General features: G+C 40.0%; 1 long non-coding RNA gene across 1 annotated transcript; it reads left to right on the top strand.

The window, feature by feature from the left end:
- Positions 1–37,532: 37,532 nt before the first annotated feature.
- Positions 37,533–49,819, top strand: LOC142182588 (uncharacterized). The gene is made up of 3 exons (XR_012711401.1): positions 37,533–37,754; positions 48,365–48,425; positions 49,220–49,819. It is a non-coding gene; the product is annotated as an uncharacterized LOC142182588 (long non-coding RNA).
- Positions 49,820–72,089: the final 22,270 nt, after the last annotated feature.

Genomic DNA, 72,089 nt, shown 5'->3' with positions numbered 1-72,089 from the left:
AACCCACTACCGGATAAGAGCCCAATACTAAAGAAAAAGAAAAATACTACATAACCAAGAATTCAAATATCCCAACAATAATTGAAATAAGTGACCTTACCTGGTAGAGTTGTAGTTAAGTTATGTGAGAGGAACTGTTAGAAGAGAGATGAGGGTGGAGTAGGGGTAGGTTGATCGGTGATTTGGGAGTATGAGGATTTGGGTTCTTTGGGAAGAAGGAGAAGGGTTGTGTGTTTTGATTTGTAAGGGAGGGTTTAGGATGTTTAGCATGAATAAGAGTTAAGAGAGAAGGATAGGGGATATTAGGTTTTTTTTGGAGGGGGGGGGGGTTAATAAGAATTAGACTATTAGAATTAAAAGATCAAAATAAAAGAAAAAAAAACTTTAACTAAGGGTGCAGACGGAGCTACGTGCACGGTCTAACTGCGGTCCGAGCGCGGCCGCGCACGTTAGGCAAAATGCTTAGCAATTTGAGCAGTCTAAGCGCGACACGCACGATGAGGCAGACCTGAGGCAGTGTAGTTGGCAATTTGCGCGGTCTGACAAGGGGGAAGGTTAATAAGAATTAGACTATTAGAATTAAAAGAACAAAATAAATAAATAAATAAAATAACTTTAACTAAGGTTGCAGGCGGAGCTACGTGCGCGGTCTGACTGCGGTCTGAGCACGGCCGTGCACGTGAGGCAAAATGCTTGGATATTTGCGCAGTCTGAGCGCAGCGCGCACGATAAGGCAGACCTGAGGCAGTGTAGTTGGCGATTTGCGCGGTCTGACAGCGGTCCAAGCGCAGCCACGCACCTGGGCGCCTAAATTTCTCAAAAAAATCCTTTAGGTCTGGTGGACTTATACTCTCCCAAGCTCACCTGCACTTGTTATGTACTTACAAAAATAAAAATAACAAATTCTAACTACACTAAAAATCACTATGCATTGGGTTGCTTCCCAACAAGCGCCTTAATTAATGTCATGGAATGACGAATATAACAAATCAATGGGTTGCCTCCCATGAAGCGCCTGATTTAATGTCGCGGCACGACACAGATAAGAGTCTTTAAGGAACGCTCAACTTTGGAGGCTCGATCAAATGGGTCGCTGACACTTTCTTTGCTTCCTCCATGCCTATATAATGTTTTAATCTATGTCCATTGACTCTAAATATGCGAGAGTCATTATTCGTAGCAATTTCTACTGCACCCGTGGGGTAAATTTCAACCACACGAAAAGGCCCTGACCATCGTGATTTCAATTTGCCCGGAAACAACCTTAGACGTGAGTTGTATAGCAACACCGTATCTATAGGTTTAAAATTCCGCTCAATAATATTCCTATCATGTATCATCTTCATTCTCTCCTTGTATAATCTTGTGCTCTTAAAAGCGTGATATCTAAACTCATCAAGCTTGTGCAATTCTGTAACTCTACTTGTTCCTGCCGCTTCACTATCAAGATTCAGCTATCTCAATGCTTACCAAGCTCTTTGTTCCAACTCTACGGGTAAGTGACACGCCTTCCCAAACACCAACTTGTATGGCGACAAACCAATTGGAGTTTTGAAAGCAGTTCGATACGCCCACAGTGCATCATCTAACTTCCTTGCCCAATCTGTTCTAGTTGTATTCACAGTTTTAGCCAGCACACTCTTTATTTCTCTATTTGAGACTTCAACTTGCCCGCTTGTTTGTGGATGATATGAGGTGGCCACCTTGTGGCGTACATCATACTTCTCCAACAATTTTGTAAAGGCTCGATTGCAAAAGTGAGTGCATCCGTCACTGATTATTGCCCTTGGGGTGCCAAATTGGGTGCAAATGTTCTTTCTCAGATTTTTAATAAACAAATGATCCTGTTTTGATTGTCCTTTAATTGGAAAAACTCCCTTGTATTTATACCCTTCGCAGGGTGTGGGTAAAAAAGGAGGTGCGACAGCTCTGGCGACTCTGCTGGGGATCGAACCCAGAATCTCTGGTTCAGGGTTTAGAATTCGAGTTTGTTAATATGTTTTTGCTTGGCATTATTTATTGTTGATATTACTGTATTCTGTGAAACTTTTGTGCTAAATGCTATCTGTTTACCGCTTTAATATTATCTGGATTGTATATAACTGTCTTGTTACGCCACCCATCTGAGTCTTCTGAAAATGGTGCATACGTTCGCGTAGCCCGCTTTTTATGTAGAAATTATACCAAGTAGAGCGAGGCTAGGCAAGCAACAAGGCCGGGTAGACTTCAGTGCTCCCGATACGTCGCCCCCTCCTCGGCCCCAGTTGTCCGCTCGGGTACCCCAAGTCTAGACCAAAACCCCAGGATTTAAACCTAAAAAAACACATCCCCATGCCGGATCCCTAATAGGAACGTTTGTTTATATCATGTGAATTTGACTTAGGGGACTCAACACAGGGGTTGAGTCCGTCTAGGACAGGTGTGCCCGAAATAACAGACCATCCTGATGCATCCTATGTGCTATGTGAACATTTATTTGTTTTGGCTTGCATGCTGACCGACTAGGGAAAATAAAGCGAAAAAAAGAAGAGAGGAAAACCAAGAGTGATATAGGTAAGGAAATAGAACCCGGTTCTAAACATCTCGGTATTTGAAAGCCCAAAAGTTTTTCAAAAAAAGAAAATAGAAAAATAGTTATTTTTAAAAGAGTCAAACATTGTGTTCTTTCAAATGTGTCAAAACTGACCGAACTACGCATGTCTGATTCTCACCGGATGTGGGATACGTAAGCAACCTACATAAGGTTTGGCCTTATTTTTGAAAAAAAGAGAGAAAGAAAAAAAAGAAAAGAGAGTCGGTTGTTGAGTGAATGCAATCTTGACTTTTGTTCGAAATAAGCCGATCCAGCTTCGGCAATGTATTAAACCGTTCTTGCCGAGATAGCCTCAAAGTATTCTTTAGTTATCGAAAGGCTATTTTTGTAAAAGAATGGACAAGTTTGTGAAGGGTCATAAAATAATTCCCCCCGGCCTCAAAATTCGCGTGAAATTGGGAAGGGGCAACATTTGCAAAAACAGTCACTTGGCTAAAGTTGGCATATAGGGGAAGAAATTACGGTTCTTTTCTTCTTTTCTTTTCCCTTTATTTTTCTTTTCTTCTTCAAAAACTGTTTACAAAAAGGTCCACTCGAGTCAACCCTAACCTTAATCTTCCACAGGAACAAATGAATACCATCCAGGAACCGCCAGAAGTGGTCAGGGAACAGGCTCAGCTACACTTGCATATGTGGTGGAATGATCTAGACGAAGATGGTCAGAAATGGGTGAAAAAGCAGTTGGGTGCTCTTATAGACATCTTTGATATCAAACCACGGGAAGATTTGATCAAAGCTTTGGTAACTTTCTGGGATCCTGTCCACAACGTCTCTCATTTCTCATATTTTGAGATCACCCCTACTTTGGAGGAGATAGCCGGGTACATTGAATTCAGACGGGATTTGAGGAAGCAACAACTTATATTTCCATGGGCTCCATCGGTGCACAAGTTTTTTGACCTCCTGAGTATTAGTAAACAGACGAATAAGGAACGTGTGAGCAATGGGTGTTGTGCTTTCCATTTATTATACTTCAGGTTCGGGCATTCTGTTGGTTTTGAAACACATGAAAAAGGTCTGAGCAACATCAAAACAAGGGACTTTGGTAAATTCATCGTCGGTTCGCATTTATTATGGCATTCTTGGGGATCATGGTTTTTCCAAATGAGAAAGGAATGATGGATATTCGTATGGCTAAAATTGCACAAATCCTCATTACCAAGGAAGATCATACACTTGCCCCGTTGGTGCTAGCAGATATCTATCGCACATTAACTTTATGCAAAGCAGGGGCTCAGTTTTTTGAGGGTTGCAGCATCATTCTGCAAATGTGGTTGATCGAGCATCTTTGCCATCATCCCAGATTCATGAGTTACGGTTCGAGCCCAAATAACTTCATCATTAGTTATGAGGAGAGGGTAAAAGATTACAACGCACCAGAAGGATTCGAAACATGGGTTTCTCATTTGAAAGCTCTTGACGCAGGTCAGGTTGAGTGAACTATAGGATGGCTCCCGAGGACAGAAGCCATCTATATGACTGCTACCAAAAGATACCTGAGGATAATGGGCGTAAGGAGTATTCAACCATATGCACCGCGGAGGGTCTTGAGGCAATTGGTAAGGTATCAGATTGTGTCTAAAGACGAAGATCTAAGCACCCAGGTCATAGAGTTGCATCCATAAGATGCATTGCCTGAGGCTGTAGTTTAGCAGGATTGAAATAGCTGTCGGTATCTAAAGAATTGGCACCTAGGTACCAGATATCGTTAATGGGGAAGTAGATCCAAATTATGCTGTTTGGTTTGAGAAAATGTCTTATGTAAACAACGAGGCAGAGCCCGAGAGGCCCGCCAAAAGGCCTCATGTTCAAGCCTTTGATGATAAAATTCAAGAGAGGTTAGCTTGGGGGAGAAGGAAAAGGAATATAAGGCCATTATCCATGGTCTGCGAGAAGAATTGAGAAATGTCACCTTCAACAATGATTTGCAGGCACAAGAGGCTGAAGGTGAAAGGAGAAGATTGGTGCGAGAAAATGAGGCCCTCAGAGCTCAGGTTCGGCAGTTGAAAATTGAAGCCGAGAACCTAGGCCGAAGCAGGAAAAACGAGAGGCTCATTTACAACCTCACTCAAAAGGTACGTGACTATGAAGGTGACCTGCAGAAAGCTGAGTCCGAACTAGCAAAAGCATGTGCAAGGTTGGCTAAAAGTGCCGAAGGGCGTGCAATTTTCATTCAACAGATGAAAGAAAGATATGAAAGAGGGGTCACATGTTGGGAAAAGGCAATTGGTAACCTCGAGGGTGAAATGGCTAAACAAGCCAAAAATTTTAAGGCTGAAAGAGAACATTGTTACGCCTTAATGGCACGGCTAGAAAGGGACTTGCAACAACTCCAAGAGCAGAACTAGGTAGCCGAACGAACTTTGGAAGCCAGAACCAAACAAATGGGGCGTTTGTTGCAAGAAAAGGGCGTCATAAGAGAGCAAGTTAAAAGGGTCACCAACTATATCACAATGAAGTGCAATAGCTGTGAGGATATGACGAGATCTATGTTCTTCGCTACTGTGATAATTTTTGTTCGCCGGGTAATGGAAGATCTCTACCACCTTCCGGGGGAGTTAGCAAGTCGGCCCGCAGCGAGGCCGAATGATGCCCCGCGGGTCCCAGTGACAGTTGAGGCATTGATATATTCGTGATTTCTTAAGTCTGTGTTTTCTTTCCGTTGAAGTCTGCTGGTTGTTTTGGAATCTATATTTCTGAGTATGTGGGTTGTTTGTTTTTGAGTCTGTATCTCGAGTTTGTTAGTTTCTTTCGAGTCTGTTAGTTTCAGTCTTTGTAATAGAGCTTATTTTTTTATGAAACTTGAAAATCCCAAAATGTTTTACTTTATTTTAAACGTTATCCACAAGAACTACGCTTGGTCTGATTCATGCGGGGTCATGATACGTAGGCAATCTCCATAGGATTCAACCTCAACCAAATAATAAAAAAAAGAGAGGAAAGGAGGGAAAGAAAATAAGAGGAAAAACAGTAGAGTAAAGAAAAGGAAAGAGCGGAAAAACAAGAAAGAAAAGAGAGAAAATAAAATCAAGGGAGAATAAAAACAAAGAGAGAATGAAAGGATGGAAAAGGAAAAGAAAGAAAAGGGGAAGTTTGCAATCGAAGGTGAGAAAAGGCCAGAATGACGCATGCAACCTATCAAATACATAATAGAGACGGTTAACTGTTTAGGTGCATTCATGCTTAATGTGCAGTTACCAATCTGTTAAAGCCTAATTGCTAACAAGGTTGTTGTTTGATGTAATCAGATCAGGTAGGTGGTTAGTTGACCGGCATTCTGGCAACTCACTCCTACAACACCCGATCGAAAAACAGGCTGAATATGGTCGACCCAGAACTGGAAACAAGTATTGTCGACCCATCAAAAGAGATGGAAGAAATGGACGTTAATGCGATGTGGGAAGAAATGTATAAGTTGAAGCAGCAGATGGCTGAAATGTACCAAGCTTGGGCGAAGGGGCATCCACCATCGATTTATCCCGCCAATCCTGCTTATATCCCACCATCAGCCCAACCTCCAGAGCCTCCCACTGTGAACTCATCTCCAGCCTTCCCCCTCTACCAACAATGCCATGACACCACTTCCCATACTTCTCAAGCTCTACCACCCAAATAAGTCTCGTACCCTCCCCCACCAATTACACCTGTTTTGTGGCACCTCCACCTGCTATATTACACAAATCTTCCAGTGAACCCCTATTCCAAACTCACGATAACCAGTACTATCCCCCTGAACCCACCTTCAAAGTTCCAGAACCATATTCTTACACTCCTCAACTTGATATCCTGGCAGAGACCGAGAACCACCCAAAAATCCCGAGCATGAAGAGATGATCAGAAAGGTCAAAAGCTTAGAGCAATCATTCCAAGATATGAGGGGGCTGGGAGGCCAAGTGAGTGTGGCCTATAAGGATTTATGTCTGTTCCCAGATGTTCAATTGCCAGCAGGGTTCAAAATGCCCAAGTTTGATCTGTACGATGGGCACTGTAACCCAGTAGCGCACTTAAGAGATTTTGTAGCAAGATGAGAGGAGCAGGTGGAAGGGATGAATTGCTGATGGCATATTTCAGCCAAAGCTTAAGTGGATCGGCCTTAGAATGGTACACCAGATAAGATTACAACAGGTGGTACACATGGGATGACTTGGCCCAAGCCTTCGCCTGCCATTTTCAGTACAACCTCGAAATTATCCCAGATCGTCTGTCATTGACAAAGCTGGAAAAGAAGCCTGGTGAGAGCTTCAGGGAATATGGATTCCGCTGGAGAGAGCAAGCAGCGAGGGTTGATCCTCCGATGAAAGAAAGCGAGATGGTTGATTATTTCTTACAGGCCTTGGAGCCCACTTATTTTGGTCATTTGGTGTCAGCAGTGGGCAAGTCCTTTAATGAAGTTGTAAAAATAGGAGGCATGGTTGAGGAGGAACTCAAGTCCAATAAGATCATGATTTATTCAGCAATCAAACAACCACTCAGGCCATTCAAAACGGTATTGGGGGTGTGCTCGGAAAGAAGAAGAAATAGGATGTTGCAACGATCGAGTCGACATCTTGGGGTGGATCCAGGAATCTTCCACCGTTCTACAACCAGCCTCGACCCTATCTCCAAACATGTCCCCACATTCCATATAGCTCACCACAACACTACTACCCATCGCCAGATCCCCATTATTTTGTCTATCACGCACAAACCTATACCTAACCTCCCGCTCACGCACAATGTCGTGCGCCAGCTCCATAGAGTCCCTACCAAGCTCCACAAAGTACCCATCCACCCCCAAAAGCCTACAAAAACCCTCCCGGAACAGGTTTTCGACCCAATCAAGCCTTTAATAATGAAAGGTTGCAGAAGCAGAAGACTTTCACTCCATTAGGAGAGTCATATACCAGCCTATTTCATAGATTGAGGTAGTTGGGTATGTTGAATCCGATCGAGGCCAAAATGCCGAACCCCCTTCCCAGAAATCTTGACCGCTCGGTGAGTTGTGAGTATTATTCGAGGGCCCCAGGACATGACACATAGAAGTGTTGGAAATTGAAAATAGCTGTGCAAGAGCTTATTGATACTCATCGGATCGAGGTTTAGGCCCCAAAAGCACCAAATATCAACCAGAATCCGTTGTCAGATCACCATGAGACCCATATGATTAAGTTGATACACAAGGGAGGGGAGGCTAAGAAGCCCCCGCAGACGGTAATGATGATCCGCTCCAATGAAACTATTTCAAAGGAAAAGGAAACCAGTGGAAAATCAGTGGTCCAATTGAAAGGGGTAGACAATAAGCCAGCTGTGGTAGCTGGGAAAGTGTCGTCAAGCGCTGTCACAGTGAAACCAGAGAAAGCTAAAGTGGTGGTACCAGGGGTTACAAGTAAACCTGTTGTGGTCGTAAAGGGTGCTTGTACAGAGCCTGTTATTATAAAACCTGTAACTCATCTTCCAGTAGTCAACATCAAGACGGTCCCGTGGAATTATGAACTAGTGACAGTAACTTAACAGGGGAAAGAGGTTAAAGAAGAAGTGTGTGAGACTCATGGTTTGACTCGATCGGGGAGATGCTTTGCCCCCGAAGAGTTGAGAAAAGCTAAGACCTCAAAAGATAATCCAGTGTTGGTGAAGAAAGCAGTAACTGAGGAAGAAGCAGAAGAATTTCTGAGAAAGATGAAAGCGCAAGACTATTCCAATGTGGAATAGTTAAGGAAGACACCAGCTCAGATCTCGCTCTTGTCATTATTGATCCATTCAGATGAACACCGTCGTGATTTGATGAAGATCTTGAACGAGGCTCACGTTCCTGACAAAATCTCAGTAAACCACTTGGAAAGGTAGCTAATAAGATATTTGAGGTAAACCGAGTCACTTTTTCCGATGATGAGTTGCTCGTGGAGGGTACCGAGCACAATAAAGCCCTCTATCTGACGGTGAAATACGAAGACTCCATGGTTACTCGAGTACTGGTTGACAATAGGTCTAGCACAAACATCTATCCTCTCTCCACATTGAACAAGCTGCAAGTGGAGGATGAAAGAATTCACAAGAACAGTATTTGCGTTCGGGGATTCGACGGTGGGGGGAATGATTCAGTCGGGGACATAGTGCTTGAGCTCACAATAGGGCCAGTTGAATTTACCATGGAATTCTAGGTGCTCGATGTGGCTATCTCGTACAATCTGCTGTTGGGACGACCCTAGATCCATGCTTCCAAGGTAGTCTCGTCTACTCTGCATCAAATGGTCAAGTTTGAATGGGATCGACAGGAAATCGTTGTACATGGCGAAGATAATTTGTGTGTGCCCAATGGTGCCATTGTTCCGTTCATAGAGGTTGACGATGGTAAGGGACCATGGGTTTATCAGGTTTTTGACACAGTATCGGTAGAGAAAATTCTGAAAGGAAAGTGTGTGCCAACTCCAAAGATGGCTGCGGCATCAGTTATGGTAGCTGTCGAAATGTTGAAAAACGGTTTCGTGCCGGGTAAGGGTTTGGGTACATCTCTGCAGGGTATTGTGCAGCCAGTTTCTCTTCCAAAGAATCTAGATACTTTTGGTCTGGGGTTCAAGCCTACCGTTGCAGACATGAGAAGATCTAGAAAAATGAAACAGAAAGCATGGGCATTGCCAAAGCTAATCCCGCGTCTGTCTAGGTCATTCGTCAGGCTGGGTATCAGAAAGAAACTGTTGTCAAAGGTCCCTGGACCACTGATTGGGGCCGATGTGGACTTGGAGAAGGGGTTCGAAAGGTTATTCGCAGAGGTCAACATGGTTCAGGCTGGGGAAGGGTCCAACAAGGAAGATGTGCAATTTGTGGGACCACGTGCAAAAGTCAACAACTGGGAAGCTACTCCTCTTCCTATCCGGAGGGAGTCTTGGTAGTGGGTTTTGATTTTCTTTAGTCGTCTGGATTATTCCAGGGTCTGTAATTCAGATATTATGTTCCGTCCAATTGGATGTGTTAAAACCCTGTTATCTTTTTATTTAATGAAATGCAATTGTTCCTTTTCCTTCATTTTTTCTAATTTTATTTTGTTTTCTTATTTTGTACAGTTCTTTTTATGCTGATATCAACGACATGACATGCGTGAGGAATTTTCGGCCCAGTTTTAAGAGCCAATCTAACTCTGAAATAATAATACAAGAAATTGAGTGTGATGACTAGTTGAAATTTGAGGATGATGAGGCCTATGAAGAAATTTTAAGGAACTAAGTCATTTTGAGGGAAAGCCCAAACCTAATTTGAACGATACAGAAGCAGTTAATCTAGGGGACCAAGATAATGTCCGTGAAATTAAAATAAGTGTCCATCTGGAACCTCAACTCAGGGAGGAGATAATTAAAGCATTGTTCGAATACAAAGACGTTTTTGCATGGTCCTATGACGACATGCCGGGTCTAAGTATTGATTTAGTGGTTCACAAGTTGTCCACTGACCCGACATTCCCTCCTGTCAAATAAAAGTTGAGAAAGTTCAAAATGGATATGAGTGTGAAGATCAAGGAAAAGGTCACCAAGCAGTTCGATGCCAAAGTCATTCGGGTCACCCAGTATCCCACCTGGTTAGCCAATGTTGTGCCTATACCGAAGAAGGATGGCAAGGCCAGGGTGTGTGTTGACTATTGGGATCTCAACAAGGCAAGTCCAAAAGACAATTTTCCATTGCCGAACATCCATATCTTGATTGACAATTGCGCCAAACATGAGATTGGTTCTTTTGTGGATTGTTACGCGAGTTATCATCAGATCTTAATGGACGAGGAAGATACAGAAAAGACGACATTCATCACGCCATGGGGAACGTACTGGTATCGGGTCATGCCATTCGGTTTGAAAAATGCTGGGGCCACCTACATGAGGGCAATGACAACAATATTCCATGATATGATATACCGGGAAATCGAGGTGTACGTGGACAATGTGATCGTGAAGTCTAGAAAGCAGTTTGACCATGTCAGGGATCTGAGAAAGTTCTTCCAAAGGCTTCGCAGGTACAATTTCAAGCTTAATCCTGCCAAATGGGCGTTCGGGGTTCTGTCTGGAAAGTTGTTGGGGTTCATAGTCAGCTACTGGGGTATTGAATTGGACCCATCAAAAATCAAGGCCATCCAGGAATTGCCACCTTCGAAGAACGAGACCGAGGTGATGAGTTTGTTGGGGAGATTGAATTATATCAGCAGGTTCATCGCTCAGCTCACAACAACTTGTGAGCCTATCTTCAAACAGTTAAAGAAAGACGTTGCGGTCAAGTGGACGGATGAATGTCAGGAGGCGTTTGATAAGATAAAGGGGTATTTGTCAAACCCACCCATGTGGGTCCTGCCAGAACCAGGGCGACCTTTGATTCTATATTTGACAGTATTGGACAATTCATTCGGTTGTGTATTGGGTCAACATGATATCACTGGTAGGAAGGAGCATGCCATATATTATCTCAGCAAGAAATTCACATCGTACGAGGTCAAGTACACTTAGCTTGAGAGGACATGTTGTGCCCTAACCTGGTGGCGCAGAAGCTGAAACATTATTTGTCATCTTACACTACCTATCTCATATCTCGCTTGGATCCATTGAAGTATATCTTTCAGAAGCCTATGCCCACAGGGTGGCTTGCAAAGTGGCAGATCCTGCTCACAGAGTTTGACATTGTCTACGTGACTCAAACTGCAATGAAAGCACAGGCCTTGGCGGACCATTTGGCCAAGAACCCGGTCGATGAAGATTATGAACCTTTGAAAATGTATTTCCCTGATGAAGAGGTGATGCAAATTGATGAGTTGGAACAAGTCGAGAAGCTGGGATGGAAACTTTTCTTTGATGGAGCCGCAAACATGAAGGGCGTGGGGATAGGAGTAGTACTTCATTTATTTTTTTTAAACAGGGCAACACTACCCTATTACGGCTCGGCTTCATTTTTATTGTACCAACAACATGGCTGAGTACGAGGCATGTATTCTGGGTTTGAGGTTAGCTGTGGATATGGGTGTCCAGGAAGTCTTAGTCTTGGGTAACTCGGACCTTCTGGTGCACCAGATTCAGGGAGAATGGGAAACACGGGATTTGAAACTCATATCGTACAGACAATGTTTGCATGATCTTTGTCAGTGGTTTCAGTCAATAGAATTCAGGCATATCCCGAGAATCCATAATGAAGTCACCGATGCTTTTGCCACTTTGGCGTCAATGTTACATCATCCAGAAAAGGCTTATGTGGACCCTTTGCAGATTCAGGTCATTAGCATGCTTACTCTAATATGGTGGAAGAAGAACTTGATGGGGAGCCGTGGTTCCATGATATCAAAGATTACCTCAGGATGGGGGCATATCCGGTACAGGCCACAGGTGATCAGAAAAGAACAATTCGACGATTAGCAAGTGGATATTTCTTCAGCGGAGGGGTGTTATACAAAAGAACTCCAGATCTTGGATTGTTAAGGTGCATAGATGCCAGACAAGCCACAATTATCATGATTGAGGTACACTCCGGGGTTTGTGGAACGCAAATGAGTGGGTACGTTCTAGCAAAGAAGATTCTCCGAGCAGGTTATTACTGGCTCACTATGGAGCGAGATTGCATCAGTTTTGTGCGCAAGTGTCATCAATGCCAGGTGCACAGAGATTTAATTCATTCCCCACCATATGAATTACATACAATGTCTACACCATGGCCTTTTGTTGCTTGGGGCATGGATGTCATTGGGCCAATCGAGCCAGCAGCATCAAACGGACACAGATTTATTCTGGTAGCCATCGATTATTTCACTAAGTGGGTTGAAGCGAAAACGTTCAAATCTGTAACCAAGAAAACAGTGGTCGATTTTGTGCAATCAAATATCATCTGTCGGTTTGGGATTCCGAAGGTAATCATCACGGACAATGGCGCTTATCTCAACAGTCATCTGATGACAGAGACATGTCAGCAGTTTAAGATTATACATCGCAATTCCACACCATACTGCCCTAAGGCGAATGGAGCGGTCGAGGCAGCCAACAAGAATATAAAGAAGATACTTCGAAAAATGGTGGAAGGTTCTAGACAGTGGCATGAAAAGTTTCTGTTTGCATTGCTGGGTTATCGCACTACTGTTCGCACTTCGGTAGGGGCCACTCCTTATTTGTTGGTGTATGGCATGGAGGAAGTAATACCCGCAGAAATTGAAATCCCATCCCTTCGAATTGTCGCTGAGGCAGAAATTGATGACGTTGAATGAGTCAAAACCCGCTTAGAGCAATTAAGTCTGATTGATGAAAAGAGATTGGTAGCAGTGTGTCACGGCCAATTGTACCAATAGAGAATGGCGAGAGCGTATAATAAGAATGTACGACCACAGAAGTTTGAAGTGGGTCAGTTAGTGTTGAGACGTATCTTACCTCATCAGGCTGAAGCAAAAGGAAAGTTCGCCCCAAACTGGCAGGGGTCATTTGTTGTAACTAGAGTGTTGTCCAATGGCACATTGTATTTGACAGATATAGAGGGCAAATGTGTAGAAATGGATATCAATTCCGGTGCAATCAAAAGATACTATGTATGATTTCTTTCTTTGGTTGTACTTGTTTGTATTTGGCATATTTTGAAGATTGAAATGAAGAAGGCATTTTGTTCTGCTATCTAAACACTTTATCCCTTGTCATCCCTTTTGAGCCTTATTTATTTTCTTTCATACCCCTATTTCGATATCAACGACACAATTTAGAAATGCAAGTGCGGAGGATAAGTAAGTGAAAAGAAAAAGAAAGAATCAACAAGAAAGGAAAAGGGAGAAGAAAAATGAAAAGAGAAAGGAAAGAGAAAGAAAATAAAAGAAAAAAGAAATTGAAAAGAAAGAGGAAAGAAGAAAAAGAAGAAAAATAGAAGAAAAAAAAGAGAAAGAAAGAAAGAAGAGAAAATCACAACAACAAAGTAATTCCTATGCCATGAACTACGTTCGACCTGATTCCCTTTAAGGATACGTAGGCAGCCTCACGGTTCGGTCTCATCAAAACAAAATCCAAAAATCCCCATGCAAGAAACTGGGGTAGAAGTTGTGGTTGTTGTGAGAAACCTGATTCTGAAAGTTGTAATTTTAACCCATTTGTATTGCTTTGAGCCTCTTATACCCTTTCTTTCTAACCCTGTCCAGAAGCCTATATTACGGTCCAAAGAAATTCCTTCTGATCTGTCTTTGAGAAATGCCAAGTCGAGCAAATAAACGTAAGTCATGTCAGGGGAAACACCCTGTTTCAAGAAGGAAAAATGAAAAGGAGAGAGTCTTATTGGTGAAAACCTTCACAGGCACCGTAAGGCGATGGGAGTTGAGAGAGATTAAAATGAGAGAGTCTTATTGGTGAAAAACCTCGCGGGCACCGTAAGGCGAAAGTGAGTTGAGAGATGAACGAATGAAAGAGGTCTGCTGGTGAAAACCTTTCAAGGCGCCGCAGGATGAACAAAGTCAAGGTTTGGGTAAAGTAATCAGGTCATGGAAATTCTAGGGCAACGAAGTACGGCAATTGAAAGTTGATTGGTTGGACAGATTGGGCCGAATAATCCGAAATGCATGTCATGATCACTGGTACCAACTATTCCACTCAGATAAGTTTCTTTTTCCCTTTGTAGCAGTTATCTGATTTTGGATTCTTCTTATCATTAACCCGCAAAGTCATTGCATTTCACTTTCCTTTGGGTTTATTTGTCTAAGAGGTTTTAATGTCAATTTTGTCCCAAGTAAGTGGAAAAGATTTTCAAAGCTCACTACCAACTCCCAAAATTTCAAATCACAATGTGGTCAGAGAATACTAAAGACAACATTATGTAAGGTGGGGTACAAGGAATCACCGGAAGTTTCATCGCTGTAGTGATTTGGTTATGTCATGGGAGATGCAAAAGTTCAGATAAAGGGGTCGGAGGTAAAACAACAGAGGGGGTATAGAACACTCGGCTCTTCAAAGGTCATGGGGTTTGAAAGTCAGTCAAAAAGTCAAAGCGGTTCAGGCCCAGTTCGGAGAAGCCAGTCAGAACAAAACAGTGCAGCAGAAAGATCTTCAGCAAGAATGCCATCAGCTAACCACCACTTTAAATTAACAAAATTTTTTTTGATTGAAATAGGGGCAGAAAATTCATTCGCCTTGGAGAAACTCTCTGCAGGGAAAGAGCAAGCATCAAGACAGTTTGACCGTAAAACTTTCAGGACCCTCCAGGAAAATGGACCTAGTTTAAATGTTCAGAAATAGCATAATCTAGCATAAATGCATCCCAAAGGAATATAAGTTGACTTAGAAGTGTGCATGTTCGAGATATAATTCAATTAGGAGTTTTTAGAACCCTCCTGAATAATGGGACTTAGTTTAAGAGTTCAATTAGATAACAACATTTGGCGTAAAGTCTGCTAAAGGGTAGTATAATTCAGCCATAAAAGTTGTCACTCTTAAGATAAAATTGGACTTTTGATTTTCAGGACCCTCCTGGATAATGGGGAGTAGTTTAAAGATCCTTTCAGATAGCAAGATTTAGTAGAAGTCACACCTGTAGAAGATATAACTTAGGTTTTAAATTGTCGTTTAGTTAAGAGTTGTCTGGACCCCCCTGAATAATGAGACCTTGCTTTCAAATCCTTAGTAATACTTGGTAATATGATTTAGTTTTACAATCACATCTGTCCCCAGCCACCAAACTGGGGCAGAAAATTTTCTTTGTTTTTGTCTATGTTGAAGTCAGGAGCCCGCCTGGAGAGCAGGGAATACATTTCAAGTTGAAGTTAGGAGCCCGCCTGGAGAACAAGGGAGTACAATTTAAATTTTAGCTTTCAAATTCCTTGTTTTGTCTATTATGAAGTCAGAAGCCCGCATGGAGAGCAGGGAATACATTCAAGTTTAGCAATCAGGAGCCCGCCTGGAGAGTAGGGAATACATTTCAAATGTTGAAGTCAGGAGCCTGCCTAGAGAGCAGGGAATACATTCAAGTTTAGCAATCAGGAGCCCGTTTGGAGAGTGGGGAATACTTTCAAATGTTGAAGTTAGGAGCCCGCCCGGAGAGCAGGGAATATATTTCAAGTTAGTAGTCAGGAGCCCGCCTGAAAAATAGGGAATATATATCAAGTTCAGCAGTCATGCACTCACCTGAAGAAGGGAAAAACATCTCAGTTTACAATTCAAGATGGCAACAAATGGATGTTTCCGAGAGAATGGAAGATAACAAGGCAACAAGAAACACAAGAGCAAGTTTAAAGATATAGATAGGACTTTTGTAATTCATAGACCATAGTCTAGTCTAGCTTCTTATTTTATTTTGACATGGTGTAATAAGGGGGTTCAGTAAGCAGTAGCAACAGCTGCAGCAACAGCGAAATCACAGCTTCCTGGTAGTCCCAGCTACCAAAACTTCCCGAACTACACTGACCTAATTCCTTTTTAGCCAAGGATATGTAGGCAACCTCAGAAGTAGGGTGCGGTCAAATTTTTCAAAGATGCTTCCCACGGAGTATTCATACGGGCAAAAATCGCTCGTATCCGCTCACTTTATCTTTGCACGAAAACTCTCCGTGTTTCCGCGCAAAGAGGGGCAGCTGTGAGCACGTGATTTTTTCCCTATATGAATTACTCCCATAAATTCAAAACAAAATAATTTCTTTCAGTGTTTGCAATTTTGGGGATTTTTGTAACATTTTCTGGTAATTGTTTGCATTTGTCTGTGCATTTTTATTTTATTTAATTAATGAAAATTACAAAAAATATGTTGCATTTGCATTTAGGATTTAATTTTACATTTTAGGATTAATTGACAAATTAGTTATTTTATAAAAATAGGGAAAAATCACAAAAATAGTTTATTTTGCACTTTTGATTTTAATTTTGAATTTTGGTAGGTTTTCCTTTAATTTGGTTTTTAATTATTTGTAGTAGCAATTATTAGGGTTAATTAATTTAATTTGGTAGGATAATTTGGTTTAATATTTAATTTAGGTTTTAATTTTAATATTGGGAAAAAAGAAAAAAGATTTTTAAAAGAAAATGAATGGAAAATTGGAAAAAAAATGGAAGAGACAGAATTGGGCTGCCTTTAGTTAAAAGTGCCCAGGCCCAAAGCCATTTTCCCCATACCCGCCCGTTTGACCTAGGCCCAGACCGTCCAACCCGGTCCAAATCCCCCAGTACCATACGACGCCGTTTCAGCAGGCTTGATCTGGGCTGTTGATATCGCCTGATCCAATGGATCAGAACTGGGAGGGAGGTTTCAATATATATATGTCCGAACGTACCCTACGCCCCACTCATTTCATCGTTCCCACACCCCCATCTTCATAGAGCCCAAGCCTAACCCTAACGGAACCTCCCCCTTTTCTGCCACCATCCACCGGCGGCGCCACCTCCAACCACTCCCAAAATTACACCCTATAACCATCAAGAGCCCCTCATTCCAAATTCCCCTTCTGTTTGCCTCGAATCAACCTAGAACCTCTCGAATCTAGTTTTGAAAGAAAACCCTAGCGCCGCCCTTAAGCTCTTCGGTGGCGTCGCCGCCTCCGTTTAGCCCCAAACTAACACCCCACAACCCCCAGGATCCCCTTATGCCAAATCCACAACTACTCTCCTTCGAATCGGCGCGGAGCTCTGCGAATCTCGAATCTGAGGTCAACCCCAAAAGTTCAAAACCACTCTATCGTCAATCCTAGTACATGCATGGGCAGAAGGCACCATTCTTCGAGGTCTGAAGTTCGGATTCAAATGTTTGACCTTAGCTTTGTTAGGGCTTTCATCTCCGATGGATTCCGAGTCTAAATCGGTAAGCCCTTTTCTTCTCTTCTCTTATCTTCTTTTTTGATTGTCTTATTCTCTTCTTCCTACCCTTTTCTTTAGCTTAATCTTCTTATATTAGTCTGGTTGAAACTCGACTAATCTCTCGAGTTTAGATTGGTCTTTCGATCATTGTCCTTCTCTTTTTCGTGAAAGTTTGTTTTTTGATTTCTTTAGTCCGCTGTGTCAATAGCATGGATAACTCTCTGATCTTGTTTTCTGTTTAGCCATCCAAGTTATTTTAAAATTAAGTTACTTCAACTGAGTTAAATCCTCGCCTAGTCATCATTAATTGATTTGTAAGTTAGTAGATTTTTTTTTAAATCATTGCATGTTATCATGGCCTGCAGATTTTTCTTTTCAAATAGATAAGTGTTCGTCTGGGCTTTGATTTGTCTTTGGTCCATTTGGCAAAAAGTAGCCCGTCCAAATTGGTTTGGGTTCTTGGGGTAAATTCAGCCGTGGGTTAATTTGACCCATGTCTCATTTGGGGTTTAAGGTAAAAAACAGGGGTATGAGGGTTAGTTTGGGTAGTCTTAGCGAGGGAATCTACTTGTAACTATCTGGGAAGCTTCTAGGAAGCTGGGGAGGGGACTACCTTGCAAAATCTGAATTTAAACCAGGGGTGTTTAAGCTAAAATGGAAAATAAAAAGGGACTGAATGGCAAAAACGCATCTCCTTGGGTCTGCCCTATTTGCTTGCCTATAAAGGCATCTATTCCTTGTCATTCAAGGCAGAGTTCAGAGATAAGAGGAGAATAATTCAGAAAAATCAAAAAACAGCTAAAATTTCATAAAAAATCACTGTTCCATTGAAATTCTTCTGTGATTTATGAGGTTCTCAATTTCTGAAATAATTTCTGACTCATCTGGTAAACAATGGACTGAATTTGGGTTTTAAAAGTCTGGTTTGAAGTCCTCTGTGGTTATTGCTCGATAGAAACTGGATTCTGGACTGTTGCACATCATTTTTCTGTCTGAAAATTGGTTCTGCTGTTGTTACTTCTTCTAGCTCTCTCACCCTTTGTCCTTGTTTTGATTGCTGTCATTAGGTACATATTCTTGGACTATGCTAGATGCAAAGCAAGCTTGAAGTATGAAATGAAAATGGATATGCAAAGCATGACATCAAATTCTCTATTTATAATCTAATTGTCTTTCTTTGAATTGCATAGTGTTACTTCCAGATTACAGTACTTCTTAATCTTTCCGTAGTTTCATCTTTGATTTTCTGCCGTTGTATTTAACCTTAGGTTGTTGAGATATGAATTTGACTTAGTTGAACAATACGTGAGTTGTATGGTAACGTTTGATTCCAGGTTAATTTATGGTTATTTGTTTTATTCTGGGTTCAAATGGCTTCAGAGTTTGTTGTTTGGCCTGTGAGCAGCAGGGGTGAAAGCATCAGGTGTCTGATGCTGGGAGTTTTGTTGAAAAACTTTAAAGCTCAATGCAGCTACTTGAGAGCTATCTTTGGATTGTATTTATCCTGTTAAAGGCAGTACTTGAATTTTGCCCCCCCTGTCATCAGTATTTGCATGCATGAATAATGTTTACTTTAGACTTGTGATTTAACCCTGTGATATCGGGAACCTATTTCCCCCAATGAGTATATTGTTTACTTTTAGCTTGGAACTGTTAAATTCATTTGGGAAATCAGAACCGTTTGAGCATGAGTGTGGGGTTGTTTGTAAATGGGAGTTATTTTATCATATATTGCATAAGCTTAATATCGATAGTCTAGTTACTGAACCTTTTTTTAGCTGCAGGCTCTTCTTTTGATTTGGGCTTTATGTTAAGCCCAATTATGTTCTCATGTCATGTTCAAACTATTGGCAATTGGTTGTTAGGCACATAGCTAGCCTAAATTCTTTTAACAATCAAACGTGGGTTCCGCTTCTAATAATCCTTTACCTTTCAAATTGCAAAGTAGTTTGGTTTGAAATTAAATCAGAAGTTCAAGTGGCCTTTAATAAATTGACTGGAGTATTAATGGGATTTCGAAGTGAGTCATATTATGCGAGTTATAATAGTAGCCCTCCATAGTTAGTTCAAGTTCTTAAATGCATGGCCCTCTACTAATTTCTTATGATTTAGATATAAATAACAAATGTTCGTAGTTTGCTTTAGGCCCGTTTAATATACCATTGCGTTCACGCAACTTCAACCAATTTTTCTTAAATAAATAAACAAGGCGTTATTAATTATGGACACGTTCGCGTGACATGATTTTTGACGCGCCAAAGGAAAAGAGTATACGTACGTGTGACTTAATTCTTTACGAATAATCAAGTGATTTAAAAGCGGTTAATAAATAAATGCACATAGGATCTAAAATCAGTAATTAAATAATTTTAATAAGCCAAATACGATCAAAGCGACCATGCTTGAACCACGGAACTCGGGAGTGTCTAACACCTTCTCCCGGGTTAACAGAATTCCTTACCCGGATTTCTGTGCTCGCAGGTTGTAGAACAAAGTCAACTTCCTCGATTCGGGATCTTAAACCGGTGACTTGGGACACCCTAAATTATCCCAAGTGATGACTTTGACTTTTAATAAACAAATGATCCAGTTTCGATTGTCCTTTAATTGGAAAAACTCCCTTGTATTTATACCCTTCGCAGGGTGTGGGTAAAAAAGGAGGTGCGACGCGGACGAGCAGGAGTTGAAGCGCGTGCTCTGGAGGATCCATCTTGGCCTCTAGAGGAAGCACCGATGGTCCGAAGTTTCTTGGAGGGCGCCATACTACCTGAAATAAAGAACATCAACAGCGAAACATAAGAGATGTGAACCAAAGGTGGGTACTCAGACTTCATTCGCACAATTGGTCACAATTTACATTAACAACTCACTGTGGCATTTTAACAAACACTTTATATACACCATTCACCGGAGTCCCCAATTAACAAGGTGATAAGCCAAACTTAACCACAATTACCTCAATGTCAACCACACATGTCAAGAGACACATCTACAACAACCTCAACAAAACCCACTAGCGGATAAGAGCCTAATACTAAAGAAAAAGAAAAATACTACATAACCAAGAATTCAAATATCCCAACAATAATTGAAATAAGTGACCTTACCTGGTAGAGTTGTAGTTAAGTTATGTAAGAGGAACTGTTAGAATAGAGATGAGGGTGGAGTGGGGGTAGGTTGATCGGTGATTTGGGAGTATGAGGATTTGGGTTCTTTGGGAAGAAGGAGAAGGGTTGTGTGTTTTGATTTGTAAGGGAGGGTTTAGGATGTTTAGCATGAATAAGAGTTAATAGAGAAGGATAGGGGATATTATGTTTGGGGGGGGGGGGGGGGTTAATAAGAATTAGACTATTAGAATTAAAAGAACAAAATAAAAAAATAAAAAAAAACTTTAACTAAGGTTGCAGACGGAGCTACGTGCACGGTCTGACTGAGGTCCGAGTGCGGCCGCGCACGTGAGGCAAAATGCTTGGCGATTTGCGCAGTCTAAGCGCGGCGTGCACGATGAGGCAGACTTGAGGCAGTGTAGTTTGCGATTTGCGCGGTCTAATAGGGGGGGTTAATAAGAATTAGACTATTAGAATTAAAAGAACAAAATAAATAAAAAAAATAACTTTAACTAAGGTTGCAGGTGGAGTTAAGTGTGTGGTCTGACTGCGGTCCAAGCACGGCCATGCACGTGAGGCAAAATGCTTGGATATTTGCGCAGTCTGAGCGCAGCGCGCACGATAAGGCAGACCTGAGGCAGTGTAGTTGGCGATTTGCGTGGTCTGACAGCGGTCCAAGTGCAGCCACGCACCTGGGCGCCTAAATTTCTCAAAAAAAATCCTTCAGGTCTGGTGGACTTATACTCTCCCAAGCTCACCTGCACTTGTTAGTACTTACAAAAATAAAAATAACAAATTCTAACTACACTAAAAATCATTATGCATTGGGTTGCTTCCCAACAAGAGCCTTAGTTAATGTCATGGAATGATGAATACAACAAATCAATGGGTTGCCTCCCGTGAAGCGCCTGATTTAATGTCGTGGCACGACACAGATAAGAGTCTTTAAGGAACGCTCAACTTTGGAGGCTCGATCAAATGGGTCGCTGACACTTTCTTTGCTTCCTCCATGCCTACATAATATTTTAATCTATGCCCATTGACTCTAAATATGCGAGAGTCATTACTCACAGCAATCTCTACTGCACCTGTGGGGTGAATTTCAACCACACGAAAAGGCCCTGACCATCGTGATTTCAGTTTTCCCAGAAACAACCTCAGACGTGAGTTGTATAGCAACACCGTATCTCTAGGTTTAAAATTCCGCTCAATAATATTCCTATCATGTATCATCTTTATTCTCTCCTTGTATAATCTTGTGCTCTTAAAAGTGTGATATCTAAACTCATCAAGCTTGTGCAATTCCATAACTCTACTTGTTCCTGCCGCTTCACTATCAAGATTTAGCTATCTCAATGCTTACCAAGCTCTTTGTTCCAACTCTACGGGTAAGTGACATGCCTTTCCAAACACCAACTTGTATGGCAACATACCAATTGGAGTTTTGAAAGCAGTTCGATACACCCACAGTGCATCATCTAACTTCCTTGCCCAATATGTTCTAGTTGCATTCACAGTTTTAGTCAGCACACTCTTTATTTCTCTATTTGAGACTTCCAGTTGCCCGCTTGTTTGTGGATGATATGGGTGGCCACCTTGTGGCGTACATCATACTTCTCCAACAATTTTGTAAAGGCTCGATTGCAAAAGTGAGTGCATCCGTCACTGATTATTGCCCTTGGGGTGCCAAATCGGGTGAAAATGTTCTTTCTGAGAAAACCAATTACCCTCTTTGCATCATTTGTAGGGAGTGCTGTAGCTTCCACTAATTTGGACACGTAGTCCACAGCGACGAGTATGTACTTATTGCCATATAAGTATGTACTTATTGCCATATAAGTTGACGAACGGCCCCATGAAGTCGATCACCCATACATCAAAAACACTTCTACCTCCTGAATTGGGTTCATGGGCATCTCATGTCTACGGGAAATGTCCCCGGTTCATTGGAATTCATCACAGCCCTTTATCCATAGATGTGCATCTTTGAACAGTGTTAGCGAGTAGAACCCCGACTCCAAGACTTTCACAGTTGTCCTTACTCCCCCAAAATGCCCACTATATGGTGATGCGTGATATGCCTACAAAATAGAAGACTGGTCTATCTTGGGGATACATTTCCGGATCATGTTATCAACACAAATCCTGAACATATACGGCTCATCCCAATAATACATGAGACAATCACGAAAGAACTTTTTCTTTTAAACAGAGGAAAGGTCATAAGGAACAATATTGCTTGCCAGGTAGTTTGCAATGTCTAGATACCATGGCGCTTCCTCAAGACTCGTGGCTAGTAGTTGTTCATCTGGAAGAGTTTCCAGAATCTCTTCTACCTCAACCTTCTTTTCATCTCCTTCCAGCCTGGATAAATGATCAGCTATTTGGTTCTTCGTTCCCTTTCGGTCACGGATCTCCAAATCAAATTCTTGCAGCAGTAGCACCCATCGAATCAGGCGTTGTTTTGATTCCTTTTCAATTAAGTACCTGAGAGCAGCATGGTCAGTATAAACAATTACCTTTGAGCCTATTAGGTACGACCTGAACTTGTCAAATGCGAACACCACTACCAACATCTCTTTTTGGTCATATTGTAACTTAACTGGGCTCCAGTCAATGTTCTACTTACGTAGTATATTGGATGCATGATTTTATATTTTCGCTGTCCAAGAACTGCTCCCATAGAATAGTCACTAGCATCACACATCAACTCAAATGGTTGCTCCCAGTTGGGGGCAACTATGACAGGTGTTGTTACCAGTCTCTTCTTTAATTCCTCAAAAGCTACCCTGCAGTCATCAAAAAACACAAAAGGGTGATCTTTTTCAAGCAATTTACACAAGGGGTTAGCAATTTTGGAAAAATCTTTTATAAACTCCTATAGAAACCGGCGTGCCCAAGAAAACTTCTGATTGCTTTGACGGAGGTGGGTGGTGGAAGCTTTTCTATCACATCAACCTTTGCACGATCTACCTCACTACCTTTACTTGACACTAGGTGCCCTAAGACTATACCTTCCTGTACCATAAAATGACACTTTTCCTAGTTGAGTACCAGATTAGTCTCGATACACCTTTTCAAAACTCGCCTCAAGTTCATAAGGTAGTCATCGAATGAATTCCCCACTACTGAGAAGTCATCCATGAAAACCTCCATTATCTCCTCTACTATATATGTGAAGATAGCCATCATGCACCTTTGGAATGTGGGGGGTGCATTGCATAGGCCAAACGGCATTCGCCGAAAAGCATAGATTCCATAAGGGCAGGTGAACGACGTTTTCTCTCTATCCTCAGAGGCAATGGAAATCTGATTATACCCCGAGTACCCATCCAGGAAGCAAAAGTGAGACCTCCCTGCCAAACTATCTAGCATCTGATCGATAAATGGCAGTGGGAAATGGTCCTTCCTGGTAGCCAAGTTTAACTTCCTATAATCCGCACAGATTCGCCAACCTGTGACTGTCTGTGTAGAGATCAACTCGTTCTTCTCATTTTTCACAACCGTCATACCTCCCTTCTTCGGTACACACTGCACTAGGCTAACCCAGTTGTTGTCAGAGATGGGAAATATGATTCCCGCATCTAACCACTTAATCACTTCCCTTTTCACCACTTCTTTCGTGTTGGGGTTCAACCTTCTTTGATGTTCTCTGGAAGGTTTGTGCCTATCTTCCAGCAAAATCTTATGCATACAGAAGGCCAGGCTGATCCCCTTAATGTCTGCAATGGTCCACCCAATTGTAGTCTTGCACTCAGTTAGTACCTGCAAATGTTGTTGTGCCTGCACATCTAACAAACTAGCTGAGATAATAACAGGTAAAATTGAATCAGGTCCTAAGAATGCATGTCGGAGATGGGATGGCAGTGGCTTCAGTTCCAACTTTTGTGGCTCTTCTATTGCTGACTTAGCTGGAGGAGTTTTTATTTTCTCCAAATGCAAAGGCTCAAATTCAAGCTCCATATTCCAAAAACCTTGGCCTTAAAGAGTAGTACCCACTCTGCCAAGTCTTCACCATTAGCTTCATCTAAGTTCATAAGACAAGCTGCTAGAGGGTCTTTAATGTTCAGTACCTCATCGTCCTCCTCCAAAACTACATCCACCGCATCTATCAGAGAGCAATTAGCAAATTTACTTGGTCTCCACATAGATTTCTGCACATTGAATGCTATCTCTTCATAGTTTAATCTCATCTTGAGCTCTCCAATTTCACAATCAATTAAAGCTCTCCCAGTGGCCAAGAATGGTCTTCCCAAAATTATGGGAATTTCCTCGTCAACCCGACAGTCAAGGATGACAAAATCTGCTAGGAATACAAGCTTCCCAACCTGCACCAATACATCATCTAGAATCCCAAAGGGCCTCTTTACAGTTCGGTCAGCCAATTGTAGCATCATAGACGTGGGTCTAGCTCTTCCAATGCCTAGCCTTTTGTATATAGCTAGTGGCATAAGGTTTATGCTTGCTCCCAGATCATACAGTGCCTTAGCAAAAGCAAAGTTGCCTATTGTTCAAGGGATTGTGAAACTCCCTGGGTCAGACAGATTCTCAACTATGGGTCTCGTCACAATAACACTACAGGTTCGAGTTAGCGTAACCGTCCAAGTCTTGAAAGTCAAACTTGCGAGACATCAGGTCCTTCATTATCTTTGCATAACCAGGCATCTCCTTTAAAGCATCAATCAATGGAATTTTACCTGAATTTGCTTCAACATCTCCAAAAATTTCTTGTACTGCTCATCTTTCTGATACTTGGCCAATCTTTGTGGGAATTGTGCTGGGGGTCGCTTATTTCCTGTGATTTGGTTCTTCTCTTGTTCTGGCACTACTTCTACTGTCAATTCCAGTGCAGCCTCAGTCTCTTTCACAACCTCTTCTTTTTTGTTGGTGTTCTCTTGCGCATTTTGAACCGTCACCTCAGTTAAACCTGCTGAATCATCTATCTCAATGGGTACTGGCACCAATGTCTCAGTCGGTCTACTTTCACGAGCAATTTCTTGCTCCAGATCTAAGTCTCTACCATTTCGGAGACTCACTGCCATCAGCTGCTTCAGGCCTTGCTCTTTTGGATTGATTTGGGTGTCTGCAGGTAACGTCCTATGAGGACGATTATTTAAGGCCATGGAAATCTATCCTAACTGGATCTCAATATTCTTAATCGCCGACTCATGTGAGTCTGCTCTATCAGATAGTTTTCCAATGGAGCCAATCACTTGTTGCATCATCCCCTCAAGTTTAGCAAACCCATCTTCATGCTTCACAATCTGTTGTTGTGGAGGTTGTTAATAAGCATGCCGTTGATTTTGCTGGTTGTACCCTTGTTGCCTTTGGTAAGGCACCATTTCCCCCTGTGGTCGCATAGCCCCATGATTATTGTTGTTATTGTACTGCTGCTAAGCTGGTCTATATTATTGATTCCGCTGACCCCAATTCTGACCACCTGGTCTCGGTCCCCCGTAGTTGGCCACATAATTCATGTTCTCTTGATATTGTTGATTATCACCTTTAGCACTCCATGAGCAGGCATATGGTTGATTAATGTATGATGTACATAGACCCCATTGGTTGCATCAACTATGTGTACCTGCTGCTTTTGGTCTGATTCTTTAACCTTTTTGGTGAGGATGCTCATTTGTGTCATTAGAGTGGTCATATTTTCAGCTATGGAGTTAGCCGGGTCTAGAGCCACTAAGTGAACCACAGGAGTGATTGGAGCGTTTCTTGTTGTCCATCCTGAGTTTTATGCCATCTTGTCAAGTAGAATCTTGCTCTCTCTGAATGTTTTGCTCAAAAATGCTCCACCTGCTGAAGCATCAACATTGGCTTTCAAACTATCTACCAAACTCATGTAAAATCTCTGCCCCAACATTTGCTCTGGAATATCATAATGTGGACACGTAACCAGCATACCCTTGAATCTCTCCCACATTTCGTGTAGCATCTCAGTTGCTTTCTGTTTGAAGCTCAATATCTCATCAATTCGCTGAGCAGTCTTATTGGGTGGATGAAATTTTCTCAAATATTGCTTGACTAATTCCTCCTAGGTAGTGATGGAGTTGATGGGGAGTGAATTAAGCCAAGTCTGAGCTGCTCCTATCACTGAGAATGGAAACAACAACAAATGTATTGCTTCCGGTGTCACGTTGTGCTGCCTATGCATAGAACAAATTGACAAGAAATTATTTAGATGCTACTGAGGATCTTCAACGTATGACCTAGAGAATAGTCCCTTGTTCTACAACAAATGTAGCATGTTATTTTTAATGTGGAATGAATTTGCTTGTATCTGAGGGACTACAATGACAGTTGCTAAATTGTCAGCGGTGGGTTGTGCCCAATCATATAGTGCTGCTTCTGGCACAAGAGGTGCCACAACCTGATCATTTGGATCATTTGCGTTGTTTCTGTTGTTTGGGTCATTCACGTTGTCTTTGTTGTTTAGATTATCGTCTTCCATATCTGGTTCAATTTTTTCGGTTGAGTTCTATTGTTGTTTGCCTTTCCTGTTTGCACGATTCAATGTCTTGAACACTTCTTAGGATCCGATAATGTTTCGAACAATTCACCAGTTCTTGAGGAGTTTCTAGGCATGCACCTGTAACAACCACGATTACAAACTTTAGAATTTCAATGGTTAGTTTAAATTGAAGAAAATTGAATAGACTAAGAATTCTTGCACTTCTTTTTAATTGCAATCAATAACACCATTAATTCTACGATAATGACACCAAAATTTGATCACGCCAAACTATGCCTTATAAAATAGACAAAGCAGTCACTATAAATATATCTTGGTTAACAAGTCCGGAGTCGAATCCCATAGAGAATTAACCTATCGATCACAACTATTGGACTAATAGGAATTCATGTATTCAATCTTCAGAGATATTTGAATAGCAAATTGGGTGTTTATTGACTAAATATTATGTAATAAAAAATGCAATAATTAATAACTAGCTATAAACTGGTTGTAAGCAAGAATGAGAATGGCCTAAGGTTCTGATTTCCCCTCTTGTCGGAATCCTTTCCGCTATGCATGCTATAAATTTGCCCAAGTCTTCTCTATCGATCATGAGCACTCTGACTGTCGTAACTCTCTTCCGAGTAATTACAACAATATAGTAGACATATTCTCCCGAATTACGCTAGATGGCCTTAGTTACAGCTCACTTAGATCGCACCCAAGGTTTTGTTATCCCTAATCCCACCTTTAAACCATTCGTATTGATCCCTCATATACGTTAGGAATGATGTTTTTCAACAACTACCTAAATATGCACTCTCTCCCGAATAATGCATACTAAATAGGCACAGTCGATTGAGAGACCTTCAATCAACATCAATCACAATATAGTTGAACAAACAGAGAAAATATTAAGGCAAATGTATATTAACATATCAAGAAATTCATCCTCCAAGAGGTTCCATCAAAACCCTAGATTAGGAGTTTAGATATGCATAATCGTTTTCACAATCATAACAGTAGAATTCATCATTAATGATCAAAACAAGAGGAAGAAAGGTAAAACTCTATGCCGAATCTTCCGCCTTGCCTCTTGCCTCTTCTTGCCTTCAACAATCTTTCAAAAACCTTGATACCTTCTTTCTGGGCGAGCTGGGCTTCTTATAGGTTAAGGAGGGTTGCCCCTGAACTTACGAATTTACCCCTGAAATAAAGTTCCTCGGAGTGACGAGCGCAGCCATGGTTGAACCGCGGTTGGACCGCGCATAATGGGTTCTTTTCTGCCTCTCGTACGCGGCCTGAGCGGGGCCGCGGTTGGCCCGCGCTCATGGAGTTCAATTGTTTTCCATTTTTTTCCTTCTTCTTTCACGCGCACTCACCTCTGATTGGCCTTCCTTGCTCCAAATTAACTCCAAACACTCTTTGATGTCCTCATAGTCAATACTTGCTCCTACAACGTGCAAAATTCATAATTAGAGCCATTTATTATTATTTAAACTTCATATAGCAATAAAGTATAGCTAAGTTGGGCGTAAATGGTCGCTAAACTACATAAATATAGTCTATTATCAGGCCCGCCTAAATCAAATACTTTAGTAGCCTGAACCTTGAGTCGCCCCTGAATATGCTATTTCATGCGTTGGGAAATTTTTAATTTGTTCTCATATACCTCTAGTTTGCATATATGATTACAAATTTATCCAACTGACAAAGTTTGACTATTCAAGTTTCCTAATGAATATGTACCTGATTAATATTGTTGCTACCATTATTGTAAATGATATAAGAAAAAGCAAAATGGTAAAATATTGCTCACTCTTAGAAAGAATATTAACTTACGTGGCATACCATTACTGACTTTGATTAGTGATTCACTGGCCAATAGTTCCACAAATCCACCTTATTCTCAAAAGTCAATTCTTGTCATTTGATTGGCACTCCTGTGTCTAAGTGCTCATCTTGCATATAATTTTTGGGGTCCAACATAAGTTAATGACAGAAAATCTCAGATTTGTCTTCGAAGAAGGATCACCTCCTTAAATTTTATTGATTTCATCACTGAATTATATGAGCTAAACGAATAATTAGACTTGTTTATGTGTCATTATGGTAGAGAACAAGAAAACCAAAAACTAAGATGCCCAATAAATTGTATCATATATAAGTATTGAATGTTCCTAGGGAGAAAATTATACTGAGAAAAATTGATACATGAAGAAGAAACTAGTGAGTGTGAAGAAAACTCATTTTATTTTGCTAGAGAGGACTTTCCATCTTGGTGCTTATGGGGCAGATCGGACGAATATTTACGTTTAACAGTTTGGCTTATAGTAATTCGCTAGCCAACTAATAAAATGTTGGGCGGATTGGTGACATATTAGCTATTATTCAACGATTTATCGGCTAAATCAAATGAATAATAAAAAAGAAATAGAGATAGGGGAAAATTTAGGATATATTACCTTCGGATTGCATTCAATTATCATAGTGAACATTTGTCTTGAAACTTATACCTGATTTAATATTTTATCCTCACTACTAAAAAAAAGAAGAGATAGGAAATAGAACATAATCTAGATAACATAGGCAACAAAAAAAACAGGAAACGTATATAAAGCCATATTAAAATTTCTGACACAAATTTTTTGCAGATATCGGCCTAGATTTTACTATACAAACAAAGGGTCATGGAAATCCACTTTCTCACATAAATAACTTTCAAATTCCAGTAGCTTTAGCTCATTCTTCCATAGAGATCAATCCAGATGTTAATTTTTGGGACTGGAGATTCTTTGTTTACTCTTCTCTGATAAATCTTTTACTGTGTGCCACTCTTATTGTTCTCCCCATAAATTCCAATGAATAATTATAGGGTTTCAAATATTACTTTATATACAAAGAGATAAAAGTATAAATATAAAAAGATCTGACGGGTTAACGGTTTATCCGATAAGGAAATTGAGTAACTCATCCCCAAACCGTTAAGTCGTTAATTATAAAATCTTAATCCATTCACCAACCATTACCCCAATAAGCCAATAAGCCATTTTGCGGTTTGATTAATGGCTAGGGTTCGACAGCGCTACTTCCATCTGATCATGTAGAAGCCCATTTTCTTATGAGAAAGGAATTTTTACATTCCTATGCCATATAGTAAACTATATTACCCTCCATGTTTAACTTTTAGTATAATTACCTTCTATATATCTAATTACCATTTATGTACCATTTTAGGATTTTAATGGTATTAATTAGTCTCATAATTTTACTCAACCGTATATTCCCACTCCCCCAAGTTTCTCTCTCCAAATCCCCACGATTTCCTCTTCAATCACCCACGATTTCCTCTTCTAAAACCAGCGAAAATCTATAACCCCTCCACCATTGACAACCATTAAAAAGCTTTGAAGCTTTGAATTCGAATTTGGGTTTTCAAAAGACATTGTTTGTTTGGATTGATGTTGTTGCAAAGAATTGAAAATTCTCTCTACGTCTCTCTCTATCTCTCAATCTCAAATTTCAGTAATATAAGAGGAAAGGAAAAGAGAGCAGCAATTGCACCATTGACAGCCATTAAAAAGCTTTGAATTCGAATTTGGGTTTTCAAAAATCATTTTTTGTTTGGATGGGTGTTGTTGCAAATTGTCTGAAATTCAGCCAAAACCAAGTCTAATCTTCACCAAAACCCCTCAAAATTGAGATATAAACTCCAAACCATATTCCCAATTTTAAATAAATAATAATTTTTGAAAACCCAAATTCAAATTCAAAGCTTCTCCATAGCTTTAAATGTAAGGCGGTCCAGCCAATCAACTCGCTGAGTCTGCCCCCTCTCGTACTTATTGACCAGGTTTTCCAAACGCTCCAACTCCCCACATTCTTACTTGGGACCTAATGGAAGTCAACCTTGGTGAGCAAGTAGAAAGTTTTCCACAGCAAGTCTCTTGCCAACAATATGAAAAACAGAATCGCTAAATTTGAAACGAAACATACGATAATTATTAAGGTGTGTGATTTGCGTTGTAGAAGATCTGGAAGAATATTTATTTTCCCAATTTTAGCGCGCCTAAATAAGGAAACCTATAACTATAATAATTTCTTATTTAATAAATTGTCTATATTTTGTAGAAATACTATTAGCATGGCGGGTAATATGCAAACTATGAACATATTTGATAATATAATTTCCTATATGGTATAGAAACGAAAATTTCCCTATGAGAAATTGTCGATGTTTATCCAGCCCAAGGAGTAAAACCTGGAATGGCCCAAAAGAAAAAGACACATACTATTAATCCAATTATAAGTTCTTTTTAGGGCAAGTTATATATTTGCCCGTTCGACAAAAAATAATTATATCTACTAGCTAAATATATATGACATATGTATAAAATATATACAAATATATATTACATTAATATAAAAAATAGATATTTTACTGGCTTTGGGTTCGGTTATATTATGTAGTTTTCCACTTCTCTTCTCCTTTTTTATGGTCTTTTTTAATCATCTCCATATTTATTTTTAAATTCACTATAAATTTTACTTATGAGACATGTGCTAACCAAATCAACAAATTCTCCAAGATATTTAAAAAACCCTGAGATAATTGAAAATATGTCGGATAAACAAACTACTTTTACATTCAAACGTTTGAAAAGTAAACATAGTACCCAAGAAATGTTGAAATGTAGTAAGCTATGATTTTTACTTTATTTTTAATTGGTTTGGTGGGTGGATTTTCAGTCAAGTCTGTCGTAACTGTTTATGTCTAAAACAAAAATTCATGCTTCAATCTAGTAGGTAGACGTGAGAAACAAAATAGATTGAAATTGGTATTACCTTTTGTTTATGAGGTGCCTCGGCGCATGCTTTGATTTTCATTTGAATTGAGGCGTAACATGGGCTGCTAATTAACCCAATTTATTTTCTCGTCTCCCACTTGATATTCAATACTCGCCTTAAATCTCACTTTGAGGGATAAATGGCTGCCTCCCGGCTTTGCTTATGTCATCAGATGGGATTTTTCCTGTCTTATCTCTTTTTTAGCGACTCAGCTCGGCCCTGGATTATTTTTCAAACTTTATTTTTAATTGCGCCGTTTGTTAAAGTAATCATTGAAAAAGAAAATTACTTTAAAAAAATCATATATGGCTGAAAGAATGATAGTAGAAGGAGCTCCATTTCTCACACTAATTCTTTTTTTACAGAGTTGTTTTGTGAAATTTACGATCTTCGTTGTTAAATTGCTACTATAATAATTATTGTGAAAAAAATAAAATGCATGAGATCAAACCTAGAGACTCTTTGGGCAGATAATCTCGACGCCGCAATTAATTAAAGTAGTTATTAGGTGAACTAATTAATTAATGTTAACAAGGAAAAAGCCGAAATTCGAAAGGATGTCCCGCCCAACGTAAGATTGCGTCCAAACTGAAAAAAATAATTTAAAGTATAGTTTAGTAGTTGGTAGAAAAGACTTTGTAAACCAGAAATTAAGAGATGTTTATCCACAAACTGTAATGTTAAAGTTCTGGTCTGTTCTATTTATTTATTATTGCAGAAAAAAGTTGAGAACATTTGGGAGTTACGTAATTGCAGAAGAGATAGAAATTTTTTGACTTTTTGCATCACAGAAGTCAATATAAGATTCTTTTACTTGGAGCCTAAGAAAAATATATCAATATTTGCTTGCTAGCTAGATGGACGATGAGTCCAGCCTTTGATTTCCAACTGTACGTGTTCGCTCAAGTCTTCGTTTGAGAAGTTTAGTACTGCGTCTTTAAGGTCTTCCGTCCCATTTTTGTTTTACTCTTATAGAGTAAAACAAGGCCAGTCCATGGACGCCATTGAATTGTTTTTGTCCTATAGAGTAGATTGAACTCTAGCCTATTAATGTGTATTTCTTGTGTTTCCGTTTTTACCTTGGTAGTGCTCAAATACAGAGATCTACAAGGAACTCTAATGGTGGAAGAATCTAGAAGAAATGTGAGGAAGAAAGTCGGTGCTTGAGTGAAATGTTCAAGCCACTGTTGTATTGAATATTTTGTGTCGTTATATACAGAAGAGGCTAAAAGAGAAACTGGTAAAGTTTAAAAGACTAATCTACTCTTTAACTTACATTAACATCTATAACTACCATTAGGTATCTAACTAATCAACTTAACTGCTCAACTAACAAACTAACTGGTCACGTGCAAATCATGTGACATTACAATATGCCCCCTCAAGCTGGAGGGTGTAAAATGTTGAACACTCCCAACTTGCCAAGAAGATGGATATGTTGAGCTGTTCCCAAAGCTTTAGTTAGTAGGTCTGCCTGTTGCTCCTTAGTATTAACATGTACTGCCTTGACTGTTCCTTCCTTGATCTTGTCTCGAATAAAATGACAATCAATCTCTATGTGCTTTGTTCTTTCATGAAGCACAGGGTTTGCTGCAAGTTGGATTGCTGACTTGCTATCACTGTATATTGTGACTGGTTGAGTTATGTCTACACCCAAAACCTTGAATAGACCAAGTAACCATGTCACCTCAGCAATACTGGCTGCCATACTCCTGTATTCTGCCTCAGCTAAGCTCCTTGAAACAGTCTGTTATTTCTTTAATTTCCAAGAAATCATTGAATCTCCAAATTTGATGACATATCCAGTAACTGACCTTCTAGTATTTAGACATGCAGCCCAGTCAGAGTCACACCAACAAGTGAGAATTTCTGCATAGTCAGACTTCATCAAAATCCATTGTCCAGGAGCCATTTTCAAATATCTTACAACTCTTAAAGCGGCATCCCAGTGAGAATTTTTTTGGTGCTTGCATAAACTGACTCAATACCTGTACTGCATAATTAATGTCTGCCTGGTAATGGTAACATTTAAGAGCCTTCCTACTAACCTCTAATAAGCACTAGCATTCTGCAAAGGTGGATCCTCTGTGATCCCATTTGCCTGATCATATTCCATTATTGTCAACTTGGAATTCACTTCCATTGGTGTGCTAGCTGGTTTGGCACCACTCAGCCCCATTTCTGAGATTAGCTCCAATATGTATTTCCTTTGACTCAGCAATCCACCTTTAGATCTTAGAACCTCAATACCTTGAAAGTATTTGAGTTCCCCTAGATCCTATACCTTAAAATTCTGATGCAGTATGTCCTTTGCTTTCTTCACTAGTGTTGAGTTGCTTCCTGTAATGGGGAGATCATCCACATACACTAAAATGATCACTATTCTTTCTTGACTTCTCAATGTAAAGAGTGAGTAGTCATGATGACTTTGTGTGAACCCTGCTCTTAGGTAATGCTTCAGTCAGCTTTATATTCCACTGTCGAGAGGCCTGCTTAAGTACATACAAGGACTTAAGCAATCTGCATACCTTCTTCTCCCCTCGTCTCCTGAACCCCTCCGGCAGCTCCATATATACTTCCTCATTCAAATCTCCCTGCAAGAATGCATCATAGACATCTATCTGAAATAGGTTCCAACCTCTTGATGCTGCTAGTGAAATGACAGATCTCACTGTGACCATTTTTGCCACTGGTGAGAATGTGTCATGATAATCTAAACCTTCCCTTTGGATGTATCCTTTTGCCACTAATCTTGCCCTAAATCTTTCAACTTCTTCATTTGCCTTGAACTTGATCTTGTACACCCATTTGGATCCAACAATGTTCTTATCTTCTAGTAAGTTCACTATCTCCCATGTCTTGTTATCCTCTAATGCCTTTACTTCTTGTTTTATAGCCTCTATCCATCTGTTGTCCTTCACTGCCTCCTTAAATGTCTGTGGTTTTGTCAGTTGAGAGAACTTAGCCAAATAGCATTTGTAGCTTGTACTAGTATGATCATAAGTGAGGTAGTTGGAAATAGGATAACTGTAGCTGGTTGTCTTCTTTGTTGTGACATAGTCTTTCATCCATATTGGCTCCTTAACCTTCCTTGTAGACCTTCTGTTTGGTCTGGAAATCCCTTTATCAATATCTTCTTATCTGTTGACTAAAGTCTCTACACCTTCCTGATATTCATGACTATGTGTGCCTTCATGAAAAACATCCATATTGTGCATATTTTGAGAAGATCCTTGCATATCATCACTGTGTATCTCCTGTAGAGTTGGTAAATTACCTTGAAATTCACTTATCCCATTGTCTTGTAGACTCATCTCTCCTGCTGTTGGCATATTAGATGTGTTGATTCCTGACTGTATGTGTAAATGTGAGATTTGTAGTGTTCCCTAATTCATGTGCTCCTGTGAATCACGTGATCTGTTCTCATCCTTCTTAGAGAAAGGAAATTCTGATTCCTTGAATATGACATCCCTACTTGTAAAGAACTGCTTTGTGGCTAAATCAAGCAGTATGTAAGCCTTCTGTGTCTTAGAGTACCCCATGAGAATGGTAGCCTTGGCTCTCTCTGCAAACTTATTAATTTTCTCTGTAACTGTGGCATAACACAAACAACCTATAACCCTTAAATGCAGCAGACTTGGCTTGGACTTGTTACAACAGCTCATATGGAGTTTTGCCCCTAGAACACTTGATGAAAACCTGTTGATCAAGTATATTGTTGTCGTAACACACATTCCCCAGTATCTGGTTGGAATTGAACCCTAAAACTTCAAATCCCTTGCAGTGTCAAGTATATATCTGTGTCTTCTCTCCATAATTCCATTATACTGTGGAGTGTAAGGGCAGCTACTTTTATGAATTATGCCAAGACCTGTTAACAACTCAGAATATTGTGCATTGAAGAATTCAGATCCATTATCTGATCTTATCACCTTAATCACAATGCCAAACTGATTTCGAACCATGGCAATGAATTGTCTTATTGCCACTATTGCTTCAGATTTAGCTGCAAAAGAACACCCATGTATATCTAGAGTGATCATCCACAATTATTAGGAAATTCTATTTCTTATCAAATGTAGCAATCTTATAGGGTCCCCATAGGTCCATGTGTAAAAGATGAAATGCTACTGCTGATCTACACTTGCTTAGTGGAAACTTCAATCTAGTATGCTTTGCTAGTGGACATATCAAACAATTTTCATGTGACATCTCACTGTTTTTATTGTGTAAACCTACTACATGTCTCATTACTGATGTAAATGGATGACCTAGCCTGTTATGCCAAATTTCACTTGAATCTCTGCTTGTCCTGCTCACATCATTGAGTGCATTTATTTTGTTAACTAAACCTTTGAGTACATACAAGCTTCCTCTTTTTTACCAATCCCCTTCACCTTGTCATTCCAAAGATCTTGAAATACACAAAAATCAGGAAAGAAATTGGCATTACATTTCAGTTCCTTTGTCAACTTTGCCATTGAGAGCAAGTTAAACTTGAAATTAGGAACATAAAGCACATCTTCGATCTCTCTCTTGTCTAATAGAATTGCACTACCAATATGAGTAATATCAACTTGCTCTGTAGTTGGAAGATGTACTCTATCAGTTTTCTTTGTGCATTTAACATCTGATAATAGCTCTAAATCAGAGGTGATGTGATGAGTAACACCTGAATTTACAACCCATTTCTTCTACTGTAATTTTTATGTTAAATTGCTCATCATACATTTAACCTCACCTGCTCCCGCACTTGTTCCTGGACCTGCTCTTGCACTTGTTCCTAGACCTTCCATGTTTGCCTTGCTTGACTCAGTATGGGACTCCTTGTTCAACAGATTTAGGATCTGATTGTACTGGTCATTTGTGAAGTAGTGATATCCCTTGTGCTCAGCAGCTCCAGAGGGGCCATCACTCATATCCTGCATAAAAATTGAACTCACATCTTCATTGTTAATCATATCCATAGGTTCTCTTCTCTAGCCACTTGGTTTACCAGCATTACTACCATTTCCACCTTGCTTACCAACACTAGGATTGTTCCATCCAGATTTACCAATCCCATTCCAAACATTTTGATTTCCAGTGCTGAGTTTTGTTTCCATTCATTTTGAGACCTTATTCCTTCACCATATCTCATTCTATGAGTTTAATCAGCATGATAACCAACAATCTTATAACAATTTCCTTTATTATGCCCCTTAAGATGACAAAAGTCATATTGTAGCTATTATCTCCTACCTCTTCCTCGTCCTGCTTGCATATGTTACATCTCGCATTTCTCGTACATTAAAGTTTCACCTTCAGTTAACCGACGTAGACTCTGGGATGAGATTATCTTGAGATTAACATATTTATGCTATTTATAACAAACAATAAGTAAGTGCCATAAAAGAAAGGTTACACGAATTAGAGAAAATGAGTTTCGTTGAAGGTTGTCGATTTGGGATAAAATACGATCCGAGCTATAATACCCGATACTTATGGACTAGTACCATACAGGATACCATATGACCGTGATAATATAATGTACAAAGTGTATTAAAAATAAGTAAAATTTTATTTAATTTAAAACAATTTGTAATTATGCGGGTAATTGGTTAATTACCGGGTAGCGGGATATTACCTAATTAATAAATAAATTATGAGATTACACAAACCCCAAAATAAAAGAACGCGGCAGCAAGTAAAAGAAATGACTAAGAGTCAATCTTGTTAGGCGGCATAATATCCATACACTCCATTCTAAATATGGACTAAAGACCAATACAATATGTCCCTTCATTCTTTCAACCAAAATCCAACATTAGTAAGCTTTCACCAAAACATACACAACCAGAACGTCTTCACCCCAAAAATTACAACCAGAACGTCTTCACCAAAGCTTATCATCTTTCAACCAAAATCCAACGAAAATTGTTGGAAGCTTAACAACGTATAAATTTTACGTTTCTAAAGGAGTACGGTGCAATCTCTTCCAAGAATATCATACGAATTGTTTCCTACTCCAGGTATGTTAAGGCTAAGATCTTCATTTATCTTTGCATGATCTCGTCATTACACAAGTTTGATAACGAGGCATAAAGAAAAAATTCATATCCCAAAATTTGCTTATATTTTGCTAGTCAAATATTTATTTTTAACTAAATAAATTTGATGTATTTGTTGGAATATTGGTTAGAAAGCATATTCTTATTACGTTTGTTAGTCTCTTTTTGTATTCTCTCTTAATCTTTTTATTAGATTCATGAACAGAGACTGTATGAGAAGATTATCTATAATATTATACAGATATCGATTTTGTACTTATGAATGGACTAAGTGTGGCATTACGAGTAGACATTAATGTTTTAATTGATGCGCTTGTAACTAATATAATCTTGATTCATATTAAATATAAATATAAATAAAGCTTGAGTCTCTCTCTCTCTCAGTCAAGATAGCAGAGGGTCTATATATATACACAGTATTATAGTATTTTCACCACCATCGAGCTATAATCGATGGACAGGCCCCTATTGGGCAACCTCTGATCAGATTGTAAGTTATATACTGAGCCTACTGTGGCTTAGCACCTATGAGCGAGCCCAGTTGGCCGAGATACAGAGCCTAGTATGGCCGAGCGCCTATGAGCGAGCCTACTACGGTAGAGCAGTTATATATATATACCGAGCCTTATAAGGCCGGACAACTATTTTACTTACTATAATAGAGTCAGTATTAGCAGGTGAGCATATCTTTAGATTATCTTTGACCCCCAATTGCTTTCAGTTATTATTACTTATTATATTGAGAGAATAGAGTCAATATCAGCAGGTGAGCATATCTTCAGATTATCATTGACCCACAGCTGTTTTCAGTTATTATATTATCAGTTTAGTTTTAGATTTCAGTACATTGCCTTACATACTTAGTACATTATTTCGTACTGGCGTCCCTTTTTTGGGGGCTCTGCATTTCATGCGTGCAGGTTCAGACAGACAGGATGGTAGACCTCCTTAGTAGGTGTTTGCCCGAGTTCAGCTTTATCGGTAAGCTCCCCATCCTTAGGAGTTGTCGGGTCTAGAAGTTTTGTGTACATCTTGTGTATATATGTAGATAGGATATGGGTAGGTTTGGGCCCTGTTCCGATCACAATACATCTATTAGTAGAGGCTTGTAGACATATCCTGTCGATTAGTGCAGTATGTTGGGTTTGTGGGCCTTGTACGTATATTTTGTTGGCTTGTCAGTTGTAGTAATTATGACGGCCTTGCCGGCCCAACTGTATGTTGACATTTAGTCAATGTTAGTCTCTATGAAGTTTTATATTTCGCATTGCATATTATCTTGTAATGCGGCCCATGGCCAGAGTATACATATCGGAGTCTCTTAATCGCAAGTTGGTACGCAAGAATAGATGAGGCACCAGGTGCCATTCTCGCCCCAGGCTCGGGGCATGACAAAAGTGGTATCAGAGCAGTTTTGTCCTAAGAAGTCTACAAGCCGTGTCTAGTAGAGTCTTGTTTATAGATGTGTGGTGCACCACATTATATAAGCAAGGGACTACATGACATTTATGTCACGTCCCAAAACCCAGACCCGGTCGTGATGACGCCTCTCGTGAAGACCAGGCCAGCTGACACACTCCCAATTCATTTTAAGCAATTAAAATAATACAAATTAAGCCTTTAACATAATAATAAACCCAAAATAAGGTAAAACGGTACAATTGCGGAATAGACATTGCCCGACATCGGGGTGTCACCAGTCATGAGCATATATCATAAAAACTACAAGTCTGAAAGAGTCTACATAACTATTACATAACTAAAACAAGAGAAAATAAGATAGAGGGAGAAGCACTGGGATGCGAATGTCGGGAAGCTATATAGTGAATCTCCGAAGTCTTCTAGAAGCTCTCAACCCTCACAAGCAGGACCTGAAGCGCCTGAATCTGCACATAGGGTGCAGGGAGTAAAGTGAGTACTCCAACTCAGTGAGTAATAATAATAAATGCAGACTGAGCAATAAGAAATCACGTAAAGGCACATCAACAAGCTATAAAGAAGCAGTAAAAGCAAGTAAAATTAATAAAATAGTGAAAATATGTAAGTCACTTTAGTTCAGTTTAAGCTTCTTTGGAATGCCTTTTTAACCATTAAGCAAGTAAATGACAGGCAACTAGAAAAGATAAACACATAAGAACCGCCCCTCGGGCACAATACCAACAGAATCAGCCCCTCGGGCAACACATGGAACAACACCATCCCCTCGGGTTATATCTCATATCACAATGGGTACCCGCACTCACTGGGAGTGTGCAGACTCCTAGAGGGGCCCCTTACGACCCAAGCGCAATATCAAGCCATCTCGTGACATCATCAATATACTCTCGGCCTCATATCAACAAGCCACCTCGTGACATACAATCTCAGGCCCTAGGTCTCATAATCATAATAAGTGTATCTTCACAACACAGACCCTCAGCCTTACTCACTCAGAATCTCATAAGCCACTTGGACAACAGTAAAACATGATGCTTAACCTAAATTATCATTTAAAATATCATTTAATGTATTAAAATAGTGTAGACATGGCTGAGTTATGAAAACAGTAGAATATAGCATAACTGAGTACAAGTATAAAGTCAAAACAATGAGGAAATATCAGTAAAAATCCCCTAAGGGTCCAAATAGTTGGCACGAGGCCCAAATATGGCATTCAGCTCAAAACGTGATGATAACAAATAGTTTTCAATCAAATACGCGGTAAAATAGTCATTCGGAACAGACTAAGTCACAATCCCCAATGGTGCACGACCAATGAAAAAATGATCATAAACTCAAGTAATGAAGCTTAGGGAACTTAACCAACTGATTCTCTTCGATTTTCCATTGAATTCACTGCCCTAGCTCGTTTCCCGTCTTAAAAAATGGAGAACTTAGCCAAATATTCGCGAAGAAAACATTATATACTTTCTGACCCAGGGATTCCACACCTGCGGCCTTTTTACCGCTTCTGTGGTCTAGACCACCGCATCTCCGTTCCTCACTTAAGTCCATAACTCTCGCATCTGTGATACACAACCCGCACCTGTGCCATCGCAGGTGCGGTTCCTTAACCGCTTCTCCGGTTCTTGCCCTCCTTGCCTTCTTCCGCTTCTGCGACTCCCAAACTCGCTTCTGTGAAACCGCACCTGCGGTCCCCTAGCCGCAGGTGCAATTATGACAGCGAATGGAACATCTTCAGCTGCCAAAACCAATTTCCAAACTTTCTGCCAACCATCCGAAATCACCCCGAGACCCCCGGGACCTCAACCAAAAGACAAAACACATCATATATAACCATCCAAACTTATACCAATCTTCAAAACACCTCAACAACATCGAATCAACCAAAATACATCGGATTCAAGCCTAAGTTTCCAAAATATTTTGAATTACGCTTTTGATTAAAAAGTATACCAAACCACGTCCGAATGGCCTGAAATTTTGCACACACATCCCAAATGACACAACGGTCCTACTGCAACTCCCGAAATTCCATTCCGATCCCTATATCAAAATCTCACCTACCAACCGGAAAATGCCAAAATTCCATTTTCGCCAATTCAAGCCTAAATCTACTCCGGACCTCCAAAACACATTCCGATCACGCTCCTAAGTCCCAAATCATCTCCTAAAGATATCTGAACCATAATAACTCACATTCGAGCCCTCTAACACATAAGTTAATATCCAGTTGACTTTTTCAACTTAAGTTTCCTCAAAAGAGACTAAATGTCTCAAACCTCACCAAAACCTTTCCGAACCCGAGCCATCAATCTGATCACATATAAAACCAATAAACAAAGCAATAAGAAGTAGAAATAGGAAAAAATAGAACGATAACTCATGAGATGACTGGGCGGGTCGTCACATCTAGGAGTTGGTTACCCTTCTTCCAAATCTAAATCCTTCTGTAGCACTGAGTTATAGGAAATTTGAGTTAAAATTATGTGTTGATGTTTGCATGCACAGATGAAGGTAACTTAGAAGACTACGGCTAGCCAGAGGAGAGAAATAGCAGTAGGTAAGGGGACTAGAAGGGTACCCCGAGCAGATGGGGCCCAATCAGAGTAGCAGGGAGAGACCCCTCCCCAACAATTATCGGCTCCTCCACCACCTGAGGAGATTCCTAGGGAGACCCCACATCCTGTCCCCCCTCCGCTTCCATCGGATCAGGACTTGAAGAGTACGGTGCATTTGTTAACACAGTTGGTAGCTACCCAGCAACAGGCTAGGGCATCCGCTAGTGCAGGACCTTATAAGGGATCTGGGAGTTCAAGGTTCCAAGAGTTTATTGCTTTGAATCCTCCAGAGTTCACGGAGAAAAATCAGAGGGAGGTCCCGCAGGATTTCATAGATCAGATTCATAGGATCTTTCGGGTTATGCATGACACATAGGAAGAGGCAGTTGAGTTAGTAGCTTTTCGACTCCGAGATATAGCCATCCTTTGGTATGAGGGATGGGAAAGGTCTAGGGGACGTGATGCACCTCCTGCTATTTGGGAGAATTTTTTAGATGCCTTCCTTGACCAGTACTTACCGCGAGAGATCCAACAAGCCCAACTCGATCAGTTTCTAGCCATCAAGCAGGGCAATATGAGTGTTTGAGAATACAGTCTTCATTTTGACTCATTGACCAGATATGCACCATCCATAGTTGCTACTATGCGGGATAGAATCACATGTTTATAGCAGGGTTAAGTTGACCGAGGCGTGTGCCACCGCTGCATTACAGGATAGTATGGATATCTCTCGGATTCAGGCATTTGCCTAGAATATAGAAAGGGGTAGGCGTCGGCAGTAGGATGCGAAGATGACTGAGTCAGTGCAGCGTAGGAGGATGAGATTTGCCAGGTCTCAGGAGCAGTCTTAGAGTAGTTACAGGCCCCAGTACTTCGAATGGCCACCTATAACTCTGCCACCTCAGTCACAGGGTTACAGGTATGACCGTTATACTCAGTCAAGACCAGGTGAGAGCTCTCAGGCATCAAGTTTGCAGCGATAATGAGGTTCGAGGTAGACATGGCCATTTTTGCCGCGGTGTGCTATCTGTGGTCGAGGACACTTGGGCCAATGCTTAGCCGGTTCCGATGCTTGTTATACATGTGGACGTCCAGGGCATATGATGCGAGATTTCCCATATAGAGATTCTGGGGGGTATGGCACAACTAGCAAATTCAACAACAGGGTTAGCCATGTTCGTGCATCCTTCAGGGCGTGAGTCTTAGTCTTCGGCTGGTAGAGGTCGAGGCAGAGGTAGAGGGTCTAGTTCAGGTGGTAACCAGAATTGTATCTATACGCTAGCAGGTCGACAGGACCAACAGTCCTCACCTGACGTTGTGACAGGTATGTTGACCATTTGTTCTCACGATGTTTATTCCTTGATAGACCCAGGATCTACTTTATCATGTATTACCCCATTGTCGCAAAGAAATTTGGTATAGTACCTGAAATACTAAGTGATCCTTTTGCGGTATCTACATCGGTCGGAGAATCGATTCTTGCTCGATGCGTTTACCGAGGTTGTACGGTATCAGTTTGTGGTCGTCAGACCTCAGCCGACCTAGTGGAGCTAGAGATGTTGGATTTTGAGCCACAGTAGATTGTCGAGCAAAGTCAGCCAGATTTCATTTTCCAGGTGATCCAGCCCTTGAATGGGTAGGTAATGCAGCAACACGCAGAGGTAGGTTTATTTCCTATCTGAAGGCGAGGAAAATGATCGCAAAAGGGTGCATTTATCATATTGTGCAAGTTAAAGATGTGAATGTTGAGATACCTACACTTTAGTCTATTCCAGTAGTCAAAGATTACACGGATGTATTTCCAGGTGAACTTCCAGGTATTCCTCCAGAGCGAGAGATTGATTTTGGCATTGTTTTGCTCCCGGGAACGCAACCAATATCCATTCCTCCGTATAGAACGGCACCTGCCATTGAAGGAGTTGAAAGAGAAGTTAAAAGATTTGTTGGAGAAAGGTTTCATCATGCCCAGTACTTCACCTTGGGGTGCACCGGTACTGTTTGTGCGGAAGAAAGACGGCTCGATGAGGATGTGTATCGATTATAGGCAACTGAACAAGGTAACTATTAAGAATAAGTATCCACTACCAAGGATAGACGAAATGTTTGATCAAATACAAGGAGCTAGATCCTTTTCAAAAATAGATTTGAGGTCGGGGTACCACCAGGTCATAGTTCGGGAGAAAGATAATCCCAAGACAGCTTTCAGGACCCGATATGGCCACTTCGAGTTCCTTGTCATGTCCTTCGGGTTGACGAATGCACCTGCCATATTTATGGACTTGATAAATAGCCTACATATTTAGACCTATTCGTGATAGTCTTTATTGATGATATTCTAGTTTATTCACGTTTAGAGGATGAGCATGTGGACCACCGGCGAGCGGTACTCTAAACCCTCAGTGATAATAAATTGTATGCTAAGTTTTCTAAGCGTGAGTTCTGGTTGAAGTCTGTAGCATTCTTGGGGCACATTGTATCTGACGTAGGTATAAAGGTAGATACTCAGAAGATTGAGGCTATGAAATCTTGGCCTAGACCTACCACTCCGACAGAGATTCTTAGTTTTCTAGGCTTAGCGGGATACTATCGGAGGTTCGCAAAGGGTTTTTCTTCTCTTTCAGCACCATTAACAAAGCTAAGGCAGAAAGCAACCAAGTTTCAGTGGATAGAGGCATGTGAGTAGAGTTTCCAAGAACTTAAGAACAGGTTGACCTCAGTACCAGTTCTAGCACTTTCAGAGGGTCCAGATGGTTATGCCATGTATTGTGATGTCTCAAGTGTCGGGTTAGGATGTGTCCTAATGCAACATGGGAAGGTAATTGCGTATGATTCAAGGCATTTAAGGATGCATGAGCGGAATTATCCGACCCACGACCTCGAATTAGCTACGGTTGTCCATGCACTTAAGATATGGCGGCATTATTTATATGGTGTTCATGTTGAAGTGTTCACAGATCATAAAAGCCTTCAATATATCTTCAAGCAAAAAGAGTTAAATTTGTGACAGAGGTGATGGCTTGAGTTATTAAAAGATTACGATGTTAGCATTTTCTACCATCCGAGGAAAGCCAATGTGGTAGCAGATGCCTTAAGTCGTTGATCCATGGGTAGCTTAGAACATGTAGAGGCCGAGAAAAGACAATTAACTAGAGAAATTCATCAATTAGCTTGTTTGGGGGGTTCAGTTAGTAGACTCTGGTAATGGAGGAGTTGTACTCCAAAATACTGCAAAATCATCTCTCATAGCTGAAGTAAAGGAGAGACAGTACGAAGACCCAGAGTTAGTCGAATTGAGAGAGCAAGTTCCACAACAGAAGAAGCCATTGTTAGAACTCAAAGGAGATGGGGTTCTCAGATACATGGGTCGTTTGTGTGGTCCAGATGTAGATGGGCTACGAGACATGATTATGTCAGAGGCACATTATTCGTGGTACTCCATGCACCCTGGGTCAACGAAGATATATTATGACATTAAGGAGGTGTATTGGTGGAACGATATGAAGAAGAACATTGCTGAGTATGTCGCTCAATGCCCTAGTTGCCAGCAGGTGAAAATAGAGCACAAGAAGCCCGAAGGGCTAATGCAGACTATAGAGATCCCGACATGGAAATGGGAGGCGATGAACATGGACTTTATCACGTGTTTACCTCATTCTCAATCGTAAGTTCAATTCCATATGGGTGATAGTCGATAGGCTCACGAAATCAGCTCATTTCCTACCGGTCAGATCTACATATACAGTAGAAGATTATGCAAAATTATATATTAAGGAGATAGTGCGACTACACGGAGTACTAGTATCTATTATATCTGACCATGAGGCCCAGTTTACAACACAGTTTTAGAGGTCATTTTAGAAAGGTCTAGGGACTCAAGTGAATCTCAGCACAACTTTTCACACACAAACTGATGGACATGCCGAGCGCACGATTCGGACGCTCGACGATATGTTACGAGCATGTGTGCTAGATTTTAAAAAAAGTTGGGATAAATATCTACCTCTTATCGAGTTTACATATAATAACAGTTATCACTCCAGTATCCAAATGGCTCTGTAAGAGGCTTTGTATGGGCGTAGGTGCAGATCTCTTATATGGTGGTTTGATGTTGGAGAATCTGGGTTACATGGGCCAGACCTGGTTTGGCAGGCTATAGAAAAAGTAAAGCTTATCCGAGAGCAACTATTGACAGCTTAGAGTCGTAAAAACCCATATTTTGACGTGCAACGACGAGATTTAAAGTTCGGGGTTAATGATTGGGTATTCTTAAAGGTGTCACCTATGAAGGGTGTGATGAGGTTTGGCAATAAAGGCGAACTTAGCCCACGGTATATTGGGCCATATAGAATCATTCACAGAGTGGGCCAAGTAGCTTATGAGTTAGAATTGCCCTCGGAATTGGAGTCTGTCCATTCGGTATTTCATGTATCTATGTTACGAATGTACATTGGAGATCCCACCTGAGTGGTGCCCATGGATGATGTACAGATTACAGAGGACTTGTCATACGAGGAAATTCCGGTTGCCATCCTGGACCAACAAATCTGCAAGCTACGAAATAAGGAGATAGTATCTGTGAAGGTTTGATGGAGAAGTAAGAAGGTGGAAGAAATGACATGGGAAACAAAGGAAGAAATAAAGTCTAAATACCCCTACATATTTCAAACATGACATATGACTCGAGATCTATGGGATACCTCTGCACAACCCTATTCAGGCCAGTAGGTCATCGGGTAAGCTCTCATTTTGACTCTCAGAATTTACAATCCAAGTGTTGCTAATTATAGATAGTGTCCATATGTGGGGTGTATAGTATGTTTTCTTGCTGTGTACATGTTGGTTTTAGTCTAGTGTAGGGGAGAGACTCCGGCAAAAAAAATTCCTAAGTATCTGAGAGTAGACATTCGAGGACGAATATTTCTAAGGGAGGAAGGATGTTACATCTCGCATTTCTTGTACGTTAAAGTTGCACCTTTCGTTAACTGACGTAGATTCGGGGATGTGATTATCTTGAGATTAGCATATTTATGCTATTTATAACAAGCAATAAGTAAGTGCCATAAAGGAAAGGTTACACGAATTAGAGAAAATGAGTTTCGTTGAAGGTTGTCGATATGGGATAAAATACGGTCCGAGCTATAATACCCGATGCTTATGGATTAGTACTATACATGGTACCATATGACCGTGATAATATGATGTATAAAATATATTAAAAATAAGTAGAATTTTATGTAATTTTAGATAATTCTTAATTATGCGGATAATTGGTTAATTACCGGGTAGCGGGATATTACCTAATTAATAAATAAATTATGAGATTACATAAACCCCAAAATAAAAGAACGTGACAGCAAGTAAAAGAAATGACTAAGAGTCATTCTTGTTAGGTGGCATAATATCCATACGCTCCATTCTAAATATGGACTAAAGATTAATATAACATGTCCCTTCATTCTTTCAACCAAAATTCAACATTAGTAAGCTTTCACCAAAACATACGCAAGCAGAATGTCTTAACCCCCAAAGTTACAACCAGAACGTCTTCACCAAAGCTTATCATCTTTCAACCAAAATCCAATGAAAATTGTTGGAAGCTTAACAACGTATAAATTTTACGTTTCTAAAGGAGCACAGTGCAATCTCTTCCAAAAATATGATACAAATTTTTTCCTACTCTAGGTATGTTAAGGCTAAGATCTTCCTTCATTTTGGCATGATCTCGTCATTACACAAGTTCGATAATGGGGCATAAAGAAAAATTCATATCCCGGAATTTGCGTATATTTTGCTAGTCAAATATTTATTTTTAACTAAATAAATTTGATGTATTTGTTGGAATATTGGTCAGAAAGCGTCTTCTTATTACATTTGTTAGTCTCTTTTTGTAAACTCTCTTAATCTTTTTATTAGATTCATGAACAGAGACTTTATGAGAAGATTATCTATAATATTATATAGATATCGATTTTGTACTTGTGAATGGACTAAGTATGGCATTACAAGTAGACATTAATGTTTTAGTTGATGCGCTTGTAACTAATATAATCTTGATTCACATTAAATATATATATAAATAAAACTCAAGTCTATGTATATATACAAGTATCACAGTACTTTCATTACCATCGAGCTATAATCGATGGGAAGACCCCTATTGGGCAACCTCAGATCAGATGGTAAGTTATACACCGAGCCTACTGTGGCCGAGCGCCTATAAGCGAGCCCAGTTGGTCGAGATACAGATCCTAGTATGGCCGAGCGTCTATGAGCGAGCCTACTACGGCATAACTGTTATATATATATATATATATATATATATATATATATATATATATATATATATACCGAGCCTTATAAGGCCAGACAACTATTTTACTTACTATATTGAGAGAGTTGAGTCAGTATCAGTAGGTAAGCATATCTTTCAGATTATCTTTGACCCCCAGCTGTTTTCAGTTATTATATTATCAGTTTAGTTTCAGCTTTTAGTACATTGCCTTATATACTTAGTACATTGTTTCGTACTGACGTCCCTTTTTTTGGGGGCGCTGCATTTCATGCGTGCAGGTTCAGACAGACAGACGGGTAGACCTCCTTAGTAGATGTTTGCCCGAGTTCAGCTTTATCGGTAAGCTCCCTGTCTTTCGGAGTTGCCGGGTCTAGAATTTTTGTGTACATCTTGTGTATATATGTCGATAGGATATGGGTAGGTCAGAGCCATGTTCCGATCACAGTACATTTATCAGTACAAGCTTGTAGACATATCCTGTCGGTTAGTGCAGTATGTTAGGTTTGCGGGCCCTGTACGTATATTTTGTTGGCTTGTCAGTTATAGTAATTATGACGGCCTTGCCGGCCCAGCTGTATGTTGACATTTAGTCAATGTTAGTCTCTATGAAGTTTTATATTTTGCATTGTATATTTTCTTGTAATGCGGCCCATGGCCAGAGTATACATATCAGAGTCTCTTAGTCGCAAGTTGGTATGCAAGGATAGATGAGGCACCAGGTGCCGGTCTCGCCCCAGGCTTGGGGCGTGACAGCATATCTAAAGGCTCTATCTTATCAGAAGTTACATCATTCACCCCTATTTTCTGTTGACTCTCATCTTGAATAATCATAGCATATGCTTGATTTAGACTAGGTGCATTTGTTTTCATTAGAATTTGTCTCCTAGCTTGGTCATATGACTCGTTCAAACCAGATAGAAACTGCATAAATCTCTCTTGATGTAAATTTTCTACACGTTCTTTCGACTTTTCACAGCAATTAGGAAATGGAATCAAAACATCATACTCATGCCATAATTCCTTCAATTTCGAAAATATACTGAAACATAATTTGTTCCTTGAGATAATGTAGCAATTTCACGGTACAACTGAAAAATCCTAACACGATTTACATTGTTAAATCTCTCTCGCAGATCTTCCCATACTAGATATGCATCAGACGCATATACAACTCCACCTAGAAGCTCCGGTGCCACATTATTCATGATCCATGAGAGAACGATGGCGTTGCATGTCTCCTACTGTTCAAGCAGCTCTCCTTCATAGGCACTTCTGCTGCATCTACCATTAATAGAACCTGATTTCTTCTTCCCTAAGAGTGCTATTCTCATAGATCTGCTTCAAAGCCCATAATTCTCGAAGCCTGTAAGCTTCACAGGTATTACGAGTGAGCTAGGATTATCGGAAGGTCTAATGTACAGTGGATGATTGTGATCAATCGTTACAATTTTTGGCACAGACGAATTAGACGCTGGCACAGATGAATCTGACTACGACATGACTGAAAAACAACAAGCTTCAACAAATTTCGATTAAACAATGATGAAGCAGAAAATGACTTCAGAGATCTAGCATGACCTGATCTAGATCTGCTACTCTGATACCATGCTCAAATACAAAGATCTACAAGGAACTCTAATGGTGGAAGGATCTAGAAGAAATGTGAGGAAGAAAGTCGGTGCTTGAGCGAAATGTTCAAGCCACTGTTCTATTGAATACTCTGTGTCGTTATATACAGAAGAGGCTAAAAGAGAAACTGGTAAAGTATAAAAGACTAATCTACCCTTTAACTTACATTAACATCTATAACTACCATTAGTTATCTAACTAATCAACTTAACTGCTCAACTAACAAACTAACTGGTCACGTGCAAATCATGTGACATTACAATAGGTATATATACTAATTAAATATTAATTCCTCTTTGTAGTTCTATCGAATCTTTATGTGGTCTTGCTCACAGAGCCAATAAATTAATAAAGAATTAATCCAAATAACCGCCAACTTAATTTTTAAACTAAAAATAACCGACGGATATATCATATATGTAACATTCCAAATTAATATCGATTTTCATGAGAATAATGTAGTATTCGTGAATAATGTTGATGTTTATAGAGTGTTACTTAGCTTAGTATACTTCTTTATATACATTCCTTTTTAAAATGTTTTAATTAGTACGTACTTGAACTTACAAGTTACAAGTAATAGGAAAATCCATTATATATTATTGATAACCAAGAATCACTCACCTCTGTTTTTCTCTGCCAAGCTGGTGCATCAACGTGCTTTAAATGGAGAAATCTGCGTAAGAAAAACTGTGTTCTTTTTTCTGTTACTTTAAGAGAACAATCAATTAACTTGAACAAAATGTCAATCCATGAAACTCATGTTATTCTGTAGCTAGACAATAAATATTTCCTTCACTTAGCTTTTCGTGTGATTAACATAGCTACTATATAACTCCGTCCAAAATGTTACGTGATTCACGCATTTTATTGTTAAAAACGGGATCACATTAATTTCTGAATAAAAACATGTTTGTCTTTTTTTGCTTCTTATTTTACATTTACTTATACTTGATCATGCATGTGATCTCCAGATTTAAAAATGTAAAATTCATAAAATTATCTCTGATTTACTTTTCTCCCGCCATCGGTAGGGAAAAGTTTTAAATTCTTTCCGTGGAGGTTCAAAGTAATAAAAATTAGGGAAAAGTCCAAATTTATCCCTCTACTTTCGAATGTAGTCTACCTCTAACCTTCGTTATACTATTCGGTCAGATTTACCTTTATCGTTATATTATTCCGTCAAATTTACCCTTACCATCAACAAACTTTAAAAAAATACCCCTCAGTCCGCCAGGTGACCCATAATCTCTCAAGTCATTTTAATTAAGTCAATTATTCTCTTCTTGATCCACTATTTTCGAAATAGTTGGCATTTACCTGCTTTCTTAATTGGACAAAAAAAAAGGAGAGAAATAAATATTAAAATAATACAACAGTTAGTAAACAAAGTATAGTAAATTGAAGAATCTAAATTAGGTAGCTTGTCTAAATTTTAAAAGTATTTACAACTCCCCAACTTTAATGAATTTATTGCACCAAAGATATGAAAACTTTGCAAGTATTAGGGATAGAAGTTGAAGTTCCTTGGAGTCTTTGAATTCAACTTTGCTTTGATCAAATGCCTATACATTGTGCACTCTTAAGTTAGTCGATCAAATTCTATACTAACCGGACAATAACAAAATATATTCGAATATACATATACATATATGATGAGCAGCTGCATATAATACATAATAAGTATACCCTCTGAATTCTACGATCCATATATGGTTAAAAAATAAATAAAATTTTAAACTAATTCCAAACTCATTATCATAAGAAGAGAAGTGAGTGTAATGGTAATTAAAAATATCCATGAATAACTTGTATAGCCTAGTACCTTTAGCATTCACATTAATAAGAATTTTTAAAAATAGTGGAGCAAGAAGAACAACAAGTGATTTAAATAAAAGGAAATTAGGAGATTTTGAATTACCAAACAGATCAAGTAATTTTTAAAAGTTTGCTGATAATAGTGGTTAATTTGGTTGGATAATATAACTGTAGGGGTAAATTTGACCAGATAATATAATGGAGGTTAAATGTAGACAATATCCGAAAATAAAAGCGTATATTTGGCCCTTTTTCCTAAAAGTTAACAACATTTATCACCTCTTTTCGATGTAACCAATACGTACTTCCTATAAGTAGTAAAATTATACAGCTATGCTTTTTTACTTTCTAGTCATTTTAATAATTGTATCAAATCAAAAAATGATAAAAGCCAAAGCTAAGGAAGCAAAATCCATATTTAGGACGTCATTAATTAGTATGAACCAACGAGTCAATATTTTGATATTAAAAACTTATTTTTACCCCCCAAAAGAAGTAAGTACGTAGTACATATACGTTGTTCTATTGAAGTCAAAGGCTAGGGTGGCTGTTGACTCAAAGATTAGAAAGTCAGCCAAGAGTTTTACTGGACGCTGTTATTAGGTTGTCTTCCAATAAATCCAATACTTTTTGTCTGAATTTTCTACTTTTCTTTGCCCAAGTTATACTTTGAAGCAAAGAATATAGATGAGCATACATTTACATGTCTGAGGATTAAATGTTTTCTAATAATTTGATTCCAATAAAATTACTAACAGTTTTTAATCTTGTTCCGGAAACATTCTCTCAGTAAAAAAGTCAGTCTTATTTCTCTAAACCTATCTTATATGTTAAATCTGATTTTAACTTTTCTGCAATCCGAAGATAAGTTTTGTGGCAAGGATAAAGATTTTTTGATTGATTTTAAAATAGTGACAACTGAATGCATAATTATACATTTGAGTAGAATTTTCTTAATTTTTCATTCCAACAAAATGACCATTTTTTTTCGGGTTTCTAGAAACCAGTATTATAGTTTCTGCAAAAGAAATTATCCAGACAATTTTGAAGATATTTTCATATAGCACGAACGTCGGAATTTCTTTTCCCTAAATTAAATTAAATCTTTTAAATGCTTTCTTAAATTCTCAGCCATCAGAATATTTTAAAATTTTACTATCCCTGCCTCATACTTTAGACCAACAAAATAAAGACGCGCATGCATTATATATGTATATCTTTCTCACAAGATCACCAAATTTTCTTTCTGTGTTAATGTCATAAATTCTTCGTCTTAATCTAGAAAGTCAAGACCTTTCTTTCAGGTAATTGTATTGGTGGTGAAAAAGAGTTACACGTGGAATATTATATTGCTGACATATCATTATACATAAGAGTAATGATATAGTAATACATGACAGTCTTATTTGATAAAATAAGAGAAGGGACGGGAGGAAAACACTCACAAGGAAGAACCGAGCTTAACAGCTGGAAAAGGCTGAATCAAGACAACAAAAAAGGAAGATTCGTGAACAATCAATTAATGAGGAGGGGAATCAGAATCGTTACAAAACCTCATGGACAGTTACGCTTATTAATTATGACGGATCATTAATACCATTAAAGCTCGTAATGATTTAGCCATGAATGGAAAGAAACGTTATATGTGTAAACCTTAATATAAGGAGAGAGAATTTTACTTGTAAAGATATTTGAGACTATCTTGGAATATATTTATTTTACTTTTCTGCTATCTTGTCTTTGCAATCATTTATTTCTTTACTTATTTTTGTCTTTTCCTTTCATATAATTGAGAAAGTACGGAATTTCTTGGTTATCAGTAACCCGAGTTCTTTTAAAAATAAGCTTTGACCGAAATACACATTTTTTGGTTAAACAAATTGGTTCCGTTACCGAAAATCTAATAATCTTTTCAGTTTCCAAATTTATCTTTCTGTCAAACAATCATGTCGACTGTCAACGACAACAACCAACAAAACCAACAGAATCAACAAGGGGATGAAACTCCAATCCCTTCACCCCAAAATTCTCCTCAACACTCCCGAGAAGGGTCACCTGACAGATCAACATCACATGTGAATAACCAACAAGGGGAAGATCAAACTGTTGAAGATGCATTGAAGCAACTAATTGCAGAACACGTCAGCAATGTTCTTCAAGCTTTCGTTAATGGATTACCAACTTTACCACCAACTCCACCTCCAAACAACACCGCAACCATAGAGAACCCACGCTCAAGGCTTGCCAATTCGGGCAGTGAAGGAATTCCTAGCGAATCTCGCAATGGAAGGTCAGGTATTCCAAATAATTCTGATTTACAAAGTTTAGTACTAACTTTGCAGAAACAGCTCAAGGAGCAGAACGATCGCATAGAGCAAATACCTGGTGTGCCACCCGTGATTAAAGGAGTGGATATTGATAAATATTCTCAACAACCCTGGAAGTCAAGTGCCGCTCCCTTGAAATGCCCGATATCCCGAAGTATGATGGGACAACCAACCCACGAGATCATGTAACCCCATTTACAACTAGCGTGAAAGGCAACAATTTGACCAAGCAAGAGATTGAGTCAGTGCTGGTCAAAAAATTTGGTGAAACACTCACAAAAGGAGCACTAATATGGTGAGCTTGCAGATTCACTTATAAAAGCACACTCGAGAGCTCAAAAAATTGAAAAGAAGATGGAAGACATCTTCAAAATAAAATAAGGAGATACAGAGCTACTCAGGAAATTTGTAGATAGATTCTAGCGTGAAAGGATGATGTTATCACGTGTACCTAATAATTGGACGACTATGGCGTCTGCAAGTAACCTAAATGAAAAAAAACTCAGAAGTCACTAGGAGATGAAAGAACAAGTTCGAGGCGACTAGAAACTGAAAAAAGGTCAGGTAAGAACAGGTATGAACCTTACATGGGATCAACAGGAAGGTATTCACATTCAAAACAAGAGAACCCGAAGTACGGTTCCATATCAAGGGACAGAGATGCGGGTGCGTCATCCAAGTTTAGAAAGGAGCGAGATACGCGAGACAGTGGCAGTAATACAAAAGCAAAGATTGGTGATTATAGTTTCAATGTTAGCATATCTGAATTGGTTGCTGTTTTAAGAAGTATGGGAGATAAGGTGCGGTGACCAAAATAAATGAGATCGAACCCTGGCAGAAGAAACCCAGATTTCTGGTGCAAGTTTCATATTGATCGCGGTCACAAAACAGCAGAGTGTAGATTGCTACAAGATGAAGTAGAGTACTTGTTAAAACAATGTTATTTAACCGATTTGTTTAGCGAGAAGGGTAAGCAAGCGTATATAAAGAATAGACAGGAGCCACCAAAACCTATCCGTCACCAAAAAGAACAGTTAATGTGATAAGCGGAGGATAGGAGGTCAACGATGTAACGTATACAGATGCAAAAAAGATGTCAAAAGTCACAGTTACTCAAGGGAAACGAGTTCTCCAAGTCTTGGAAGGTTACTGTATAATGTTTGATGACGAAGATATGGATGGCTTGATGATTCCCGACAATAATGCACTAGTAATATCTTTACTTGTACATGATACTAATGTGAAACAAGTTTTGATTGATCCAGGTAGCTCTGTAAATATCATTCTCTATGAGTGGTAAACGAGATGCAAGTCGATGATAAATTGGTACCCCAAACACGTACCTTATCTGGATTTGACAATTCAAGCATTGTTATAAAAGGAGAGATAGTACTCACAACATTCGCAGAATGAGTAGTCAAAGATACAAAATTTCAAGTGATAGATACAAACATGGTGTATAATATGATTCTTGGTAGACCTTGGATTCATGATATTGATGCCGTTCCGTTTACTTTTAAGTTATTAAGTTCCCTTCATAATGGGGAGTTAGACAAATCCGCGGTGATCAGCAGGCCTTTAGAAGTATCAAGTCAGTGGTAGATTCAAGCATAAAGAACAAGGTTACAAACAAAAAATAGCAATTACAGAATTCAATTGAGGATTTAGCAGCACAAACCTCAACTGGAGATGGGCAAATGGATGTAGACTCAAGGCTTGATCTCATTCAAGAGCTAGAAGAGAACGAAAACATCAAAACAACAATTGAGGAACTCGAAATAGTGGTGTTATTTATATATTGGCCGAACAGAAAAGTTTACATCGGAACCAACCTGAGCCTTTGAGATGAAAGGTAAGTTAACTGAATTCTTAAAAGCTAACACAGACTACTTTGCTTGGTCGCATTCAGATATGACAGGTATACCACCGGAGGTGATGACCCATAAGCTAAATTAAGATCCAACATATCCGCCTGTCAAACAGAAGAAAAGGAAGCAAGGATCCTTCAAAACTAGGTGATTTAGGATGAGGTACAAAAGATTTTAAAAATTGGGTCTATCCGAGAGGTAAAACATCCTAATTGGTTAGCCAATACTATAGTGGTGCCAAAAAATAATGGTCAATGGCGAATCTGTGTAGACTATACTGACTTGAATAAAGCTTGCCCTAAAGATTCTTTTCCTTTACCACACATAGATCAACTAATTGATGCTACTGCAGAAGATAAATTGTTAAGTTTTTTAGATGCCTATTCAGGATATAATCAAATAAAAATGGATCCTTAGATGAGGAAAAAACTTCTTTTATTACAGACAGGGGAACTTACTGTTATAAAGTCATGTCTTTCGGCCTAGAGAATGCTAGAGCCATATACTAGAGGTAAGTAACATAGATGTTTCAAGAACATCTGGGAAAAACCATAGAAGTCTATATCGATGACATACTAGTCAAGTCAGCACAGGCGGGGGATCACATCCAACATTTGTCAGATACATTTCAGATTCTCTGCAAATTCAATATGAAGTTAAATCCCAAAATGTGAGCATTTGGCGTGTCTTCAGGTATGTTTTTAGGTTTCCTTATTTCTAACCGAGGAATTGAAGTAAATCCAGCACATATTAAAGCCATTGAAGAAATATCGAATATACTCACGAGCAAAAAAAGGTGCAGAGGTTGACAGGTAGGATAGCAGCATTGGGAAGATCTATTTCTAAATCTTCGGAGAAAAGATTTTAAGTTCTTTTCGGTGTTGAAAAAGCAAAGCCAATTTGAGTAGACTGAGGAATTCCAATAAGCACTCAAAAATCAAAAAACGTACTTATCAAACCCATCGTTGCTGGTTAAACCAAAGGATGGAGAAAGGCTACTCATCTATCTCGCTGTGTCAGAAATGGCGGTAAGTGCAGTATTAGTTCGAGAAGACAAAGGTAAACAATATCTAATTTATTATATTAGCAAGTCTTTATTGGATGTTGAAACTCGATATCCCCATTTAGAAAAACTTGCTTTAACATTAATCATGACATCTAGAAAGTTGAGGCCTTATTTTCAATGTCACCATATCTCTGTAGTGACCGCTTACCTCTTAAGAAATATATTGCACAAAGAAAAACTATCAGATAGATTAGCCAAGTGGGCTATAGAACTAAGTGAATATGATATCACATATGGCATGTAATTCATCCGCCTTGGATGATGGAAAGCTATATGATCATTGTCACACCTCCTTTTTACCTGCACCTGCAGGGGCGTAGGGGAGTTTTTCCAATTAAAGGACAATCGAAACGGGATTTATTATTTAATTCAGAGTCGCCACTTGGGAGATTTATGGTGTCCCAAGTCACCGGTTGAATCCCGAATCAAGGAATATATTGACTCTGTTTAACAATCCGCAAACTAGAAATCCGGATAAGGAATTCTGTTAACCCGGGAGAAGGTGTCAGCATTCCCGAATTCCGTGGTTCTAGCACGGTCGCTCAACTGTCATATTCGGCTTAATTATCTGATTTTTATACAATTATGAACCTATGTGCAAATTTTAACTTTTAACCGCTTTTATTATTATCATTATTATTTTAACAGAGAATTGCAACATTGTGAAAACGTATATCGAACCACGTCACATCAATACACCCGTGGTTATTGACATATTTCAACTCTGTTGAGATTTGAATTTGGGTCACATAAGTGTGCACCCAAGTTTAAGAAAGTAAATTATTAAAGGCGCGCCTAAAGCGACTAGCGTATCATTATTTTGGGTAAGGCCGTGAAATTTTGCTATACGGCCCATCCCGAAGTCTAAGTAATTTTACCAACACGTATAGAGGGCCCCATAGCTTGTGTATTTTTGTTTGTCGAGGCTCTTCTCACTCATTATTAGGTCCATCCTAAGGTGAACTAAGATTTTCTAATTAATTTGTCTCTAAAAATAAGGAAAAATCCTAATCGATTTTGTCAAGGTCCTAAAACTATAATTGTAAACCAAATATGTCTCAGGGCTCAAGGATAAGCCCGAAAAATGTGAATTGGCACAACCAAAAGCCGGCCCAATGTAGTCTTTGGCCCAGGCCCATGCGAGTATACAAATAAGGTAAAACCCAGGCCATTCGTTAAAGCGCTAAAGCTCAGATGGCCTGGAATTAGGCTGACCACTAGACCGATGCAGCTTCAGCTGAATCAAATCAAGTACCCATCGAAATTACTGCGTCCTTTTACTCAAATGAACAGAACATGGTTTGAAGATTAGATTATTTTAACTACTGGTCCGTTTTTACTAAAGGTGAAAGAGCAAATTAAGAGGTAGCTTTGAGTTCGACAACAAGATTGCATATCAAGCCTTCAAGGATTAGACTATTGGTCATACACTTCTACCAACGCTAGTTAACACCTATATATTAAGAACTAATCTGCATGATATGAGTTAGTGCAATACAATACATGCTCAATTGGACGGACATCAAACTCGATTTCAAATCCAACTGTTTCCGACTTTTTAAACATAATGAACACTAAACTACACATACACCCATTGTACTGAATTGTAGTTAGATAGTCACAAATTTGAATTGGTTCGAAGCAGTTCAAAGGCGGTTTATTACAAGCTGTAGATTCAGCCATTCCAAATTACTTAAACAAACAGTCCTAATTACAATTCAAACCATTACATTCAATTATAAGGAAGATATAGTAGCTACTGAAGTTTTCCAATGAAGTTAGGTTTCCATTTCATTTTATTTCAGCCAAACTCTACATGATGTGAAGATTCAACATGTACATGGATTGGAAAACAGGACAAGAAGAAGGAGAAGTCAGCAGCAGGTAAGCAGCAGACAATACAGCAGCAATGGGATTCAGAGCAGCTCCAAAAACCAGTTTTAAAACCAGAATAACACTCAACCATAACCCAGAATGAGTTTGTCAACCAACAGCAATACAAACACCCAAAACAGAGCAAATTGAGCTCGGAACAGTATCCTTTCTCTTAAACTCTCTCTTAGAACTGATTCAAGACTAAAAAATGTTCTCTCAGATTGACTATTCCTCTCTCCATGTCACTCTTAAGACTTTTTAGGATAATCCCCCATAAATCTGTCTTAAATGACTCTATTTATAACCAAACACTGACCCTGCCAGCTCTTAGGAGCACTCAAGCTAATTAAGAGAGTATTTTTGCCCATGATATTCCCTGACAGCCACTACTAAGTCTTGTTCTTTTGTTTTAATCAAAGGTTATGGGTGACTTAACTTATTTTAATCAACTTCCCATGCCATTAAGCCTTGTTCCCCACTGTTACTAAACAATTCATTAGTTTATTGGTACATTAGTACCTTGCTGTCAGACCATTCAACTTAAACCTTTTTTAAACCTTTTAAATCCCAAAATACCCTCCTAGAGTCCCTGAAATTGCAGCTATAACCAATTCTACTAAGTTCTGAATGCAACCTTATGACTCACTACTATATAGTTGACATTATCATACCAACACTGAATTCAAACCAATGTCAGATTCATTTCAGACCCTAAACAGTAGGATTCGATTCATCAATTGCTTACGCCTGAATCAAATAGCAACAAAATAAAGGCCAAGGCTTTTAATGACTCAGAACACCCTTACAGGGCATGACACAGCAGGTTCAGGTGATAACCAAAATAACAGTTGTGACGAAGCAGTTCGACTGACCAAGTAATTCAAAACATTTCAACTGACCAAGCAATTCAAAACAATGTGACGAACTGAAAATACCCACAGGCTCAGTTCTAAGTTCAACTATACCAACAGGCTCATTTCAACACAACATTTAGGACAAAAACGAAGTAGGAGGGGAAACAGACTAGAATGAACCATGAAATCAAAACCAAAATTAAACTACTATCATGTTAAACTAACACTCAAACCTACCGGACTAATCGATGATGCTTATTCAATTTATTACACAGGCTATAACATTTAGCAGTTAACAACAAACAATCAGAATAAACAGACCAACCAGTGATTCGAGTGGTATTGACAAATATAGGGAACTTATAAACTAACAAATTACATGGCTTATAACATATATTCGACCATGAACAGAAGTAGACTCGACCAAATAAAAAGGTATGATAGGAGAAGAAGAAGAAGCAGTGAACAAAAACTGGATTATAATTAAACTAAAACACAATTATTCGTAAGAAAAATAGAACAAGAAAGAAAGGAGAAAAAATACCTTAACAAAATAGAAACTAGACGAACCCATGTCGAACTCTTAACTCGAGCTTTTTGAGGTCGAACGGACCTTAATCGAGTGTTCTCAACGGAGAACACTTCGACCAAGGTCGATTAGATGCCCAAATTCCTTTAATTTCAGATAAAACCCAGGTTTGGTCTTTATAGGGTTCTAGGTTCGATTTTGGGGTTCGAATGGTTCTAGCAAGATTCAAACGGAACCAAGTGTGTTTTGGGCATGAGGGAGGTCAGGGGGTGCCAGGGTGTGAGTTCAGGGCGGATTGGGGTAGGTCCAGGTTTTGCTCGAATCTTCAAATGAAGATTCAAGAAGTTTGAGGACGATTCGAAGCAAATGGGTACTGGATTTGTATTGGGGTGGTTAGATGTTCTAGAGGTGTTAATTTGGGGGTCATTGGACGAACTAGGGTTCTAGACTGATTCTTCGATCTGATATTCAAAGCAGACGGTGATGATTCGAGGACAATGGAGGGTGGATTTGGAAAGAGGAGGGCGTGGTGGTTCAGGGGTGTGAAGATGGGGGTCATTGGACCACCGTAACCGCCGTGAGGAGATTTCCGGTGTGAGGAGCACGGTGGGGGAAGGTTGTTAGAGACGAGCTCGCCTCTGAGCTGTTAGAGACAAGGGAATGTGGGGTTTGGTTTGGGGGGGCTGGGTAGGATTTTGGAATATATACGATGTGAGGGATTTAATCCCGGCCGTTAGATCAATTAAGATCAACGGCTAGGATCAAAGAGCTAATCAAATATGGTGTCGTTTGGTTTAGTGTTGGGGTCGGGTTAAAACGGGTATAGAGAATGGGTCAAAAACGGGTTATGAAGGGGGTGATCTGGTCCGTTCGATCAAAACCAATCAATGGCTTGGATCTATTGGCTATATACGACATCGTTTGGATATATCTGGAGATGGATTGGATTGCTCGATCAAGTGAGATCAACGGCCCAGATTCTTCATGCCCGAATGGCGTCCTTCCACCCGTCTCCAAGGCTGGTTGGATTGGACCAGGTAAAAGGGTATTTGGACTGGGCTGTAAGGGGTTATTTTGGTTTGGGCCTGGTCGATTTAATTCAAAACTGGCCCAATGCGACTTTCTCTTTATTTTCCATTTGTTTCTTCTTCTTCTTCTCTTTTTTTTTCTTTTCCTTTTTATTTTCTAATTGTTAAAACTAAAATTCTAAGTTAAATTATAAAACTAAATTAACTTATTAAAATATTAATTAGCTCTTAATAATAATTATTAAGCATGATTAAGTACCAATTAAAAATAAAATCACACAACTAGACCTTAAATGCTAAAAAATGCAAAGTTAATTATTTTTTGTGATTTTTCATTTTTGACAAAACAACAATTTTCTTGATTAACTAAACAAATGTAAAATCAAATCCTAAATGCAAATGCCATATTTTTTGGTATTTTATTCTTAATTTAACAAATAAACAGGCACGAACGAATGCAAACAATACAAAAAATAACACAAAATTCACAACAATTGCAAACAACACAAAATTATTTTATTTTGAATTTTCTGGGAGTAGTTCTCGTAGGGAAAAAATCACGTGCTCACAACTGCCCCTCTTTGTCCGAAAACACGAAGGGTTTTTGTGCAAAGATAATGTGAGCGGATATGAGCGATTTTTGCCCGTTGGACTACTCCGTGTGAAGCATTTTTTGAAAAAGATTTAACCGAACCTTTGCTTCAAAGGTTTCCTACATATCCCTGGCTAAAAGGGAATCAGGTTAATATAGTTCGGGAAGTTTTGGTAGCTGGGACTACCATGGGACTGCAATTTTGTTGTTACTACTACTGCATGCTGTTACTACTGCTTTCCGATCTCCTTATTACACCGTGCTAAAAGAAAACAAGAAGCTAGACTAAACTAGGGATTACAACATCTTATCTATCTTCAAACTTGCTCTTGTAGTCTTCCTTCTGATTTCTGCAGCGAAATTTATGCTGGGGATATTTGTTGTAACCCTCCGCTTTACTGACTTCTGACTTGAAATTGAGTGTAGTCCTCTATTCTACAGGCGGGCTCCTGACTTCAAACTTGAAATTTATTCCTTTGTTCTACAGGCGGGCTCCCGACTTAGTTTTGAAATGTACTCCTCTGTTCTACAGGAGGGCTCCTGACTCCAACTTGATTTTAAAAGATAATACAGCCTCCATTCTCCAAGCAGGCTCCTGATTTTAATAGCAATTTAAAGATAATGCAGCCTCCATACTCCAAGCGGGCTACTGACTTCAACAACAATTTAAAGATAATGCAACCTCCATTCTCCAGGCAGGCTCCTAACTTCAACTACTTCTTCAAAATATAACACCTCCATTCTCCAGGCGGGTTCCTGACTTCAACTTCAACTTGAAATGACAACAACCTCCATTCTCCAGGCGGACTCCTGACTTCAACTACTTCTTAAAAATATAGCACCTCCATTCTCCAGGCGGGTTCCTGACTTCAACCTTCTCAAAAATATAACACTTCCATTTTTCAGGCGGGCTCCTGACTTCAATTATGACTTAAAATATAACAACCTCCATTCTCCAGGCGGGCTCCTGACTTCAACAACTTCTTAAAAATATAATACCTCCATTCTCCAGGCAGACTCCTGACATCGACTATTTCTTAAAAACATAACACCTCCATTCTACAGGCGGGCTCCTGACTTCAATTATGACTTAAAATATAACAACCTCCATTCTCCAGGCAGGCTCCTGACTTCAACAACTTCTTAAAAATATAACACCTCCATTCTCCAGGCGGGCTCCTGACTTCGACTATTTCTTAAAAACATAACACCTCCATTCTACAGGCAGGCTCCTGACTTCATCAACTTAAAATTTAACAACCTCCATTCTACAGGCGGGCTCCTGTCTTCTTCGACTTAAAATTTAACAACCTCCGTTCTACAGGAGGGCTCCTGACTTCATCAACTTAAAATTTAACAACCTCCGTTCTAGAGGCGGGCTCCTGACTTCATCAGCAATTACTTCCCTCAAACTGGTGTTTTCACTTCTCTGAAACCTGTCGGGGATAACACTGCTGGGGAATTATCTTCCTTCTTTAAGACTAGTTACTTTCCTCCTTTTAACAATGGTAGGGATGATACTGATTCAAAGACCACTACCCTTAAAACTTGGGTTATCTTGCTTCTTCCAAGATTGCTTTCTTTAAAACTTGTATTGCCTTCTCCCGTAAACTGTTGGGGATTCAACTTCCTTCAAAACTTGTGTTATCTTCCATCTTCCCCAAGTGGGTATCTGGTTTCAAGAAAATTTTCGCAATGAGAGAAAATTTTCTGCCCCAGTTTGATAATCTTCTTTATGGCCATGTCTTCCCGCCGTCAGTAACATTTCCTTTCCCCTGCTTCAAATCAAAGAAAAATTTGTTAGTTTAAAACGTGGTGAGTGGTCGTGCCACTCCTGCTGGGGATGGTTTTTCCCTTTTTCCTTTCCCTGCTTTGCGTTTTATTACAAAACTTGTTGGGGATGATATTATTTGCTGGGGATGATATTCATGCTGGGGATGGTTTTTCTTTTCTCTTCCTTCCCCGCTCTGTGTTGTCCGACCATCGCGGAACTTGGTCGATAATCTGTCGGAGACGTTCCTGCATCTCGCAAATATGCTAGGGATCCTCTTGGAATTTAATCCATAACTTTTCAACTTCCTAATTTTCTGTTTTTCTCCAACTTCCCCTGGAAATTTGGTACCCTTGGAATCTATACCCATTCATCATTTGGTCTTGCGACAAACTTCTTTTCGCTTTGGCGCTTTATCTTTGGCCTGTCCTATTCGCATTTTGCTTTGCACCGTTTTGGCAACTGGTAATAAGCTCTGAAATCCTTTTCAAAAAACAAACTGCTGGGGAGATAAAGTCTTTAGACCAAGAAATGAAAAAGTGATGATTTCAAAAGATAGAAAAAGAAGGAGTCTTTCTGAACAAATGTTGGGGAAAAAAGAAAGAAAAGAACTTATCTGAATGATATAACCGATCCCAACGATCAAGTCGTGTATTCCGGATTAATCCACCTAGTCTACTTGTATCAATCAATCTTTCGGACGACCTCAACTTGCTGGGGATAAACAGGCACTCAACTCTTTGCCAAATGCGGATCCTTTTCACCGATCTTGTCGTGTCGCCTCATAGTGCCCTTCGAGGGGTTTTCACTAATAAAACTCTCTCATTTCTCTCAACTCCCGTCGCCTTACGGTGCCTGTGGAGGTTTTCACCGATAAGACTCTCTCATTTTATTTTATTTTTTTAGCTAGGGATTGGAGTGTTACCGATATGACTCTCTCTACCGGGGGATTCTTTTGGCTACCAATTCATTTCCAGCTTATGATCCTCTTCTCTGCTAGGGATTAGAGTGTTATTCCCGACTTCCGTTTGCATGACTTGGCACATTTTGGATACTGATCGGGAGGTCTTTTTTTGGACATCAATATGGGTTTTTGTGTATGGCTAAAAAGAAAAAGGGTAAAAGGTTCAAAATAATCTTGATGGGTAAAACATTACAACTCTTGGAATCAACTTTCTTTCCCAAAATTATAAATACAACGTCTGCCCCAGTTTTTCTTGCTTGGGATTTTTTTTTGTTACACTATGGCCGAGCCGTGAGGCGCCTACGTATCCTCTTTGAGGAATCAGGTCAAACGTAGTTCCCAATTCCTTTGTTTTTCTTGTGACTTTTCTTTTGTCTTTATTATCATTATTTTCTCTTCTCTTTTTCTTTCATTTTCATTACTGATTCCAAAAGAGGGGCATGAAATAATAAATAAGGCTCAAAAGGGGAAGAAAAGTTTAAAGTGTTTGGATAGAAGAAAGAATTTTCTCCGTCATTTCATTCCCCGATAAATGCCAAGTACAAACAGACAACAATTACAATCAAAAGAAATCATACATAATATCTCTTAACTACATCAGAATTGATAGCCATGTCGACACATTTCCCTTCGATATCTGTTAAACATAAAGCGCCATTGGATAACACTCTGGTCACAATAAACAGACCTGCCTATTCGGGGCGAACTTGCCTTTACTTCGGCCTGATGTGGCAAGATTCGTTTCAGCACCTGCTGTCCTACTTCAAATTTCCTGGAACGAACCTTCTTATCATATGCTCTTGCCATCCTCTTCTGATACAACTGGCCATGACATACTGCTGCCAATCTCTTTTCATCAATCAGGCTCAACTGCTCCAATCGGTCTTTGACCCATTCATCATCATCAATCCTAGCCTCAGCGACAATCCTAAGGGATGGAATTTCAACTTCCGTCGGTATTACTGCTTCAGTTCCGTATACCAATAAATAAGGAGTTGCACCTACTGAAGTGCGGACAGTAGTGCGATATCCCAATAATGCAAATGGCAACTTTTTGTGCCATTGCCTGGACCCTTCTACCATCTTCCTCAATATCTTCTTTATGTTCTTGTTGGCTTCCTCAACCGCGCCATTCGCCTTGGGACGATATGGGGTGGAATTACGGTGTATGATCCTAAACTGTTGACATACCTCTTTCATCAAATTGCTGTTAAGATTAGCACAATTATCCGTGATGATCACCTTTGGGATTCCAAATCTACAAATGATATGGGCGTGAACAAAATCCACCACTGCCTTCTTGGTTACCGACTTGAAAGTTTTAGCTTCAACCCACTTAGTGAAATAATCGATGGTCACCAGAATGAACATATGCCCGTTGGATGTTGCTGGCTCAATGGGTCCAATGATATCCATGCCCCAGGCAACAAATGGCCATGGTGCTGACATTATATGCAATTCTGTCGGCAGAGAATGAATCAGATCTCCATGTATCTGACACTGATGGCATTTCCGCACGAAGCTGATACAATCACGCTCCATAGTGAGCCAATAGTACCCTACTCGAAGAATCTTCTTCGCCAATACATATCCGCTCATATGTGGCCCACAAACTCCAGCATGTACCTCTATCATAACTGTCGTGGCTTGACTAGCATCTATACATCTCAGCAATCCCAAATTTGGTGTTCTTTTGTACAACATTCCCCCACTGAGGAAAAATCCATTTGCCAATCACTGAATGCCTCTCTTTTGATCTCTGGTGGCCTGTTCCGGGTATATCCCCATCCTGAGGTATTCCTTGACATCATAAAACCATGGCTCGCCATCCATTTCTTACTCTATTATGTTGCAATAAGTATGCTGATCACGAACCTGGATATGCAATGGGTCAACATGAATTTTGTCTGGGTGGTGCAACATCGATGCTAAGGTGGCCAAAGCATCGGCAACCTCATTATGAACTCTTGGGATGTGTCTGAACTCTACTGATCGAAATCGTTTGCTCAGATCGTGCAAACATTGTCAATATGGTATGAGCTTCAAATCTCTTGTTTCCCATTCACCCTGAATCTGATGCACCAGGAGGTCCGAGTCTCCCAAGACCAGGACGTCCTGGACATCCATGTCTACAGCTAACCGTAAGCCCAAAATGCATGCCTCATATTCAGCCATGTTATTGGTACAATAGAAACGTAGCTGTGTCGTAACAGGATAATGATGTCCTGTTTTAGAAATAAGTACCGCTCATATTCCAACTCCTTTCGCATTTGCGACTCCATCAAATAAGAGCTTCCAACCTGGTTCCTCAGATAATTCCAACTCATCTACATGCATCACTTCTTCATCAGGAAAATACGTCTTCAAGGGCTCATATTCTTTATCAACAGGATTCTCGGCCAAGTGATCAGCCAATGCTTGGGCCTTCATGGCCGTCCTCGTCACATAGACGATGTCGAATTCTGTGAGTAATATCTGCCATTTCGCCAATCTTCCTGTGGGCATAGGCTTCTGAAAAATATACTTCAGTGGATCCAAGCGTGAAATGAGATAAGTAGTATATGATGACAGATAATGCTTCAATTTCTGGGCCACCCAAGTTAGGGCGTAACATGTCTTCTCGAGTTGAGTGTACTTAACCTCATAGCCTGTAAATTTCTTGCTGAGATAATAGATGGCTTGCTCATTCCTTCCTGTAATATCGTGTTGCCCCAGTACGCAGCCAAATGAATTCTCCAGGACCGTTAGATAAAGAATTAATGGTCTTCCCAGCTCAGGTGGAACCAACACAGGTGGATTTGATAAATATCCTTTGATTTGGTCAAATGCTTCCTGACATTCTACCGTCCATTCTACCGCATCATCTTTCTTCAGTAGCTAAAAAATGGGTTCACAAGTTGCTGTGAGTTGAGCAATAAACCTGCTGATATAATTCAACCTTCCCAATAGACTCATTACTTCTGTCTTGTTCTTCGGCGGTGGCAAATCTTGGATGGATTTGATCTTTGACGGGTCCAACTCAATGCCTCGCCGACTGACGATGAATCCCAACAGCTTTCCAGATGGAACACCAAATGCACATTTGGCCGAGTTGAGCTTAATATCGTACCTTTGAAGTCTTTGGAAAAACTTCCTTAGGTCTGCTACGTGGTCTTCCTGATGCTTGAATTTTATGATCACATCATCCACGTATACCTCAATCTCTTTGTGTATCATGTCATGAAACACAGTAGTCATTGCTCTCATGTACGTTGACCCAGCATTCTTCAAACCAAATGGCATTACCCGATAGCAATAAGTCCCCCACGGCATAATGAAAGCCGTCTTTTCCGCATCTTTTTCATCCATCAGAATCTGATGATACCCAACATAGCAATCCACAAAAGACTCGATCTCACGTCCGACACAATTATCGATCAAGATATGGATGTTGGGTAATGGAAAGTTATCCTTTGGGCTTTCCCTGTTCAGATTGCGGTAATCGACATACACCCTAATCTTCCCATCTTTCTTCGACACTGGCACCACATTAGCCAACCAATCAGGATATCGAGTGACCCGAATAACCTTTGCTTACAGCTGCTTGGTTACTTCCTTTTTAATCTTCACACTCATGTCTGTTTTGAACTTCCTCAATTTTTGCTTGATGGGAGGGCATGTCGGGTTAATGGGTAATTTGTGAACCACTAGATCAGTGCTTAAGCCCGACATGTCATCGTACGACCATGCAAAAACATCTTTGAATTCAATGAGTGCTTTGATTAGTTCCTCCCTGATATTTGGTGTAATATGGATGCTTATTTTAGTTTCCCTGATATCAACTGCATCCCCTAAGTTGATGGCTTCTGTGTCATTTAAGTTGGGCTTGGATTTCTCTTCAAACTGGCTTAACTCTTCGAAGGCTTCATCCTCATCATATTCCGATTCATCATCATAATCGACCTCTTGTACAATTAGTTCGGAGTCATATTGATCTTTTAGACTGGGTTGAAGATCCGTTGTGCATGCCATGTCATTAGAACCAATATAAAGAGAACTGTTCAGAAAGAGAAAAGAAGAAAACAAAGTTAAAACAAAATAAGAAGAACAAAAGCTTTCACTTTATTAAAATACGGGATAACAGAGTTTCACACTTTGCCGAATACAAAACAAAACTGGATTACAACCCTGGAATAATTCAAAAACAAGAAAGAAAATACAGAGCCTACTACCAAGACTCCCTCCGGGTAGGAAGGGAGTAGCCATCCAATTGTTGATATTTGCCCTAGGTCCCACAAACTGTACATCTAACCTACTAGACCCTTCTCCAGCTTCTATCATGTTGACATCGGCGAACAACCTTTCAAAGTCCCCATTCAAATCTCCATCTGGCCCAATCAGTGGTCCGAGAACTTTCGGGACCGACAACTTTCTGATACCTGCTCTGACAAATGATCTGGATAGGCGCGGAACTGGCTTGGGAAGAACCCAAACTCTTTTCTTCAACTTGCAGGCCTGTCTCACATCCGCCGCTGTAGGCTTGAACCCCAAACCAAAGGTATCCAGATTTTTGGGCAAAGACACCGGTTGAACAATACCCTGAAGATCAGCCCCTAAACCTTTGCCTGGCACAAACCCGTTCTTCAACATCTCCCAGGCTACCATGACAGTTGTAGCTGCTATTTTGGGAAATGGGATGCTTTCACCTTCAGAAACTTTGTCCACTGAAACCGTATTGAAAACCTGGTAAACCCACGGTCCCTTATCATCATCAGTCTCTATGAAGGGCACGATGGCATCACTTACGGCGCTTGCATTGTCTTCCCCATGTACTACGATCTCTTGCCTATCCCACTCGAATTTGACCATCTGGTGTAATGTAGAAGGCACTACTTTGGCGGCGTGGTTCCAAGGTTGTCCCAACAGAAGATTATATGACACTGCCATGTCTAACACTTGGAACTCCATGGTGAACTCGACTGGACCAATTGTTAATTCAAGTATGATGTCCCCCACTGTGTCTGTACCACCACCATCAAACCCTCGAACATAGATGTTGTTCTTGTGAATCCTGTCACCATCGACCTTCAGTTTGTTCAATGTGGCCAAAGGACAGATATTGGCATTGGACCCATTATCAATCAGTACTTGAGTGACTACCGAGTCTTCACACTTCACAGTCAAATAAAGGGCTCTATTATGTTCTGTACCCTCCACGGGCAACTCATCGTCTGAAAAAGTGACCCTGTTGACCTCGAAAATCTTGTCTGTTACTTTCTCCAGATGGTTAATAGAGATCTTATCCGGAACATAGGCTTCATTGAGAATTTTCATCAATACCCGACGGTGCTCGTCTAAATGGATCAACAACGATAACAATGAGATCTGTGCTGGGGTCTTCCTCAACTGCTCCATAATGGAGTAATCTTACGCCTTCATTTTCTTTAAAAATTCTTCTGCGTCTTCCTCGGTAACTGGATTCTTTGTCGCTACTAGATTGGCCCTTCTTAACTCTGCGGGGGCAAAACACCTTCCCGAACGAGTTAACCCCTGTGCCTCACATATTTCTTCCACAACTTCCTTTCCCCTATGCATTACCATTACTTGATTGTAGCTCCACGGCACAGCTTTCTCGCTGATTATCGGCAACTGCATTACTGGCCTGATAACAACTGGTCCTATGCATGCCCCCTACACGGTTACTGGCTTGCTTGATATCCCTCGCACCGTTACTTTGACCGGCTCTGGATTCTTGTCAACATCAGGCGAACTCTTCCCCACCACCACCACTGGCTTGCCTTCTTCCCTTTTCGACTGTACTACCGCCTCTCCACTGACTGATTTTTCTTTCAGACTGGCACAGATCATCATTACCGTTTGTGAGGGCTTCTTGAGCTTCCCTCCTTCATGCACTAGCTCTATCATGTGGGCTTCATGATGTGCCGACAACGGGTTCTGATTGATGTTAGGTGCCTCTGTCTCCTGGACCTCGATCCTATTTGTGTCAATGAGATCTTGTACGACAGTCTTCAACTTCCAACACTTCTCAGTATCATGCCCGGGAGCCCCCAAACAATATTCACAGCTTACTGAGTGGTCCAGATTTTTAGGAAGGGGATTTGGCAATTTGGGCTCCACAGGACTCAATAGGCCTAACTGCCTCAATTTGTGGAATAGAGTAGTATAGGTTTCTCCCAGCGGAGTGAATGTTCTCGACCTCTGCACCCTTTCGTTCCTGAAAGTCTGATTCCCACGGAAACCTGGTCCCGAAGGATTCTTGTAGGCCCTTGGTGGTGGATATGTGTTTTGTGGAGGTGAATATGTATTTTGTGGAGGTGGATATATATTTTGGGGAGTCAGCGCACGCCATTGCGGGCGAGCCGGAGGCTGGGTGTCAGTTTGGGCGTGATGGACAGAGAAATATGGCTCTTGTGGTGGGTAGTAGGGCTGTGGAGGGCCGTATGGAATGTGTGGGTAATTTGAGTGATGGGGTCTAGGTTGGTAGTGAGGGGGGGACCTCTGGATCTGGACCAAGTACCTGCCTCGACTGTTGCGACATCTTCCCTTTTCTTCTTTTCGAGCGCACCTCCCGTGCCGCTCTGGATGGCCTGAGTGGTTGCTTTAATTGCCGAATAGCTCAAGATTTTGTTGGACTTAAGTCCCTCTTCAATCATACCGCCCATTTTTACTACTTCGTTGAAAGATTTGCCAATTGACGTTATCAGGTGCCCGAAGTAAGTTGGCTCTAGAGTCTGCATAAAGTAGTCCACCATTTCCCCCTCTCTCATCGGAGAATCAACTCTTGCCGCCTGCTCTCTCCAGCGGAACCCAAATTCTCGGAAACTTTCCCCGAGTTTCTTCTCAAGTTTCAGCAATGTGAGACGGTCAGGGACGATCTCAAGGTTGTACTGAAAGGGACCTGCAAATGCTTGTGCTAAATCGTCCCAGGTGTACCACCTGCTCGAATCCTGTCTTGTGTACCATTCCAGTGTAGAACCGCTCAGACTCTGACCAAAGTAAGCTATTAGCAGCTCATCTTTTCCCCCGGCCCCTCTCATCTTACTGCAAAACCCTCGCAGATGGGCCATTGGATCACCATGCCCCTCGTATATATCAAACTTTGGCATCTTGAACCTTGCCGGCAATTGAATGTCGGGGAATGGGCACAGATCTTTGTAGGCCACACTGACTTGGTTGCCTAACCTATGGATATTCCTGAAGGACTGCTCCAGGCTTTTAAGCTTTTGAAGCACTTCATCTTGCTCTGGGCTCTTAGCTGGCTTTTCAGTCTCTATCGGGATCTCAAAGTGAGTATTATAAGTATGAGGCTCGGGTTCTTTGAAGGTTGGTTCAGAGGGGTAATATTGGTTATCGTGAGCCTGAAACAACGGCTCGCTGGATGATCTTTGCAGCGTGGCTGGTGGGGGTGCCACGAAAATAGGAACATTTGGGGGAGGAGGGTTCTGATTTGGTTGTGAAGCTTGGGGATCATAGGCATTTCTTCCCTGATAGTATTGGTGACTGGGGAAGCTTGTCAAAGGGCCGGTGGGAGGGTATTCCGGCGCGTGTCCTGGTGGGAGAGTGGGAGTAACGTGAGGGCCAGGCACTTTTTGTACCCTAGCTAAGGCCAGCTGCATTTCTTTCATCTCCTGTCTCATCTTATCCATTTCCTCCTTCAGCATTTGATTCTCCGTCCTTTCATC

The sequence above is a fragment of the Nicotiana tabacum genome, chromosome 7 (genome assembly GCF_000715075.1).
Source record: "Nicotiana tabacum cultivar K326 chromosome 7, ASM71507v2, whole genome shotgun sequence".
Classification (NCBI taxonomy): domain Eukaryota; kingdom Viridiplantae; phylum Streptophyta; class Magnoliopsida; order Solanales; family Solanaceae; genus Nicotiana; species Nicotiana tabacum.
This window is presented reverse-complemented; position numbering and strand designations above follow the sequence as displayed.